At 37.8% G+C, this 60,948-nt stretch overlaps 2 protein-coding genes and 1 non-coding gene across 5 annotated transcripts; 1 reads left to right on the plus strand and 2 right to left on the minus strand.

Annotated features, from left to right (window-relative positions):
- Positions 1-17,382: 17,382 nt before the first annotated feature.
- On the minus strand, positions 17,383-17,455 carry trnav-uac (transfer RNA valine (anticodon UAC)). The gene has a single exon. It is a non-coding gene; the product is annotated as a tRNA-Val (tRNA).
- A 12,064-nt stretch (positions 17,456-29,519) lies between these two features.
- igsf8 (immunoglobulin superfamily, member 8) lies at positions 29,520-43,814 on the plus strand. Of its 3 annotated transcripts, XM_088005732.1 has the most exons (9): positions 29,520-29,804; positions 29,928-30,085; positions 32,801-33,181; positions 35,530-35,991; positions 38,408-38,586; positions 38,764-39,016; positions 40,113-40,559; positions 41,622-41,795; positions 43,222-43,814. In XM_088005732.1, the coding sequence occupies exons 2-8, from the start codon at positions 30,028-30,030 to the stop codon at positions 41,747-41,749; spliced, it is 1,908 nt and encodes a 635-aa protein (XP_087861858.1). In that variant the 5' UTR covers positions 29,520-29,804; positions 29,928-30,027; the 3' UTR covers positions 41,750-41,795; positions 43,222-43,814. The 3 variants fall into 3 exon arrangements, with proteins under 3 accessions (XP_087861858.1, XP_014860223.2, XP_014860216.2); XM_015004737.2 differs by having other exon boundaries at positions 29,520-29,788; positions 41,622-43,814; XM_015004730.2 differs by having other exon boundaries at positions 29,521-29,804; positions 41,622-43,814.
- Positions 43,815-46,219: 2,405 nt separating this feature from the next.
- soat2 (sterol O-acyltransferase 2) lies at positions 46,220-60,671 on the minus strand. Its single transcript, XM_015004719.2, has 16 exons — positions 60,551-60,671; positions 58,940-59,027; positions 58,650-58,693; positions 58,305-58,444; positions 58,135-58,188; positions 57,583-57,690; positions 55,175-55,457; positions 54,942-55,017; positions 53,833-53,917; positions 53,402-53,447; positions 53,030-53,162; positions 52,550-52,647; positions 50,806-50,904; positions 50,523-50,658; positions 48,583-48,728; positions 46,220-46,790 (listed from the first exon to the last, which is right to left on the minus strand). The coding sequence occupies exons 2-16, from the start codon at positions 59,016-59,018 to the stop codon at positions 46,734-46,736; spliced, it is 1,584 nt and encodes a 527-aa protein (XP_014860205.2). The 5' UTR covers positions 59,019-59,027; positions 60,551-60,671; the 3' UTR covers positions 46,220-46,733.
- Positions 60,672-60,948: the final 277 nt, after the last annotated feature.

The following is a 60,948-nucleotide window of genomic DNA, read 5'->3' on the forward strand; positions in this document are numbered from 1 at the left end:
AAATGCTCTAAAAGAAAGTTAGTTCTTTCTTCGTGCATGTGGCTGGATGCTTAATGGAGAATTGATGGTAAATGTGACATCAGCATGTTGAACGTTTTGAAAGTGTTTAATTTGGAGTGGAGGCCACAAAGAAAGAAAAAAAAGCTTTCCAGAATTACAAAAATTTTGACAAAAATGGCATAACTGAATAACAGTAATGCTTGCTACATACACCTCACTAATATAAAAAATCACAGTGCTACAACATACAAGTGCACTTGTTCACACTTATTCCTGTTTGTTCTGGATGAACCATATGCCACAGAGTTCCTCTGGATCATTTGGTCTTTGTCATCATCTCTTTTCTCAAACCAGGAGTGTGTAGAAAGCTAAGTAACAAAAACTGATGGAGAGTTTGGCCACCTTGTGATGACTCAACTCTATGCAATCAACTGTCCACTGTTGCCACATGCTTGCTCAAGATGAGGTCTTGCTAAAAAGTCTGTGACTCAGGGCAATCTGCTAGGGATGCTTGGACAACTTTCCCCAGTTGTCATTGTAAGCTTTATTTAGCTGTATTGTATTGCAACAAGTTTCAAACTGAACTGTATACAGTTGTTTTTATAACTATGCACAATCAAAGGATTCTGCTGGATTTATTTAATTATGTTCTGTATTTCTGGATGTAAATTGGATCTATAAGTGTTCAAGGAAACAGTTACAGATCCACAGTGCTAGTAATAGCTTTTAATGTTTTTTCTCTTACATTTTTGCTAGTACTGCTGACTTCGAAGGCAGGGAAGATAAAGATTTATCAATTAATTGTGGAAAAATACATTTGAGCTGCTACTGGCAGCTGTGTGGCTGAAATCTGTCATGACTTTAAAATTTAGCAGCGTCTTTTAAACATTTATTTCTATGAAAAAAGGCAGCCTAAAATCCACAGCTGCCTTTCAAAGTTCTGGTTCCTATAAATCACTAAGGTTTTTGTCAAGCAAATATTTAACTTCAAATTACATTTTTATTTTATCTTTTAAAGCTTAGGTTTGCAAAATATAAATGTAAGTTCCATCAACCACTTTAAAAGTATTTCCAGTGCAGTAAAGACTAAGTATCAAGGTATACCAAGGGTCTAATTCAGGTCATGCAAAATAACATAAATAGAACAAATCATGCAGCGTGGAGGCTTAGTGGTTAGCACTGTTCCCTCAGAACAAGAAGGTCTTGGCTTCGGATCCTGCCTCAGGACCTTCTGAGTTGAGTTTGCGTGTTCTCCCCATGAATGTGTAGATTTACTCCAGCTCCTCCATCTTCCTCCCACAGCCCATTCTGGTCCTGTCTTTCTGCTGACGTTTGGTGCACTGACGAAGGTGCACTCGGCTTCTTCCCCGTGACTGCCGTGCATGTTGTAAGCACCAGCACCTATCGCTGACGTGTTGTCATGTTAGGCTTCAATTATTCTTTGTGCACACATCAGAAATCTGCTCATTTCCATAGTGGTTCTAATTCAGAAAAGCTGAGCAAACATGTACGACTCAAAGGAAGGAAAATCTTCAAATTTGACACCGCATAAAAAGTTTCTAATGTATTTTTCTTTTCAGGCTGAATAGCCTGCTGTTTTTTACATTTGTGCTAAATTGCTTTCTCGGTAACATTAGGGCATTACAGGGACGATGAAAGTGTGCATAATGGTGGATCAATGGAATATCTTGCCATAATGCATTTCCCTTGACATTCCCCTCCAGGCGGCAGCCCTCAGAAAATTAACATTGTTAATAATACTGCAACAGAGGGGGAAAATTGAAATGATTAGATGTGTTTTACTTTGCTGCTGATGGAAATGTGGTGAGGGGGAATCAGGGTCAGGGATAGACTTGCCGTGCAGCATGACTCCGTGCTATTTTTCCAGGCTGTGTGGTCAAAGATTCAGAGAGCTTGTCAACGGAAAATGGGGAAGCAAGAGAAATGGGGGAGAAACGGAGAGGGCGAGGGGGAGACAAATAGACAGCGAGACTGGGTTTTAGGTTATACAACAGAGCATCAAATTTCATGTTCATTTATGCTGATGATGATGCTGATTTTGGCATCAGATGCTGGTTTTCTGCTCTCTCATAAGGCCATACATGAAAAGGAATGACATGCTTTTAATAATGACCCTCTTTGCTTCACTGCTCTCTCCCTCCATTAAGCCATATTGGTGGTTTCAAAGAATTTCACCACCAGCAGACTGCGTTTCCACCAGTGAATACATGTTTTATGCATCATGATAATTAGCTGAAGCAAGGAGCGTCTACACCAACACCTCAGATATGACCATTCAAACATATTTAACTGCTTTCACTAAGGCTCTTCACACTTTCAGCTTGGGGTATGTCACTTTTTTAAAAATATATGCTTTACATATTTGCTAAAACTGCTTCTGTCATGACAGTAGAGTATGAAACAGATTATCTGTGACAAAATTGATTTTCTCTGCCTTCTCCTAGTTCTCCCACTGCCAACTACAGAAAAACACAGCTCAGTCAAAGACAATCAATCAGAGCCAGGAGGAGGTTTTTAGCGCTATCAGTCATGCTCATGTACACGCTGCGCATGCCCTCCCACATGCTACCTGACAGAAAACAGCGTCACCCCGTCAGCAGGGCTAGTCAGCATGGTCACCAATGATGAAGGATTTCCTGGTACACGAGGATGATTGACAGCACTAACACCTTCATACTGGCTCTGATTGGTTGCTTTTGACTGGGGGCATTTCTTCAGATGGCAATAGTAACTCTGTGAGGAGTGGAAGAGCTTTATCTTTTCCCAGATTATCTCTCATATTATCCTGTCAGGATAGTGACAGTTTTAATAAATATGTAAAAAAAAAAAAACAACTTTATTTTTTTAAATAAAAGCTACATACCCCCAATTTAAGCCATAATAATATCTTATTTTTCAAAATATTTATATTTTTATGACTCTGAAGTTCTTAGGAAAACAGTCTCCTCTGAACATGTAAGTTATATATCTCACATAAATTATTTTATGTTGCTAATTTAAAATTTCTGAAAGCCTTTAGTCTTTTATAAGTTCAATAAAATGATTGCATGTCAGCTGAAAGTGGCCCGCATCTGCCTCCGATGGCTGATCAGGTGTTGCATGTTTCCACCGGCGTCCATCATCTTGCTGCTATGCTCGTCTTCTGTGCTGTGTAAGGCCCCCTGCTGATGATGCATGCTTTGTTCCCAACACAGATGGAAAAGGGCGTTGGCTTTCAGCAAAACACAGATGTTCTGAGGCAAGTGAACACATAACTTGTTCTTATAGTTCTTTCAGTGGAAACAAGCAAACAGTAACTTCTTCCCCAGTAGCTGCTGACAGGCAGCTGTGTTCTGGCACTGACAGAGAGAAACAGGAGCTACAAGAAGTCTTGCCCAGACATGTCAGAACCGAGGACTGACCACTGTCTCAATTGTATGCCTTTTTGTGCGGTTTCTAATACTTGATTACATTAATTCATTCATAGTTACAGTCTTTCTCTAACTCTTGATTTAAGTGTTAATGATAAATAGAATAACCCACATTGTTTGTATCCTCCTTTCAGACAGAATCAAATATTTTATTTATTTAAATCAACAACCCGCATCTTCTCTTGTCAACTGTTATACCTACATAAAAAGAAAATGCAAATTAAAAAAAATAAAATTTAGTTTTCTACATCCTTCTTAATACTTGTGAATTATGAACCGGATGAACAATATCTCTGTTACAAGAAACAACCCTACATCATATTTTGAGGTAGTGTTTTTACTTTTATTTATAACACTCACTGTTTTCAAAATGATAATTAAGCTAGTATGTTACGCAACATAGTGCATGTCCTGTTTGTTATTCACAGTATTACAAGCAAGTATCAGCTCTAGGAATACAAAAGTCCATTTACCCCTAAACAAATCCCAGTGAGCCGCCTTCATGCTGTATACAAGCTGACATCTGGCCTGTAATCTCGCTGTCTGTTGACGAGACCTGTGGCCGTCTAATGACCCAAACAGGCGTCATGCATGCAATTGCTCAGCATGGTGCAATAGTAGCAATGACAGTGTCTTTCAATGTCTCTTTATACATGTTATGCAAAATGAGAGGGACTCCCGAGACACGACTCTGACTGGACTCTGCTGGGTGTCCAGTAAGCAGCATGAAGATAAACAAATCTAGCATTTAACGTAGTTACGATTAAACTTATATTAACTTTTGATGTCAGATTTAAATCCAAAAACAGACCAAAAAAAGTTATTTTCATTTGTATTATATTTTTTTTATAACTGTGAGATCAAAAGATTTACTAGCTTGCATTTAGAATAAACTTTTAACATGCTCTATAAAAAAAAGTATGTGACAGAATATGAAATGTTGTTTTTAAGAATAATTACATAGAGCTTTGAAGTACTGGCAACTTCTGGAAGTCTGGTGGCATGACTTCAACTTGAACCTCAGAAAGTAATTTTATTCCTGCAGTTTATCAAAAATGTTTGCTAGAAAATCATTCAAGTCTTTCTGACACTACTGGTAGTATTATTATGTATGTGTATGTACATATGTATGTATTCTTGTTTTTTTTTTATTTGTTCTAAATAAAACATATTATTTCTTACCCTGAGGGGCCATATGGTTTATTTAGAACATATTTAGAACTATAAGAAAGAATAGATGGATACGGCAAGAAATAGTTTCTTTTTCTCATCAACTCTTTAATTGCCTAGGTGTTTTTTTAGGTTTTTATTTTTATTTTATTTTCCTTCTTTTCTGTGATTTCCTCATTAAGCCTAAATACACCCACAGAGGGACAGTGGTGAGGTGTGTGGTGGAAATGACTGGTGGGTTCAAATTTAGACTGGGATTACATAAACGATTAGCACCAAGTCTACTGTAATTATGTGTTGCTGATTCAGAAACTATGAAATCTGAAATTTCAGATTCAGAAAACATGTTGTAGAGCCAGTCAAACAACCTAAGCACACGATTATCTTACTTGCAAGAGTAAATGCTGTGTATATACTCAAAGGATGCAGATTTGCTGAAAATGTGTTAGATAACTGGCATTTTGGGGCTAAAAGTAAATAGGAACCATAGGAAGACTGACATTGTACATGACCTTGAACACAACACCTACATGGAAGCATCATTCTGGGGGGATATTTTTCTTCAACAGCTACTGAAAAACTGAGAAAATATTCCTTTAGCAAAGTCTTGTGTAGATAAAATTAAATAAAAATAATAATAAACTGTTGTTCTTGTCCATGATTAAAAAATATATGATTACTAAACTTTTTTGCTATTTGGTTCCAAAAGAAGTGAACCAAAATCTCAAAAAGCATACTAATGGAAGTTCATTTCAAAATGCTTTTATAAATTCAGGATTTTCCCCCTTTTGGCCCCAAAACTTTGGCTCATTGAAAGCCAATATTGGTAACTTTGTTCCAATGAACAAAAACTTGCACATTTCTGGCAACTGTTGCTGCAGCTATATCAACTTACCAATTTGGAGCCACCATTGTTGACTTTTACCATACCTATTCTTACCTGTGATGTTCACTGAGCCACTGCTGCTTGGTCCAAAAATACAGGAACTTAAACTTACCGTGATGGGTTATGAGGCTATCACTCACAAAAACTGAGAGTAAGAGAATCTTGTGCTTAGGTTGTTTGACTGGCTCTGCAACATATTTTCTAAATCTGAAATTTCAGATTTCATATTTTCTGAATAAAAACCTAAAAAAAAAGACCAAGGGAATTAAAGAGGTGCTTCAACAATAACACAAAACAAAACCTGTGAGTTCTGAACAAATAATCAGGACCTTTTTTTGTTGTACTTTTTAAATACTTAAACGGGCTATTTGAAAGATTAAGCATTGTTTGTCTTGGTTGTGAAGGAGTTTTTACAAAACAAATGTGTTATTGTCTGCAATGGCATGAGAATGACTATCGGAGTTATATTTCATCTTTTTTCTAGGTCTTTATTTCCCTAAGAAATGACAAAAATTGTGTTCTTACTGTGGCAAATATGAAATGTTTAAGATGTAAGGAGCAAAGATTTTAGAATAAAACAAAAAAAAATTATAATATTTTTAACTGAATAATTTCACTAAATGATTTCTCGGCTCTACCTTGATCTAGCATTTGTATTGCATTAGCATTTGCGTCATTTATCCTGCATAATTTAACCTGTTTCACCTTGACAACAGCCTTAGTTACATCTGCAAAGTAGATATTGTGCTCTTTTAGGATGTGTTGTGTTGGATTTTTGTCAAACATTGCATAATTTTTGGAACAAAATATTCCCATTTGGTTTCAATGAGATCTAACTCAGAAGATTTTTTTCAATTGTTCTTTGTATATTTTTTTTATTTCAACTCCATTGAATTTTCTTCTTAATCAAGAAATGTGAAGAATACTGGGAAATCAATAATGAATACTGAACTAGAAGTAAAAAATAGTTGCGCAATAGCTTAAAAACATCTATGCAACCAGATTAGTGTAGCTTTTTATTCTTCATGTTTTTTTTCCCTCTTACAAATATATTTGTTTTAACTTCAATGTAAAAATGATGTACTTCAACTACACTGCTCAAAAAAATAAAGGGAACACTCAAATAACACATCCTAGATCTGAATGAATGAAATATTCTCATTGAATACTTTGTTCTGTACAAAGTTGAATGTGCTGACAACAAAATCACACAAAAATCATCAATGGAAATCAAATTTATTAACCAATGGAGGCCTGGATTTGGAGCCACACACAAAATTAAAGTGAAATGTTCCCTTTATTTTTTTGAGCAGTATATATATATATATATATATGAAACAAGTTTTTGAGATAGTTTATCAAAATTATTTTTTTGAAATTATAAAACACTGACATTTTAGCTCCTGTGAGTGGAAAGTAAGTGTTGTAGGGATCAAAATAACTTTATAATTTCAGGGGTTTTTTTTTCTTCTATTTTTAGATTTATTGTTTTTATTTATTTTTTATTTTTTTGTGCTTTTTCAGGTGTATTCATTTATTTTTGCATCACAATCTCTGTAGTTATGCTCACTTACTTCCACCAGCTTCGGCAGACCACCCTACCCTCTGCCCCCGCCGATTCAGATTTATTTAGTCAGTGCCCCCAGACCCTGACAGCAGCTGTTGCTGAGGTTTGGGTGGGAGCTCATTACTTCTTGGTGGAGCCTCGCCAGAAAAGAAGGAAGGGTTTTTTTAAAGGGAGTAAATTGAGGTTTTCTCTTTTGGGTTTCTTTATATTGTACGGGCAAATCCAGCTCCATGCATGGTGTGATCTGTTCCATGTGTCGTGTGTGTGCCACCAGCAGTCAGCTCTGGTTCTCTGTCACCCTGGAAATAATTTCCGCTCTCTTCATTTAATGAACTTCCCTCCTTATTGCAATAAATCCAGAATTAGCATCTGTACTTTTTTTTTTAATTCTAATTTCTCAGAATCGAGACATTCGAGGCTTTAAAACAGTTTGACTTTTCCCTCTGTCTTGACCTGTTCTTCACCAACAGGTCAGCTCATACTTATAAATCTACACTTTCATAAGTTTTTCATCTTGCAAAACACGACGTGGTGAATGCCTCTACTAAAACTGGTTTTAGTGAAGGCATTCTTTTTTTTTTCTTCAATTTTTTTCTGTCTGTATTGCATTTCTTTTTTCCCTCAGAGATCCACTCCAGTTTTGTGGTCTGCCACTCACAAGACAAAGCCTCCATCTTTTCCAGCTCCTTTGCAGACGATTGTTCAAAGCTTTACGTTAGATCGTTTCGAGCCATAACGATGTGGTTTGGGGGGTTGGAACAATCGTTTATTTATGACAGACACATTGCACTGCAGGAGGGGGATAAGATCTTCAAGTGGGTCAAAAGAGTACATTTGTCTCTACATTTCAGTCGGGTGACTGAGAGTATCAGATGTTCCAGACGACTGAGAAATTGTGTGGAAAAGCAGTTAAGCATTCTTGATTATTTTGATTTATAGGGCTGTGCTCAACAATAAGACAGTATATGATGAAAATGAGCAAAAACAACACTAAAAGAAAAGGGCTTGATGCTTAAATCAGCATTTTGCGTGATGTAACGCAAAATGTTCACATTTAAATGTGGCGTGAGTTCAAATTGGAAAAGTCTGAAAAGGAGAATCTGCAGAAGGAGTGGAGAAACCATATACAGAAATAGAATTACATTATAGGTAAGTAAAATAAGCAGGTTGTACCTAAAGGGGACTTACTTTCTTATAACCTAAAACCCCTGAAATCAAAACAAAAAGGCCAACCCGCACCATATGTGAGCAAGAGGAAGCTCAAGTCTTCTCCACTTCAGACCACCCAATGCTTCACCCACATACTCTCCTGAAAAACACTGAGACTGTGCAGGACTGTGTAAACCAACCATAACTCGCTTCTCCAAATCTTGGAGTTGAGCTTGATGCTTTCGGCTCATCTATTCTTTTATTACCAAGAGAAAGACCAAACCACACAAGTAAAACAGTCCAATTAAAGGTACTGAGGGCTCGATTTCCACCGGATGCTGCTGGACAAAACTTTGGGTTCTAACTCTGAAAGCCATTGATTGTTCTTTTTTTTTTTTCCAAGTGAAACTGAGATAAACATGTTCCTCTTGACAAACTTTTTCTACTGGAGAGCAATTGTAGAAATTCTCCCAAAGCCCTTGGCGCTTTGACTGAAAATAAAGAAGAAACCTTTCCTTCCCCCCACTTGCCTGAAGCCACAGTATGTGGTCTACTGTGTTGCTGCTCTAAAAATGGCAGGCGGGCGGCCTCGGGAGAAGCCCAGAACAGCCTACACCGTAATGGCCGTGTGGGTGTGGCCCCTCGTAGATGGCTTTTGAGGGGGCCCCTCCCGGACGCCCGCACCCCTTGCCAGCGCCCAAGGGCTCCAGGCTGCCTGACCAAAGACACCGCGATGTGGCCCACGCTGAACCCAGGCCGAGCCGGGCTAGAGTCGGCTGGGCTGGGCCAAGGGAAGGATGCTTCCTTCAGGTCCCTGCACTCCTGCCCTCTACTGGGGTCAGAGAGGAAACAAAGCATCAAAGAAAATCTTCGGACCAAAGCACACGAGTCTAAAAAACTAGAAAAGAGGTGAAACACATGAGCTAATGTTAATTCTAAAAAGCTTTTGTATATTTCTGGTTTTAAGTCACTGATCTCCATGTAGATTGTTCTTTATCACTTGAGTTATTTCATCTGAAGCTGAAATACAGAGCACACATAAATACTCATTCCCCTTAAACCATTTCATATTTTGCCACATTACAATCACTTGATTCGACCAATTTTTTTGTGACAGACCAACCAAAAGTGGTGTTTAATTAAAATTGTGAAAATGTATTTTCATATTTTCAAATGAATTTGCATTGAGTCCCTTTTACTTCTTCAGACTAAATAACATCCATTGCAATCTGTTGCCTTCAAAACTCATTTCATTACAAAACAGAGCTCATTCATGCATAATTTAAAATATGAACTTTTTATAACTTTCGGAACACACAGCAGACAGGTCAGGGTTAAAGCTGTGGATAAGTTAAAAAGTGGGTTAGATTATAAAAAATCCCAAGCTCTAAAGAAATTACATCCTTCTAATTTAACAAACTCAGTAAGGAGACGATGGTAACTCTAGAGGAGCTACGTAGATTAACAGGTCATGTGGGAGAATGTGTTGACATGATAAGTCCTAATTGTGTCCGCTCCCTACTTGTGTAATTGTAAAAAATGTAAAAAAAAAACAAAAAAAAAAAACTCCCAGATGTATTATTTTACTAAAGCTTAGGGGTAATCTTTTGAAGCAATTGTTCTGTGAAAAATTATGGTCAATAGTTCCGCAGAATAATGTCATACCATGTTGAGTTTGTTGGAAATGAAATAAATCTTAGATAAGTTGTGGAAAGTTAACAAGCTTGACAGATGCACACAGATCGCTTTTACAATTTAAACAACTCAAAGTGAAAATGTTCTTACTTTGTCAGATTAACAGTGTTGTTGTACATCATGTCTTTGTTTTTTTATTTCTATGTGGACAATGAGTCTGCTGAATAAGTCAATCAATTTCACAAGATGCCATCAACTTTGGTACTGTTTTTTTGGCTGATCAGCATATGTGGTTTTATGGGAAGTTGTGTTGTTTGCGCCTGCCGGCTGTGCCACTCCACCAATCAGCTGCAACTCACCAGTCCATTCAAGCTCCGCCAAGAATGGGGTAAACTTTTATATGTTGCATTAGTTGTGCAGCTGGTCTGTGCCAAAGCTTTTCACGTCTCATATAGTTTTAAAATGATCACAGCAAACTCACTGATCCGCCATATCAGCCGACGAAGCAAATTGTTACAGTATAGATCTGATTATATGCAACCCCCTAAAGCTCAAGTATGGCATCTTTCTGTAATAGGTAAAAAAGAAAATAAATCCAGAACAACCCTTTGAAATTCAAGAGCCAATTTGTAATGGTTCATAACAATATCCCTATAAATGACATTGTAGTTTGAGATTGCTATTCTACAACAAATAAAAGAATTGTTAAAACATTTCCAAGTCCCTGTCACCAATCTGTGCATCAGTGTATGGATATGTGTTTGATTGTGTGGCTGTGGGTCTAAGTGGGTTGAGTGGTTGACATGAATTAAAAAGGTTTATGGAAATTTAGTACTTTTATCACTTCATAAATTTTCCTCAAAGCTTGTTTTTGTGAACAATGTATCATAACATCGTAAAATCTAAACAATGAAAGCATGCTAAAATGTACTCTTACTTTTTGTAAATTATGCTTTTTCAATCTGAGATGTTCGAAAAATAGTCGTACTTCTGCTTACCATCATTAATGTGTGTGTGTTTAGGAGCAAACTCGAAGAAAGGAATTGCCTGGAGAATGGCCAACTTCTACTACAATGCAACAAGATTTATTCACTCATTTTAAAATACTTCCCCAGTTAGAACTTTGAATTCATAATGCATTCTTACAGCTTCTAACATGTCTGATATCACCACTTCAGATCTAAGGAATGAGTGAGTAACTACAACACAGGTGACAATGTGCATAATGCAGACAGATTATGTAGTAGAAGCTAGGTGCCTGACGCCAAAAAATGAGAGAATGAAAGAAGCCGGTGAGCTTTTTGCTGCCATTTCCACTGTTTTAATGTGGTTAACAAAAGGCTGTAATCCTTAACGCGACCTTTGGCAGGTCAAACAAACAGTACGACTCCATGTACACATCCTGTTAAGCAGCAGTCTGTCATTGTCTGACATCAACAGACGTTGAAGGAACACTGTCCATCTGAACTCTTTTTTTCCTTACTCAAAGCCCTGTGACACAAAAAAAAAGAACTAAAGTGGCATTCAGTCGGTTTCAGTTCACTTCCTGATCAAGCTAAAGTCAAAATCCCTTGCTTGAGTAGTTTATATACATTAAACATGGCTAGCATTGCATTGAACTGAGAGTCTTTCAAATGAAGCGGCATATCTGACGGTAATCCGGCCTGAACAATGATAGTAAGCGACAGGGTGAAGCCAGCCAGCCAGCCAGCCTCTGGTTTGAATCAGGGGAATGGGACTAGCAAGGGGCTTGCTCTCGGTAGGTTGGCTTTTATTGCTTCTCCCCTTTTGGTTTTAAACAGATCTGCCTGTTTGTGGAAGTGTGGCCGGCGGTTGGCTCCTCAGCTGGCAAGGCAGCGGCGTTTAATTGCTCTTTGTTGTGGTGGGTTGTGGGAGGGGGGGGCCTGTGGTTGCTGCTGCACAATGGTGCATTGGCCTGCCAGCACACATACACACATGCACGCATTTAAACACACACCGATGTACATGCACACACACCTACATGTTTTTTCAATCCACAGATGGAAGCCCAGATGTACATTCATTGCCAAATAGGTGCATCACATTTTCTGAGCTTAATATTCTTGCGTGTCCTGGCTTTAGGACTCGGGAATCAGACAGACAACTGCTTAACGGCGTAATGGAGCTGGGTTATAACAGAGTAGCTTAAAGTGTTTGAGGAAATAAAAGAAGAATTACAAGGAGGACGAACAGAAGCAGCACGGTTTGTATATTTGTGCTGCACTGAGAATGGGTAAGCATATAATTATCACATTTAGGGGAACAGCTTCTGAATAATGCGTCGCAGGGAGTAGCGGTTGATCTACGGATCCTCCTTTATTCAGGCCTTCCAGCTGTGTGTAATAGAAGCCCTTCATCAGAAGATCCAAATGTTTTCTAATGCTGCTTTACTTTCCTTGTTATTTCTGATCAGCTCCAAAAGTTACTCCAAACACTGAATTTCTGAGCCCTGTTTACTCTACTTGCAGCCTCTGCACGTGTGTTTATCCAAATCCAAAGTATTCTTTTTTCTTTTTTTTTTTTTTCCGGCTCCCCGTCACGGTGGCTTTCGTGCATGGCTGTGGCGAGTTTTGTGTATTTTTGTGTAATTTACTCCTACAATTGGAGGAATGATGTGTGCTCCTCTTGCTCTGCTCCCCCTCTGCACCACCTCGCCCTCCTCTCCCCTCCCAGCGAAGTTCTTTTCCATTGATGCACTTACTGTAAAGTGTTCCCTTTGCCTCCATCGCTGACCACATCAACTTGGCCAATCACTGATGACTCATTATACACACATAAACAGAACAAAGCACAAACAGTCATCACAGGGTTATAGCAGCACAGCAGAGTGTCTCGCCGCTACCTCTACATCTCGTTTTCCACTTCATTCCCCCTTTTCCTTTATTTCTCTGTCAGTGTGTCTCTGTTACATGTACCCAGAATGCATGCACGCAGAGCAAGCAGGACGCCACTGTAATTTTTGGAAATGAAATGGAAACTGGCACCAATTAGGGGAAACCAATAAAGCAACCTCAGTTCTATACGTCTGCCAAGTGGCAGAGGGGATTCAACTGGAGAATATACAGTTACTTCCATGAAGCCTGTTAGGTTATCATCCTGATTGCATCACCCAGTTTTGCTTTGCTTCTCTCCCCCCTTCACAGAAGCACATCAAATAAAACAAGGTTCATATGCTCCTTCTACAAGACAATCAGATTCCACTGGTTTCACAGTCTTTCATTAGAAAAGCCAACATTTACATTCACTGGCAACACAGCTATCTACAGAGCAGACTGAAGTTGTTTTTATTCCGTTAAATACTCACTAACTGCAGCCCTCATGGCTGCTGTGATTAATTGGTTCCTGCAGAACGCTGCATCGAAGAGGAAAGAAGACAGCAGATGGGGCTGTTAAAGGTTTAATTCCGCCTCTGGCGCAAAGACGCAGTAATGGGGTAATGATGCCGCGGCCCTCTGGCGCTGATGTGGTGTTGAAAGAGAGAAAAAGAGAAAGGAAAGAGAGAAGGAGACCTGAGCTTCGGGTGAACCACTAAATGCTGCCACATTCATCCACTGCAGTGACGCCATGCCACACGCCAGTCACACGATTAGGCACATACAGCATGTGAGCAAACTCTCTCTCTTTTTTAAACTCTTTCTTCCGCAGTTTTACAAGAGGGCACAAAAACACCCACATCGACAGTCGGCCCAGAAGCTTATTGAAGCTTCAAAACAGATCTTTGGTACCTTGAAAGCAAATGAGGCGATGCCATAAAGAAATCAAACTGTTCACATGTACTAAAACATGATATATTGAAATAAGCCAAATACTTAGTTGTCAAGATTTAGAATAATGCGCTCTTTCAAAAATATTGTTCCTTTTTTGAGACCATATTTTCTGCAACAGAAAGAATGACAATGGTGACGTAGTTGCTCACTCTTTTTTCTAAACTTGGCCTTTTATGTATTTTGTTTTAGTTGTAGCACATTGCCATCCACCCATCCACTGCCTATAGCCTCTCAAACCCACTCATCCTTGCAGAGTCACAGGGCTGGTGCTTATGTGTGGGCAGGAGGCGGGGTAAAGCCTCCACATGTCACCAGTCCATCACAGGATGACCCAACTACACACCTGACAAAAAACCAAGTATAAATTCACACCTAAGGACAATTTTAGGGACATGTGTAACCTGTAGCACTACAATGAGATTACAGTTTGTTTCTGAGTTTATATCTACCACCCTGCAGCTTTTAGATGCACTCCTGCTCCAAAACTCCTAAGTCAAAAATCATTCTCTCACCAGCAGCAACTCAGCTCTGCAGAGGCCTTCCTTCGTCTTCTTCTTCTTCCCTTTTTTTTATGGTGGTTGGCAAAAACTTTTAGGTGCATTACCGACACCTTCCAGATTGGCGTATGTATCAGATGCTTTTACTACTACAGTCTCCCCAAAATAGCCGTTCTTCTTAGAAAACTAGAAATACTGCTAAAAACTGCATTCCCAGATGATCTATGTCTAATTTACTTTTATTACTATCTAAATTTCTAATTAACAACTCTCTTTCGTGAACATACTTATTCAATTCTGAAAATATATGTTGTACTGTTTCTAATTTTTCACAATATTTACAATAACCTGTATTATGTTTATTAATTATTTTAAGAGCACTATTTAATCCTGTATCTCCAAATCTTATTCTGGATATAACATCTTCTCTGCAGAGGCCTGCTAACGAGCCACTCATTTTATCCAGGTGTGTTAGATAAAGGACACGTCTAAAAGTTCTCCATGACTGGACTTGGGCACCCCTCACTTAGGTGGTTCTGACAGGAAACAGAGGTCCAAACTAATAGTTGGAAAGAACACCTAAAAAAAAGTGACTGGTGAGTAGTTTATGCATTGTATTTAAAGGTTTTTTTTCCCCCAAACATGATTGTCTTCATAAGACAGTGAGATAAGCTGGTCGGACTGGTTTAAAACTTCTGGAACTGTTTCTTGGCTCCAGCAGCCTTGGTCACTTTGAGAACGTTGAACCTCATCGTCTGATGAGGTTGTTGAATAAAGTTAGTAGTCAGTCTTCTACGCATACAAGTATATATACACAAAACAGAAGAAAAAAAAAATTGCAAACTTTTGCACAATTACGTTTCAGTGTGCTTTGTTTCTGATTCCTCCCGACTTACAATGATTAATTTATCCACTGAAGCATTTTAAACGTTGGGTATTTAAAGAGCATTTAAGGAAAATAGCCTCTCTATTACTTATTCTTTAAGTATACCCCATGTCTTGATCTTCATTTCTCCTCCTTTATTTTATTCTCCCGCCCACCCTTTATTCATCCCCAGGGCTTGATGTCACGCAATGCTTCCTTTATCTTCTCCTTCCTCCTTCCTCTTCCTCACTTCTCCCTGACAGTCTTTACCACCCCCTGCCTCCCTCCAACATTTCTTCTGGCCTCTCTGTCTCCCTCTCCTCACAGTTGGACTCATGTGGGACTGATTGAGCTTAAGGATCCAGCCCTCATCAAAGGAAGAGTGTGGTCGAATGCAAGCAAGCCACTGAGGCTCCAATCTCTCCCTGGTTAATCAGCCTCCTCTCTCCCTCTTTCTTCCTCCTCTTCCTACTCCCCTTCCTCACTCTCCAGCATCCATTCAGCAGCAAGCTCGTACGACAGAAGCCCCCTCCTTCTCCTTCCTTCCTCCAGCTACACACATCCGTAAGGCTTCAATCTTCAGTCTCTTTCTGCTTGTTCAACTCATTCACTGCTAACATTTCTTCTTCACTATCTTCTGCCCACAACTCAGCTATTCAGTCGAAAACGTTTTTTTTTTCCACTTTGCTATCTTCTCCTTCTTTCCCTCGTTCTCCAGTTTCTCCAAGCGCCGTCGTCAGCCGCAGTTCCTCTCCAGGCTCAGATCCAAACCAACCCTGGAGTCTTTCTCAATGTCCAGCCCACTATTCCTCCTTTTATCGCTTCTGCTTTTCCAGCCATCGGTCCCCTCATCAGACTGATGTCTTCTCTTTGTTGCTCTAAATGACAACAACTTACCTTGAGGAATGTTCACCAAACTTGCGAACCTGTGCAGGTGCACTTAGTGTGGGAAAGATTAAAAATTCAAATACTGTCACAGTCAGACATCCATCAACCAAATAGGACTGAATATCACTTAATCATAAGAAGCAGCACAAACTTTGTTTAAATTCATTTTGTCTAAATGTTTGTAATATTTGTATGCATCAATTTGATGGATATAAAAACATGATAAATGTAAAAATTATCAACTAAAATTCCCTTGCCCAAGTGCCAGAATCAACAGAAGAGGAATTTAAAATTTTGCTATTGGCTTTACAAAAAGCTATCAATCATGACAGCTTTTTCTCCCCCTAGAGCAGGGGTGTCAAACTCAATTTCACCGAGGGCCACTTCAGCATATTGGCCGCCCTCAACGGGCCACATTGACGGTTCAAATCAGGAGTGCATCCCTGCTAAAACACCCCAGACAAAAGGTTGACTTCCCTCATTCAGTTCTGTAGAGGCTTATAATGAGTCAATGGTCCAGGTGTGTTAGAGAAGGAATGCATCTAAAGTTGCAGATGGTAGCTCTGGAAAACTAGACTTGGGCACCCCTAGCATAAATGTATAAAAATACAATGTTAAAAATAAATTAAACATCACCTCATATTGTTAAATAACTGATTTTATGTATTGAAGTTTTAAATATTACATTTGAGTTTCCATGGATGTAAAATTACTGCTCAGTTTAAAAATTACAATATTTAAATTAATGTTTAAAGGTAAGCAAACAAATAATAAAAACAAGTCACATGGGCAGACATGATAGACTTTACACAGAGATTTAGTCTCAGAGGCAACTGAAATCACTTAATTAAAAAAATCCTTTCTGAATATGATCTCATGGTCTCTGAACTAAATGCCTCTTTCTGATCGGGAGCTGACAGCGTGTTGAAGAATTATGGACCGGACGCTTTGGAGCGTCTGGTTAGGAAGCGCATTACAAACCTTTGGTTGAAATGTAGTTTGTAGTCAATTCGTGCTCAAAACCTATTTTAAGTCAATCATCGGCCTATAAAATGCTGGGGGGCCACATGTGGCCCGCGGGCCTTGAGTTTGACACATTTGCATTACGCCATTGAACTGCCAATTGGTAATTGAAGTAAAGTAGCTTCGATTTCAAAGATGCCTACATTGAAGTCGATTGGCAAATGAACCATCACAAAAGAGGAAGGCTCTTGTTGTCTCACTGCACCCCAAGAGATGCATAACCTACAAAAACCGTTTCTGTCTGGTTTTGAACCAAAGACCTTTTGCATGTAAAGCAAACATGATAACCACTACACTACAGAAACTGAACTTCTCTGCTTTGTTTCAGTTTGAGGTTCCAAAGTTGATGATGTGAGATGCAACACATGAAAATTTCCACTGAGGTTTGTACTCAGATGCCTGGATTCTGAGTACAGACCATGACACCACAGAGCCCTTGTTGACCTTTAGTAAACACCTGTGATGAATAGAACATGCAAAATCTGTTTCTGTCTGGTTTTGAACCAGAGACCTTTTGCGTGTAAAGCAAACATGATAACCACTACACTACAGAAACTGAACTTCTCTGCTGTGTTTCAGTTTGAGGTTCCAAAGTTGATGATGTGAGATGCAATGCATGAAAATTTTAACTGAGGTTTGCACTCAGATGCCTGGATTCTGAGTACAGACCATGACACCACAGAACCCTTGTTGACCTTTAGTAAACACTTGTGATGAATAGAACATGCAAAATCTATTTCTGTCTGGTTTCGAACCAGAGACCTTTTGCATGTAAAGCCAACATGATAACCATTACACTACAGAAACTCATGCTCTTTGGAGTGTTCCTGGTAGATGATCCACATTTTGTTAGAGACTAATGTCAACGATGGGCATGGAACAAAGTCAAATACTTCTACCACAGATCGTCTCAGAGAGCACAGTAACTTGGTGAACAAACTGTCAGACTTATAATTGTGCCCAATTTCACATTACAGTCCGTAAACTAAGCCTGGGATCAAATAAATGTATTAAAGATGTCATTAGCAGAGACAAATGGTTCTACAGAGAATTGGTTAAATGGCTAAAAAATAAAATCAATACTTGCAAATAAAAAATGGTTCAAAAATAAAATTAAGACATTAAATAAAAAAATATCTGAAATACAATCACTTGAAAATTAAAAATGTTTCAAAAATAATATCAACACTTCAAAATACAAAATCTCTGGAAAATAAAATATTATGTATGTTGTTTTGAAAAACATTGGAATATAAGCACTTTTATCAAATCTCCATTGTGGTAAGATAATGTAAGTTATTCTTAAATCCATGGAAACTCAACAGTTTGTAAGGTAGGTGAGTTAGCTCAGCAGGTTAGAGCACTGTGCTGGTAATGCTGAGGTCATCGGTTCAAACCCCATATGGGGCAATTCATGTGTAAGGTCTTTCGGACAATCAACACTTCAAAATAAATAAAGGTTCAAAAATAACATCAACACTTTACAATTAAAAAAAATGGTTCAAAAATAAAATGGACACTTTAAAATTAAAAAATGGTTCAAAAATAAAATCACCACTTTACAATTAAAAAAAATGGTTCAAAAATAAAATCAACACTTCAAAATACATAAGAGTTCAAAAATAAAATCAACACTTTACAATAAAAAATGGTTCAAAAATAAAATCAACATTTTACAAGTAAAAAAATGGTTCAAAAATAAAATTAACAGTTCAAAATGTATAATGGTAACTGTTTCTGTCTGTTCAGTCCATAAACTAAGCCTAGGATCAAAAAATGTATTGAAGATAAAAGTTAATTAGACTGTAACATGCGCAGTCCGCAGCTCAACCACTGCGGACGTGGCTCCGTCGATGCGAAGACTTAGAAACCGCTGGGAGAAACTCATCCAGGGGATTTAACAAATGGAGCCTTCTTGGTGCACGTTACCCAGGAGAGCGGCGCTCTGGAGGAGCTGCGGACGTAACATCTGTCCGTTTCGGAGATGCGAAACCACGCTAAATAAATAAATAAATAAATAATCCTGGTAAAAGCGCACACCGGATCGCACAGGGTAAAACACTCACAGAGTTCAGTTGATCTGTTTGGATCAGACAGATCCAACTGACTGATGAATTAGTGCAGATTTTCCTGCAGATGGGAACCAGGAGGAAGTGCGTTCAGACCCCAGCGGGTGAAGTGATGCTAATTTAAGTGAAGTCGCTTAATTTAATTTATTAAAAGTTATTGGGGTGGTTTTTGTCACTACGAGAAAAATGTAGATGCATTTATCTGCTTAATTTGTGATGGGATCTGGATTCACGGTGAATATTAACTAAACCGCATAAAATGCGACTAAATAGTCGATGTTAATATGATTGTAATTTCACGGATAAAATAGTACAGGACCGATTTTTTTTTATGTTGTTGGTCAAGATAACGTCTAGCGCGACCTGCCGCCCTGACATCAACTCACACACATCTTCATTCACAGTCTTACTTGTAAATCGATTTTTCTTTTCTTGGACGTTTTGATGTTAGCTTGTCGATGTCTCAGTTTTATTCGCTGGGAAAATCAATAAGCAGCTTGAGGTGACTCTGCTGCTCTCTAGTGGCGAGAAGCCGTAATGTTAGCTGGTAACAATCGGAATGCATTGTGGGAGATGTAGTTTGTAGTCAATTCGTGCTCAAAACCTATTGTAAGTCAATGTCGGCCTATAAAATGCTGCGGGGGCCACATAAAATGACATGGCGGGCCACATGTGGCCCGCGGGCCTTGAGTTTGACACATGTGCCCTAGAGTTTTGTACATCTACAAATAATGATTTTGCATCATAATGTTATGTGATTACATCTATCACTGGCGGCGCAGAATTCACTTGATTTAGGATCTGATGACCAAAAGATTTTCAATAAAATCTTGATATTTAAATCCTTTCAGTTAATACTAGCAACAAGTCCATGACTTATTTTGAAGGGTACATTTTCCTGTGCGACATTTTAAGGGCAAATAGTTGAAATTCTAAATGTACAGCTTCTAATCACTTGTTAATTGGATGTGTGCATTTTTGGATACAAGGTTCCAAAAAAATCCAGCAAAGTGCTTAAAAAACTAAACTTGGCTAATTGTTCTGATATTTTATTATTTCAGAAAGATGATCTAAACCTGGAAACAGTTTGCAAAAAACAGTTTACGAACTGTTCATATTTAACTTTTTCATGGAAGCTACTAATGAATAACAGGTACCAGGGAAAAAAAAAAAAAAAGATAAATCTTGTTTGAAATCTTCAGATATTTTTTAGGACATTGAAATTTTGTAGATATTTCCATGAAACTATGAAACATTAGTAAAGGTGAATAGCGGCACTCAAATACAGTTGGCAAGCAAATGAACATCAAGGGGATCTGAACAAGAGCTGTTTGACTATTTAAAGTAAAATTAGTAAGTTGTATGTCTTAACAATACAATAGTGCAATACAAGCGATGATTGTTTTCATTTAAGATTTGACAAAGCATCTTGACAGAATTGGGTTATAATCTGGAGTTTCTTGCTAACCAGCATGGCTGTCTGCCTGGAATGATGCATCCTGATCAATCCTAACCAGAAACTGTGTCATCTTCTTCATGCCTGGCTGTGGTTAATTAATTGTTTTGGGGGAAAAAAAGCTTTGACTCACACTGCTGCTTGCTGGTTCTGGGTACCAAGTCACACACTGCAGACCAGCTGGAGTTTTTGGGGGCAAATATATTTGGCAGGAAAATTAACTAATTTAATTTGTTTTAAAATAAGAAGAGCATAACATTTAAAAAAAAAAAGTATTTCACAGACTGTTTTACTTAGATGTACGTCTAACTATGCCTTCCTTGTGTAAATGCTAGACTTTATAAGAATAGGTAAACAAGTCTTACCCAGTTTTAATCTTTCCCAGACATACTGTGTGTATACATTCCTAAATTGCAATGTAAAGCCAAAGCATGATGCTAAAAACGCAATTCAGTCATCTGCATGTGTTTACCCTGTGCTGCTTGCCATTTTTCTTACATAAATACTACACGCTAGTCACTGCCCATGTATCATCACCTTCGCACTCCGCCTCACACCATCTCTGGCCCATCTCCAGTCTTTGTTGTGTGTGGTTGTCTGGATGAGGCAGAGGGTGGTGGTGGTGGCGCAGAAGAGGGGGGCGACCGGCACTCAGACCACTGCATATGTTTTCAATTCCCCCTCACAGACCTCGCCTCTCCTCGTTTGGCCTCCTCTTGCCCTCCCATTTATCTTCTCTTCTTCTCTCTCTATCCTTCTTTCTCTTTATGTCCACCAAATTGTCCATTAGACTTTCTGCTTGTCTGACTGCCGGGCTGCCTGTCTGTGGCATGGCAGACAATAAAACTTTCTCAAAGGGAGCCAAACATGCCATGGGGGACCGTCATTAACTTTTCATACTACACATTGGCCAACTAAGTCTAGTTCAGGCAGAATTATGCACAGTTTGTTGACATAATGAAACTACATGAATCTACTGAATGCCTGACTGCATTAATGCACCATCGACTCTATAATGAAAACAACCCACCTGGTAAAAAGATGTCACACTGTGTGCCATATTTAAGAAATACAGCAGTTTATGAGATATGCAATATGGTTTTAGACCAGGTCATTCCACAGAAACGGGAGCGTGCAATTTCTTGGAAACGTTCAATGTGTAAAGGCAGCAATGTTGGGACTGGGTTCACATCACAGAGACAATTTGAGACTTAACCATAGCACTGTTCAAGACAAAATACTTTTATTTTGTTTTCAACAGGGCAAAACTCTTAAAATTGGAAATCCTGTATAGACCAACCGGTGCCCTGGGTTCAGTCCTCTTTGGTATGTAGATCAATAATTTACCTTCCCTGTGTGAACAATTTGATGTTGGTTGTATGTGGACTGTAGTTCTAAAACACAGACAGTTGTAATGCTCCTTTAAAACTACAGACTTGATTCTTGGTCCTTACCTTTAAGCAGAACCCTTCAATGTGACATAATGTTAAAGATTTCTGCAGAAAACAAGGCCTGAAAATTTTTACACAGTGATTTAAAAGATAACATTCATTGAAAATGCTCAATCACAGCAGTTTATTTATTTTTTACATAAAGCAAGGTTGGTTTGGATAGCTTTAATATCCAAACCAACCTTAATAAATGACATCTTAATTCAGAAACTTCGTTTTGTACTTAGTTTGCTTAATTGTTTGAAACATTTAAGTGTGACAAAAAAATAAATAAATAAAAAATCAAAATAAACAATTTTGGCTTTTTAGCACTATAAACATGTGCCAACCATTTTAAATAAATGAGTCTAACATAGTATTTGGTTTTACCCATCAGTAAACCTCATGACTTGCTTTTCAGTGTTTTCTTATTCATATTTTTGAAAGAGCGGTTTGAAAAAAAAAAAAGAATCTCCTGTTTTAAGAAAAATGACAGATCAGCTTCACACATTTCCAGTTCAAAACAGCAACCAAAGCAAAGCTGAGACTATGTGGTCAATTGCCTGGCTAAACATTGCAGTTGCTTTCTGTAATACAGAAAGAAAACCTAGAAAACCAAGTGCTCTCTAAGGGAAGGTCATTAAAATCCCTCCAGCAGTAAATTCACTTTTTAAACAAAAAAAAATAGGCAACGATCCTTCCTTGTGTGAACCAATTTTTCTTTTAAGCAGTGAGCCATGATGGTCATAAAAACGCTGACAGAAATGGCGAAAAAAATGCAGATTATACATAGTACATGTGTTTGACTTATGCTTGATTTAAAATGATTTATCGCTCGTAGGTGGATGTATTTATGTATGCCATGTATCTATAGGTGAAGGAAATAAACCAAGGAAGCACTTGAGTCATGCTCTGAAACTGTGGTCAACATGAGACATGGTGAAATGATGGAAACGTGGGGAAAGAAACAAACATCGGGAGACAGAAACCATGACTCAGTTTGCCAACGAAAATAATCTGAGAGCAGGAGAAACAAAATGAATGAACAAAAGGTGAGAATATATGTATAAAGAATGGGAGCCAGTGCCACACACAGTCACAGGATTCAGTCTACAATCATGATGAGGTCCCTGCGATGACAGGAGAGCACTGACTGTACTACAAAGTAATTAGAGACGGTCTGCACCGAGTCACAGTTTAGTCTGCAGTGGCCTTGAAAGAGACAGAGTGGGAGTGAGGGCAAGAGAGGAAGGTGAGAGGGCAAAAATTATGAAAGAATAGATTCCATCCTGAAAAAAAAATCTGATTGGGTCATGATTTGATATATATATATATATATATATATATATATATATAGCATTAATTACCATTACTGTAAGTATCCCTTAATAAGAACTGAACTAATTTCAGCTACATTTCTAATTTTAATCATATTTAATAAATTGATTTTTCTTAGCTTATATTTTCCCTCTTGAAATTTATTTTTTGTGTCCAAGAAAATTACTTATTTAAACAGCGTCTACTATTTAAAAAAAAAAAAAAATGGACCAATTTCTTTTACATAAATTTTACAATTTTCTTTTGAGGTGGTTTGAAAAGAAATCACCATTTAGCAAAATGTACATAGAAGTCCTAAGTAAATGACTAGAAGTGTTTTTCACATCTAGGTGCATGTGGTTTGTCTTGATAGTGTTTTATAATCTCTGTTTTTGCATAGTTAGGCCAGGGGTCTGAAACATGTGGCTTAAGAGCCAGTACTTTTTTGCCAAGTACTTATTGTGGCAAAAACAGACTTCTTCAATGATAAAAGTAAAGAACTAACAGGAAAATCACAGGAAGTGGATGAAATGGAGACCACAGTCACTGTAACAGAAAGAACCAACAAAGGACAATGGAAACCAGTGACCTTATATACTGAGATGAGAGTGGAAGACATTGAATTCAGGTGAGTTGGTCTGGGCATTAGGAACAACTTGCAAGGAGATCAAACAGCCAGACTGAAGGGGAGATGAATAATTCACTCCAAGGAAGCTTAACTAGACAAAAAGAAACCACAAACCAAGGGGGAAAGACCAACACTCATCTAAGAGAAAGAAACCAAACAGCACAAAGAACAGAACATAAACTAACAAACTAAAAGAATGAACTAACATGACAACATCTTTCAAGCAATAATAAACACACAGAAATTAACTAAATTCAACAAAATCTGCTGAACAATGATAAAGATATATGCATATGACATATGCATTATATGTGAGAAGTTGGTGTCTGGGGAATACTTCTAGCTGTTTTCACATCCTTACTCGTATCAAAAGGAAAAGCAATGGATTGCCTAATATCTGGGATTGTTTTCTTATTTAAAGAATGAAGTGACATACTAAATCTGATGTTAACCTTTTTTTGCGTAATATTGGAAGCAACAAGTGGGGCTCCACTAAATATATAATTTAGTATAACTGGTCTACTTTGGTAAAGATGCTGAGGTTTTAGAAATACAATTGTGAAAAATGAGGACCAACAACAGCCTGTGTGACTTTTAACACTTTTAATATTAACACATTTTGAATTATTACGAATAAACAAAAGAAGCCAAAGAAAAATCAAAGAATTTTTGCAAAGAGTAAGAAAATGTTTTTTTTGTGTGTGTGTGTGAATAATAATTTAGGACACCCCATAAAATTATACATGGGAGTACCACATCAGGTGCATCTGATCATAACATCTTTACTCAAATTTGTTTAATCCTCAAACAATAATTTTGATGAGCTTAGCTACTAAAGAACAGCCCCAGAAGTTGCTAGCCAAGTGAATTCACTCCAATAACCTTCAGATATCTTCACTGGAGCTACAGCATTTTCCTGCTTCTGTTTATGTAAAACTGCATGCCCCAATCAGAAGGAGACTGAACAAGTTTAACTTTTATGGACGATATGCAGGACTAAAATTGGCCAGAGGAAGTTTTGCCAGAGAGAGTGTAGATAAAGACCAGGACTCCTAGAGACCATTTGAATTCTAGAATAAAAGACGAGATGATGTAGACTAAATTCAATAATGTGAGAGCATCAGTTTAAATTGTTTTTTTAATCGAAGCAGAACCTTTCAACATGACAATAAACCTAAATATTATTGTAAATTCATCAAGGCCTGGATGAAAACTGCTCATCCATCCAACTCCTTACAAGGTGACTGGCCTCTCTCTCCAGGGGTCGTTGGTAGAGAGACTGAGTACATCCTGGACAGGTCACCAGTCTTTACAGGGCAACATAGAGAGACACAAGAGAAACAACCATGCACACACAAATTAGAGAGACCAATTAACATAATGGGCATGTTTTTAAACTGCGGCAGCAGGTAACCAGAAAGAACCCACACACAAAGTGACTCCATGTCAGAAAGACCCTGACCATAATTTGAACCCAGCTCCTTGTTGCTATACCAACTTCCACCATGCAGCCCTAAAACCAAGAAATGATCTTGGAATGGCAGAGTCTGAGCCCACACCTTTAAGTTCCTGCAAGGTGACTTGAAGTGGGTTGTAGGAAACCCCTAAAGCATTCCACTGCAGAGAGTGAGGATTGGAACAGACTTTCCTTAAACCAATGTCAGAATGTGATAGAGCACTAAGAGAAACATCTCACTGAATTTCAGCCAAAGGTCATAACACTAGCTGTAAGGGGGTATATACTCTGTCTGAATAGACATTTTGGTTAATATCTCTTGTTTATTGAGAAAAACAAGATTATTTTTCATAGTTTAATTGTATTTGAATTACTTTATTTTCCAGAAATAGCTAACATTTTTGCTAAAAGTGTTTATTTTCCCCATCCATCCATCCATCCATCCATCCATCCATCCATCCATCCATCCATCCATCCATCCATCCATCCATCCATCCATCCATCCATCCATCCATCCATCCATCCATCCATCCATCCATCCATCCATTTTCTTTACATCCTTGTCCCTTAGTGGGGTCGGGAGGGGTGCTGGTGCCTGTCTCCAGCTAACGTTCCGGGCGAGAGGCGGGGTCACCCTGGACAGGTCGCCAGTCTGTCGCAGGGCATGTTTATTTTCCCATTTTGTGCAAAAAGAGCAATGGGGTGTCCTAATTTCTTTATATGTCTATATGTATGTATCAGAAATGATGCATTTGATGAGATGGGGTGAAATAGATTTCATCATATGATCATTCAGTTATTCGCAGATAAAACCCTCCAAGGGTCCATAAAGAGCCCGGTGTCTCAAAGTGCTCTGTTTCTTTTTGCCACACACATCTACTGTTTTCAGCAAAGAAGTCAAATAAAGGTTACAGTGCATTTTACCAACAAATAGCTCGTATGAAAGCACCAACATAAATGGAAATAGGATAATTTCCTGTGGTGTTAATGGAACATCATGAAACACGTCTGTGTTGTTCACAACCTCATGATCTTCAGCAATTAAGCAATAATTTCAGTGGTCGCCTCTTAGTCTGCCAGACACCTCAGGATCACTGAACTCTGCTGCCTCCAAGTGGACAAAAACCTGAGCAAATTAACTCAAATCTATCCAAACATTTTCTTACACACTGTAGCTTATGAGTGGTTTAATTATATTTATGAATTTATTTAATTTTGCTTTGTTTAAGAAAGGTCCAGCATGCCGTGTGAAATTCAGTGAAGTTGGATATGTATCCAAGTACACAGATATCAGAAAAAATAATTTTCATTTAAATTGTCATTAATATCTTTGTGGTCAAATGACTCTCAATTACAAATTGAGTAATGATTTTTTTTAAAAAGGATGTGATTATTGGTTGATTGAAGAATAAAAGTTTCACGAGTAAAAAAAAAAAAAGTTTATTTGCAAAAGTAGAGAACATAACTTCAGAAGACTTTTAGATTTTAGTATATCCTCTTATGAGTCATTCACATAAATATTCTGTAGCTTAGAGTACAGGAAGATTAGCACAGCTTCCTGAGGTTCATTTTACTTCCCTGGAAGCGAAACACACTACATCATGTTCTAGCTGTCCAACTCGGTTAAAATTGTGATATATTAGAAGACCGAGGAAGTTTTCTCTGCATGAGTGCCATCCCTCAGTGTTGGTGTGCGCTCCTGCTGAAGTCTGCATATCCTGCCTGCCGCCTTGTTAACCCAGAATACCCTAATGACTTCCTCTGTAGCTGCCGAGCCACGCTGTGAAGTCGTCCAGGTTTCCATGTAGCTCAAAGTGAGGAGAGGGAGAAATGGGAGGAAAGAAGGACGGTAGACAGGGTGCCCAGATGTCTCCTGAAAGAATGAATCTGAGTGTGATTACTCGCTAATGAATGTCATACAATACAGTGAGAACTTACAGTGAAAGCTGCTTCCGTTAAAGTAAGAAACACATTATCATCATTCTTCATGAGTGTCAAAATGAAGAAAAAGCATGAAACTGCTTTTGCAGAGTGCACATAAATTACTCAGATTAACTTGGGCTTTATTAAAAGTCGGATATTTTAAATGGATTTTAATAAAATCGTGTTAATTTTGAATACTTTAAGAACTTTAAGAACGCACATTTACAATCAATATTGGTAGAAGTAAAAAATGCTTTATTTCACAAACAGACATTACTGCGACTTTGCCTTACATTAAAAAGGGCAAATTGATTTGATGTATGTAAATGAAAAGTTTACTTTGCAACCTGAAACGTAAAGCCTTGCCAGTTTGGCAACTGAATGTCTCCATCTTGTGGTTGATGGAGACATTCAGCTCATGTATTTTATTTTTGTTGGCCTGTGGTGATGTTTTTCCATCAGCCTTATACAATAATGAAAATATTTTAGACAGGATGAATTCAGAGAATCAGAGTTTATCAGGAAATAAAAAAAGGAAGTTTGCTCAAATCTACAGGCAGCAAAGTATAGCTGAGATTTATTACTTTCTCTTCTTAACACAAAAATCAGAAGAATTGTATTAATCAAATTAAACTTTATTACTCTTTTTTGATGCAGCTACTTTAGAAAACACTTAGCATAGCACTTAATATTTTACACAATCATTTAAGGCAAAGACAGCTGCACTTACAAATTGGTTTACATGTTTTCCTTGTATTTTTCTCTTTACATAATAGTTTATTTGCATATTTCTTTCAAATAATTAAAATATTATTACATATTTTAGCATATATTATAAAGATGAACACTCAGGTTTGTTTAAGTTTCAAGCATTCAGCTGGAGTTAAATACTTTATTTTTTGCATTTCAAATAAGTTATAGGGCTTCATTTTACCTGGGAACTTTTTAGTAGTGTGTAGTTTAAATTCTGTTTCATCATCCACCTTGTGATTTAAAATGCTCATTTGTAATTGTTGCTTTTTTAGATCATCTTCTTCAAAGTTGTTATTTTCCGCACATTTACTTTCAGAGATTTACTGACGCAATCCGAAGCAATAAAAGGGTTGTTTATGGACGAGTCCTTTGATTGTTTTATCAGATGCTTCAGTAGTAAAATGAAGTTTAATAAGAAGTCATTCATGTGTTTCATAGGAGTAATACATCAGATATATACGAAATGTCAGAAGCTTCTCATTGAGGTTAGGATCCGAAGAGTTTCCTGGCTACAGACCTAGAATGCTAACGTTGTGGCATGATCCTCCGTTGTGCAGAAAAAAGCATCGTTGGTTGATAGAATACCTCTGGATCATAGGGCAAAGTTGCTCCTTGAGGGTTTTATAATGCATTCTTTATTTGTGACAATATTTTGAGAGAAATTGTAGTCGAAACTCATGAAAGGGCTAATGTTTTTTTTTTCCTGTCAAGACTCCTTTTTCCTGTAACGCAAAGTCTAAAATGGGCCTTGTTTGAGAAAATAGCGTTTCCTCAGTCCTTTGCAGATCTGTTCTGACACTTCCAGCAGTATTTCAGTCTGTCTCTGAAGATTGTTTTGGAGAGACATTGGTTCTTTTCAGTCCTTTTTAACACCAATGACCAGACCAGTACTGACAAATCTCAGTCTCACTTGTTTTCTGCTAGTCCCAAGGCAGTGATTGCCCAGCACAGAGGTACTGGACAACCACAGCCCTAGCCAGAGCCTCTTTGGAGGATGGCTTTGCTTCCTGAAACCTAAAGCTTTCTTCACAGCAGCTGAACTTCTTGATGAAATGGTTGATTTGGGTGCAGCCTTACCAACAGCATCCTAATCATTTTTTTTGTAAAGCCAGATGATGATAATGTGTGTAGTTAGAGGAAGCCTTACTTGACAAAAAGATTTTAAGCAAAATTCCCAATCAAATTTATTATTCTGCAACTCATTGAAAGGATTAAAGAACAGTGCAAAAATATGTTTAGTTATTTAAAGATTTTGTTTACTTTTACATTACGTGCATTTTCATTTTATCACTATTCATGCAACAAATGTAAATTGGAAATCTCCACCAAGACAAAAATGAAGCAGTGACCTTTAAGTTAATTTGTAAAACAACAACAAAAAAGATTTCTGTCAGTTTGAAAACTTTTGGTCTTTAAAACACTCACCACTTATAATGCTGTGATACTTGTTTTTCAAACATAGTTTACAGACATAAATAATAAAGGTGTTTAATAAAGGCTTTCTATAGCCTTTATTAAACGAATACCCGACTTCAAAATCACAGATTTGTTATGCTTTCTTTTGTCACCCTCTAGTGGTTTTTCAACTTCTCTTTGTTGGCTCTTCCCTCACCGCCCCCCTCCATTCTCTAAACTGTGATTGGCTCAACACGCCATCGTCCAACCGTGGTTCATTTTCTAATACATTTAAGCTCCACCTTCTTGTGACCAACCACTCCTTCTCCCCTTCAAACACACACGTCCAAGCTGCAGCCCAGCCCCCTGCCCTGTGGTAAGAATGGACGGCGAGGCGGTATGATCTGAAAACATAATATGGAGTAGTCGACGTATTTGATGGAGGTGTTGCATGGAAAATGGGTGAATAAATTTACAGGTTTGCATGTGTACTCCTGCATTTTCATTCATGCGGCGCCTTCTTCTCCTTCTTATTCCAGTTGGCGCTAATTGTGCAGATTTTTCAGTATTTTATTATTTTTTTTAATGGAACCCACGGCAGGTTTGGTGTGAACTATGATCGGCGGTAAACGGGGAGAGGAACGAGGAGAGAGAGATCTGGATCAACATAATCCATCTGGACTTCAGGAGGGGGGAAGAAGATGAGGACCATGATGGCTCCGAAGATGAAAACAGCATTATTCGTAATTGTGCACTGGGGTGAGTCCATCCGCGTCTGTGTTCTGTCTCCCAACCGCCTCGCCATCTGTCACAGAAGGAGACGGCTTACTAAACAAATCCATTTTATTCTGATGTAATATACAGCAGATTGCGTTATTCTAATGCTCCGGTCTTATACGAATTATCAACTCAGCGGTGAGAATTTGAATCACACCCATTATGCACACAGTGAGGTTTATTACCTGTAAAGCAATCACCTTTCTGACTGTTTGGATACTGCACTTCCCCCACAGGTGTTTCTTTTCTCATCCTCCATTTCATAAAGTCCTGAACGTTGGCATTTTATGCGCAGTGTTTGTTAGATTGATCATATGTTTTATTGGAGAGCTTTTGTTTTGACTTGGTGGTTTAAGCTCTAATTAGTTTGATGTGATTGCATTGTGTGGCTAATGGACCACAATGAAGCAAGACATTTACAGGGATTGATAGTAATGTGAGAAATAATTTAACAGATGCATTTTTCAAAGCTTAAAGCAGATGAAGAATATCAAATAAATTCAATAATGCAGCAGCTTTGACGTTGAAGTGTGGCAGCGGTTTAAAAAGTTGACACTTTAATGATCTTCTCAGCTCCCCTCACTATCTTCTGCAGGGCTACAGCACACTCTGTCTTTTAGAGCTTATTTTATGTCTTAAACATGCAGTATCCTCAATTTGCTCACCAAAAGCTCTGCGGTTCATCTCATATGTTTGGTACAATGTCCAGAGATTGAACATTATAATGTTTACATTAAAGAAAAAAGGACTTGTAAAGCATGCATGGAGAAGTAGATATTTTTGTTTGCTCCGCCCCTGCATCACCACAGCACCCATAGTTACATTTTAACTGTCATGACGATGACACATTCTGTGTCCTCTTGGACCTATTCACTTACATGTAAGCATTTTGAGGGTGACAGTTAAGAGGTTAATACCTGCTTAAAGGTTGTTACTTTCAAAAGGTACTTTTAATCTGACAAATGAGACTCATCACGATATATATTTTTTTAATTTATTGAATATTGGACATGGGTATGTGTAGTATTCCCTCACCTTTTAGCTCCATAATAACAGGACCATCTTCCTATGGAGCTTTTAGATCAATAGGTGCAACAACCATCTCTGTGTTTGTTTTGGTTCAGAAAATGCCCCCCAGGCCCCTGATGCATGGGGTCTGATCCATACAGCATCGAGTATTGTGACGAGCTGTGGTGTCCCCCAGCTCTATCAGGCTGAGTCCAATGTTAATTAGGACTTGATCCGCTTAAGCCTCCCTCTAGTCTCCCATGTCATTATCTGTGTGGGGTTTGTATGTGTGTCTGTCATCAGGCGAGGCCTTGCTTTTGGTAAAAGGTCCAGTTGTTCCAGTACTGTACACACCCCCACACAAACAGTGGACAGAAACAACTGCCTCACCTGGTTTTTCTTGTTGTTACGGTAGTTAAGAGTCTTAAGGAGGGTTAGTCAGAGGTGAGTCGTGGATATATCTGCAGTCTCTTAGGACAGAATCTTGTTTGCAGTTGCTTTGGAAAGACACAGCAGCAGTTCAGCTGCCTTAGCTCTTGCTTTCTGGGCAAATCGATAACTGCACTGACACTAATTTAATAGCATAACCTGTGGGTGTTGTTGGGTATTTTTGCTTTGCAGTAGTTTAGTATTTTTATGCTCCTTTGTTCAAGAGATGTGGCCAAAGGGATTCATATTTTATGAACTTTAAATTTTTGGTGAAATGGTGTCATGTATCAAAGAAGTATTCAATTATTTTTATTTCAAGGACTGATGACATGAACATTTAATCACAAGATGAGCTGTCTGTTTGGCTTGTTTTATTTGACACAAAGCATAAATGATATAAAGATGTCCTCATTGTGAACTTTACCGCTCGTTTCAGACATTACTAAAAATGTCATTCTGCTTTTTCTTTTTGTCTTGGATTATGATACATTTTCAAATAGTTATCTCATGAATTGGTACTGTTAAGTAATTCTTTGGTGACTTTCTGTTTTGTTTTGCTTGTAATGTTCAAATTTCTTTAGCCTTTTGATCCTTTAAAACTTTTCCTTGGATTTTTCTTATATATATATATATATATATATATATATATATATATATATATATATATATATATATATATATATATATATATATATATATATATATATATATATATATATATATATATATATATATAAATTCAATTGTAGCATATGTGAGTTTCAGATGCTGAGAGTTAAAGTGTTTGAAAGGACCAGATTTATCTTTAAATGGAACTATCATAAAAAGGGTATTTTTATTTTTAAAACCAGACAAAGAGGCTCAGTAGAAAACAATGAACCTGGCTGATCTCAGCCCTGAGGAACTCATGCTGAATATTTCTGCTTGGAACCAAAGACATGTTTACTAAACATGCATAATGCTGGTTGATGAATAACTTGTAACATTTCTTAACATTTTGTATCTTCCTGATTTAATTTAGTTCCTCTGTTTACATAAGTATTTACTCAGTTTCTACCAGCTTGAAATTGGGCCCGCTGACTTCCCTTAGTCATATTAACAGGAAACTCACTGAGAGCATTAACCTTCACGGCTCCTATCCACACCATTTTAATTTATTATTTGCATAATCAGTCATCTATTCCAGACGTTATTCATTTGATGCAACTATAACTTAACAAAGTTTACACAAAACTTTCTTTCCTTCTCCGTTTATCACAGTGTTCCAGTATGCTATGTGCCGGGACGTGACTCTTCCCACTGGACCACTTTTCCGTGTTGCCGGATTCCGTCTCTCCCTGCCATGTCAAGTGTCCGGATATGAAGGTTCACGTACCCAAGAATTTGAGTGGTTCCTTTATAGGAATGATGCTGGAGGAAAACAGATAGGAGTGGTGTCCACCAGGGACAAAGGTTTTCCATACGCCCCATTCCAGGCCAGAGTGAGGAATGGGGAGGTGAGGATTGAGAGAGATTCGGGGGATAAGGTCAGACTGGTGATCCAGAGGCTTCGAGCTGAAGATGAGGGGAAATATGAGTGTTATACACCCAGCACGGACAGCACCTACCAGGGAAATTACAGCGCGTTGGTTCCTGTCAAAGGTAAAACAAGCTAATGCAAATTTCTCTGAATGTAGTTGCAAAGTTGGTTGTCTTTTGTAGAGAGTTCTATAAAGTATGTATTTGTGACTCCAACAGAAGATTTTATGTTAAAATGTTGTTACAAATAACAGTTTGATTGGAAATATAAACATTAATTTGTTGAAGTTGCAGAACCAAGATAACCTTGAACACAAGTATTTTCTATGTTACACTTGGAAAATGGAATGTTACTGATTATCTGGAAACAAAATGGCTACGGAGTCACAATCTATAACATTAAAAGCTGAATTACACTAAAATAAAAAGTTAAAAGGTTGTTTCCACTGAATAAATAGTGTTATCCCCATTACCCAGCTAATAAACTCTGTTTTTCACTACTAGAAGACTTCAAGGATTGATGTTCAGAAGATACTTCACACGTCAGCAACAATACACAGACTAACTGACTGACAGCTCATAGGCTAGGAGACCAAAACTATAAACTACAAGAGAAAAAAAAAATTCTCATTCAAAAGAGTTTCATTGTCAAAAATGGTTGGGACAAAAATAAAAAAATCAAGAGTTAATGACAAAGAAGCTTTATGCTTATTGCGATTTTGCATAGAATATTGCTTCGTTTACATATTAAAAACAGTTTGCCTCATTAAAATTACGTCTTTTTTTAACAAAAAAGATGTAGACAGATTACTTCGTCATCATTCATGCAGCATAAAATTTATGGGATAAATCACGTAGAACATACTCAGTAAAAAACACAAAGTTAACCTTTTATAGTAGACTAATTAGCAAAGCTGCTTGTTTGTTTGGCTACAATAATAATAAACCTTTTTGATAAATATTTACACATTAATAAATATTAACACCACCGACTCCTTTCTTACAACTAATACCTGGTGGTTAGAAAACAAATACTTAAATGTTTAACTTAATTAAAAATAGCTAAGTTTTAGTTGGCAAAAAATGCTTTATGGTGGGACCAGTCTGCATATTTTTTTGACTTGCATAATCAGCAGGGCAAATATCTAAAACGGAAGTATATTTTATGAATTAATGTAATTTAAATATAAAGAGATGTGGTAACAAGTCACGTAATACCAAGAGGGGTTAAAAAATATAATCAATGCTAATGTTTATACATGTCTTTCATGTATATTTTGAGGAACGGGATTGTTGACTCACATTCGATTTTCGATTGTCAAGTTTGAAGTAAGGAAAAGTGCACTAGTATTAAACCAATATATTTGGTTGTTTTATAAGAAAATCTAGCAGTGCACTTTTGCATAAGCTATCAAAAGTAGTTAATAATTTTTTTTTTTCTCCAAATAAGACAGGTCTGATTTTGTTGTAACTAGACTAGTTGCATATCAGAGGAAAATAGCCGTCTTCCACGTTGTGGAGATTACAGTGAGTGGATCTTATCTTTACATCAACCAGATGAATGTTTTCTGACTAATGGGAACGAGGGCTGGACTTGGTTCCCAGCAGCATTCCTCATTCCAGCTTATCTTTTCATTTCTCTCAATGAAGCTCCTTGTGGTAAACGTTTTCAGCTGCACGTTGCCATTACCTTTTTCTTAATTCAGAGTGAATACAGCAGTATGTAAAACCATTTGCTCTCTTTCATATGTCTCCTATTTTTGTTTCTGTGTTCATTTTAAATGTTCAAAACAAAAGTGGATGTTGGACCAAGACAACCTGAGTAAATAAATCACTCGTGCACTAAAATACATCTTGGTGATCCCCAAGTCTTTTGAAAAAATACATTATAAAACAAAAGTGAAATGTTTTTGTTAAATTGGGTGTAGAAATACCACATCTTAAAAAAAGAAGCAAAAAACACTAACTTTAATTTTCAATGCTGTGGCATAACCTTCATGCTTCAAAACCCTCTGATGTGGCTGAAGGAAAACATTTCTGAAAAGAAGAATGGGCCAACAATTTCTTCACATTATTGTAAAAAATAAATGATCACATTTGTTGCTGCAAAGGGCGGCAGAGCTGGTTGTTAAATTTAGGGGGCGGTTTCTTTTTGTCATTGTTGCCATGATGTTGATGCCGAAGGCAGCGTCGGAAAGCGCAGGAGCTTCTTAAAAAGACAGAAACAAATCCAAAACGTTAAATTGAATCGTCACATTTCTTTTCAGTCATATTTGATATTTACAGCATGTTTATAACAATTGTGCCACAAAATAGCAGTATATGTCTGGAAAATGCATAATTCTGCCCCTTTAAGTGTGTAAAAGTAAGACAACACAAGAAATCTGTTCGGTGACATATGTTTTCAGCAAACTGTCTTAGCGGAGTCTTTTTAGTCGGTGCTTTTTTCCTTCTGTTTTGTTGCCCCACAGTGATTCCAGACTCACTCCAAATCAGCTACATTCGCTCCCTAACCAGCCAGCCTGTTCCTGAAGGATCTGAATTAACTCTGACGTGCTCATCCAGCATCCAGTCGGAGCAACTCACCCATCTGTCCATCGTGTTCGGGAAGCGGGGTGGCGGCGAGCGCTCAGACAGCGGCGATGGCAGCGAGGTCAGCACAGTTAGAGAGATCATCTCCATCGACAAGCTTCTAGGGGTTGTTCCAGGACGGTTCTACAAGAAACGCTACGATGACGGAGAGATCACGCTGGAGAAGAGGAACGGAGAGGGCGGACAGGGGTTGTACGTGATGAAGATGAAGGCGGTGCAGCCCGATGACGCTGGGTCGTATTTCTGTGAAGCATCACAGTGGATTAGGGACCCTGATCGAATGTGGCAGAGGATTGCTCAAAGGACCCTGGATATTGGCAACTTGACCATTCAGCAACTAGGTAATTAAGGAAGTGAAACAGATTTTGTGTGTAGGCTTCAGGTGCCAAAAAACACAGTCGACACAAAACACAACTGCTGATGTGTTTTACTACTCAAAAACTACCTCAGAGCTCCAGTTGGGAAAATTTAACTTTATGCGGACTCAAACTGCACCTTAGTAATTTTGTTGGCCAAACACTCTTGGATTTGCAGTGAAAAGGAAATAAGAATAAATTAGAATGCTCTGAAAAATGTTCATGAAAAGCAACGTTTTGAAGACAGGAATTAGGAAAACACTTGAAATGCTCAATGAGTAAAGCTTTAACAGGAGCAAGGCCTCGAGTGAAAAACAACATAATTCTCCTTCTTCATAAACAGTCCTAGCAATATTCAGCCAGGCTGTGGAAAAGTTTGTAAATAGCAATAAATTCTAACAGCAAAGCAGGCTTGGTTTATGCTCCGTGTGCCACTGAGAACCCCGGGCTCTTTCCAGAGTTTAGGCGCTCCAAGTTTGTGTTGCAGATGCTTTAACTGAGTGCTTGGCTGGCGAGTTAAATAATAGGATAAACATTTGTGTTCATTTTGCTGCCAGTCTCTTAACAACTTGGATATGGAAAAGGTTGATGGAAGTCATGGGGCAAATTTTTTTCACAAAATCCCAACTTCAGGTGGGAACTGTTTTTATAAAAAAAAAAAAAAAAAAAAAACTTAATACATCGTACATCATTAACTGTGCTAAAAAAAACAAAACAAAAAAAATGTACACAAATTCTTGCCTTAATACTAAAAATGACATTTGGTTAAAGTAGTTATGAATTAATTTCTGGCAGATCTGTTCCTTTGGTGCCTCAGCAGTCAGATTGTCTGACTGACAGTCTAAATACGCTGCCCTCCTTTTGCTTATCCAGCTGGATTTAATAAGTCACTAGCCGGCTGCCTGTATGACTGGATAGATGCCTCTGGCCTTGCAGCAGGTCTGAAGGATTATATAATCTTTTTTTCCCACCTTGGCCTCCTTCAGCCTGCAGAGAGGATAACTTTCTTTCTGTCAGAGCAGCATGTCCATTATTTCTTTTAGATAAGCACCGCTGTGTTGGGCAGTCCCTCTTTAAACATATTTTTCTATCATGCATTAACCTGTTACATATAGTAAAAGGTAAATATCTGCTGTCAGTACAGATTCTCAGTTCAATAATTTAACTTGTTATTGATGCATTTCGTTCCAAATTAATTATTTTAGACTTGATTGTGTTGCAGAAAGAGATAATCAGGGGCTTTGTTGCATCATGCAAAGATTTAGACTCATTTTCTATGATAAGATTGAGGTCAAACTTTAAGCTTATCAGTGCATGCATTGTTTTCCTTTCTAAAGACACTCACTGAGAGGCTTTATGTTATTGTCCATTGTCTCTCTTGTTGTTCAGCTCATACAATGGCCTCTTTTTGCTAACTTAAATGTCATTGTTAAACAAGTCTTGCACACACAGTGGGTTAGCATCAATGTGTTGTTATTACACCAGTTAAGTTTACTGACATGCAAACCAAGGCAGGAAAGACGGAGGATTCCTGAATACAAAGCGACTATCACACAAGTTAAGCTGATTACAATGTTTTCCAAAAGTTATCGTGTAACTTTTTGCATCTCGTCACGTCACAATTGCAAACCTGAATATGTTTTATTGAAAGACCAACACAAAGGAGTAAATACTCGTGAAATGAAAAGACGAAGATGACATGTTTTGACTGAAATTGAGATCTGAGAAGTGTGGTGTGCATCTGCCTTCAGCCCCCTGAATCAATACTACGTAGAAACAGGTTTTGCTGTGTTTGGGCTGCATGTCTACCAGCTTTGGAAACCACTGAAATGAGACCTTTTCTTTTTCTTTTTTTTTTTTTTTTGGCTTTCTTTGATCAGTGTAAAAAAACAAAATGAATAGACAGATTTGCAGATTCTCCCTCCTGAGCTGTACATATCTGCAGCTCCACCAGAGTTGGCTTCCTGGCTGCCTCGCTGGTTCTTTTTGCACAGCCATTTTCAGCTGATGGATTGAACCGTAGCCTTCGAGATGCTGAAAACCCAGGATTTGTGTGTTAATTAGTTCTCTAACAAATCTCCGAGGCCTGCACAGAAAAGCTGAATTTATGCTGAGATTAATTAACACTGTTGGCTTTCTCTATTAATGAGATGGCTCCTGAAGGCATTTAGTTTCACTGGCTTTTTCTTAAGAAGTACTTGAGTAAAGAGGGTTGGATACCAATGCAGGGCACACTGTTGAGCATTTTACAGTCTGCTTAAGCAGCCTGCTTCTAGGAAACTGCTCTCTGCTGTATCTCACTTCCTGTAGAGAGTTATTTAATCACAGTCCAAGTGCCTGTTTGTGCCTTGGCACTCAGAAGAGTTTGGTTTTCATCAAATCCGTGTCTGTTTCTCTCAAGCGGAGTCTCTGGGTGTCACGTCCTCACCCCGGGGGGAGATGACCCTCCAGGTTGGCTCCCCTCTCATCCTGACCTGTGAGGTGTTGGGGTTGGCGTCTGAGGTGAACTCGGGTCTGCTGGTGCAGTGGATGAAGAGAGGATCAGTCAGCAGTGATGCTGTTGGAACCGGAGGAGTGGAGGTACTGCCATTTTCATTTTGCTCACTTATTTACAAATATGGTTTTTAATTGTAGTAGATTGTATTTTCTATTATATTGTAGAACTCAATACTGGAATAAATCATAAAATTCTCATCAATTAGCTCAAATTACATTACATTCCTTACTGACTGGTGGCTTGCTGTGCTTCCTGTTGAGGTTGAAGTGGCTCGGATGAGCCCGGACGGTACCGTAAGCTGGGGAGACGACCTCAGCAGAGCCAGCGGCGGTTCTATGGAGAAAGTGTCCGAGGGGAAGTACTCTTTAAAGCTCTTCTCAGCCCGGCCTGCCGACTCAGGCGTGTATCGCTGTGTGGTGAGTGTGTATGCTGGCAGGAAAAACCCCAGTCCGTCTACTCCTGCAACACTCACCCAGAGGTCAGAGGGCGTCACTGTCAACCTGAAGACTAAAGGTGAGCTTAAGATTTTTTTAAAAAAATGTGTGAAGCTAGAGGGTGATGGAGTAATGATACGTATTGCAAATGACTGTTTGGAGGGCAATAATTGCTAAATGATGTAGTCCAAGTGTTGTAAAATTGCATTTTACATCCTAATGTAGTAATATTTAGTCAGCTGGACTGAATCCAGTGGGAAAAGATGCTCATAATGGACACTAATGACAAATGTTAGTTTTTTTTCACAGATGAGAGAAAAAAAAGTAAAGAAGAAAACAGGCAACTGAAGTAATCATCTCAAAATTAACCAGTATTATCCCCATCACAGGATCATCTGCTATGGAGCAGCCCTAGTTGTGCTTTCAGAAACCCTAACAACATATGTTGATGCTCCAATCGAAAATGTTCATTCTCTGGTCTATAACGATAACTTGTGGATATCGATTTTGTTCATTTAAGGCTTCTGGATTAAACAGATCTATAATATTAAAACATCATCAGTAAAAACCTGTTTCTAGCCTTTCTGCTGACAGCAGTCATTAATTATTTATATTAGAAGCAGAAAAGAGGTCATGTGTGTGGTGACAGAGTAGTCAATATACAAGAGAGTTTTTTTGTTGATTATTGACCCAATTCTTCTAATACTGACATTTTAAACTGTCTTTAGCATCTAAAATTAGCTATTTCAGCCATTTTTACTAAAGCATTAGCCTCTTTGTGCATTTTCCAGATGCAGCATGTCAAAAGACAGAACAAAATCATTTCTCCAAAAGATAAAGCTAAACAAGTTTCCTGTGCTTCATTCAGCCTTCCTGGTATTCACTGAAACTCTAGTGCTCTGTCTGAACAAACTACAGGCTAAATTAAAAACCTTGAACTTAATTGCATTGCTTAATAGCTATTATGGACTTGGAATAAATAAAATACACTGAAATATCTCTTTTGATGTATTACATGGTGGCGCGTTTGATATTGTTGTCATTCTGAAGGAGCTCAAAAAAGCTTAAACAGCCAAATATTAATTCGTTTGGTAGATTTTTGTCTCATTAATTTCATCCATTTTTGTTATTTACCTATTTTTCATCTCTCGATGTTGTCGTTTTTTTTCCCTCAGATGTTTTGGTCTCAGCTGTGGCTCGGCTCCCGCGTGGCCCCCTGCTGAAACGGGGAAGCACCATCACCCTGATCTGCAACGCCACAGTGACAACCACAGGTCCGGTGCAGGTTCAAGTGCAATGGCTGCGGCGGCCGATTCCTGAACCCGTCGTCACAGGGAACTCGGGTGGCGCTCCCTTAGACGCTGAACTTGTAGCACAGCCCAGGCTCATTGCTACTCTGATGTACAATGGTGTATCAAATATCCACGTCAACGACAGCGAGATCAGCATCGACCGGCTTTCTGCCGTCAGCTACAGGCTGAGGATTCACATGGCGACGGTGGAGAACCAGGGCGTGTACGGATGTCGTGCAGAAGTGTGGGGCCAGGATCCGCATGGAGGCTGGTACGACACGGGGGCCAAAGCAGAGTCAAATGAAGTGACTGTTTATCTGTATGCCAGAGGTGAGAGCCTTGTTGTATTAAGGACATTTTCTCAGTTATTTGCTAATATTTGGTCACTGTTTGGTCCAGCCTTGACAAGTGAACTTCTGAGCAGCGGCACAAAGATTCTTGGGGGTTAGCAGATTAATTAGATTTATTTTAAATGTTTAGAGGAATCAACTAGTGATTCTAACTTGAAGCATAGCCAGTCACATTTAATGCAATGACCTGCCACATTAGCTGAACATTCTGCGTCAATTCATTCCATCTTTGTACTTTTCTTCACCTTTCACATCAGGTTGCTGAGTCTTCTGTCTGTGCCTAGGAAAAAATATAGATAAATACTGTTATTTGCTTTGTGCACTAAAGGAGAAATGTCCAGCCACCAGCTTGTGATCTCACTCTCAAACACCCTTCAGGTCAATGATCCAGAGTGCATCAGCATTTCCACCTCTGAGTGGCTTAAAATAGAAAAAATGAAACTTCCTCAGTGCCCTAATCAAGTTGTGGACCTAAATCTGACTCCAATGCTGTGGATTTATCCTAAACGGGCCACTCATGCTTGAAAATCCTGCAGTATGGCCGCATGAAAACAATTCTTCAAAGAAGTGTGGACAAAATTCCTCCATACAGATGTAAAGGACTAGAAGTAATCTTTTTGAAAAATATAATGGCAGTTGTTGCTTTTAAGGAAGGCAAAACCAGGGTTTAGGTTTAGGGGGCATTTTCCTTCTCATGTAGATCCAGTTTGGTTTGGATCATAGCCCTTTAATTATTTTAGTAAATGGAATTATGCTTTGAGAATCACATTTGCACCTGGTTATCTGTGTGTAATACAATAATTAGTTGGGGGATCTTAAATAATTAAGTGGGTTGGAAAAGCAAAAACAGGATATATATGTTTGCACAAAGCTTCAGAAGGAAGTGCCTTAAAGTGCAGGAATAAGCTCTTATTCCTTAAGCCCTGAAACTTTGAGACATTCATGTTACCAAATTATAAATTTATCCAATGAAAAACAGAACTAAAGCAGTTTGATGTCTTACATAGGAGCTTTCTCTCCACTTTTTCCTCTGCTTCTCCAGCTGCTGACCTGCTGCTCATCCCTCTGGTGGTTGGAGTCTCATCGGCCTTGTTTGTTGGCATCTTCATCATCGCAACTGTAACCTGCTGCTTCATGAAGCGGCTAGCAAGACAGAGAGCTCCAAAATAGATGTCCGTGTTGCCGCCAGCTTTGTTGGCTTTTTCTACCTGAAGAGGTACTGCAGAGATTACTGTGGCAGGAAAATGTCACCCCTCTCCAAAATGACCTCAAGACTAACTTAAGGAGTTTGACATATTTTAATATGGATTTTATGTGTTTGAACTTCAGTTTTCACAATTACTGCCAACATGTTTTTGTTGTTTTTTACTCTCTCAATGTCACGTCTTGCACCCATAAGAGGTTTGAACCATTGACTTCTCTGCTTCACTTTTCAAGTGGAGTTGGTAGCTGTTTTCATGTGATGCTAAACCACATTTTTCATCATCTTCTTTAAGTTGTGATCAAACTAAATAAGGTTTTGTAAAGATTATTGAAGAGGTTTGAAGCTGAAATCTGTACAGGTTTCACTGAAGTGAACTTCTCAGTCAAAAATTGTCAAGGGTTACAGAGCAATGCCACTCAACTCATCAGATTATTTTTATACGACGCTGGATATGTAGGTCTTTATATGTTTATTATTGGTGCAGAGTTCATGTGGATAATTATAGTTATTTTTTCCGCTTGCTCCTTGTTTTAAACTGTGTTTTCATTTTGAATGCAAACCTCCCACAATGTGTAAATGTCTGTGCATGGCCTGAGGCCCTCACTGACAGTCACATGAATGCTGAGCCTCCACTTTCTTAAAATGAGCAGGGACAGTCCGCCGTCTAGAGCCCAGAGCAGCTCTGCAAGCAAACAAAGCGTCAGTCTGTCTGTGACTTAACAAGGAGGCATATGGCTGGGAACTTTCTCATGGAAACCAGTCAAGCACCAGTTGATGCTTCATTCTGTTGAGACCTTTCAAAGCAGGTTTATGTTTTATACGTTTGACTAAGATTAAAGGAGGCACCGTCTGCACCGAGTGGAAATCTGTTCAAACTTTGCTGAATCTGCCTGCTAAATGTACTTAATGTATTATGGTGCTGCAGCACCATGTTTCTATGTAAAGTACCTCTGATTAGCATGCTGCCGCAGTCTGCTCCTTTAAAGCACTTGGACAAAAACGAGTCTGGGACCAAAGCCCTTTGGTATCGTTTACGCTGTAATCTTCCAGCCAAAAAGCAAATTCTTTGCTTTTTTTTTCTCGTTGTGGGGTTAATGCTTCTGAGTTGCAGAATAACAATTGTGTTTTGTTCTCTCTCTCTCTCTCTTTTTTTTTAAATCATGTGTTTGTTGTTTAACGGAAGCTGCAGTTTTCCAGCCATATGATCTGATAGTTTGGTTTAAGTATCTCCATCATTCTTGTCCTCATGTGGTCCGGAGCTCTTTAGAAAGCTTTTTATGGCTATGGCTCCCACTGCTAGCCCACAAAAATGTGTTGGACAGATTCAGTGCGTCTGTACACTTAATCTATCCTCCTCTTCCTGTTGAAAGTCACTCCTAAAGAAAGTGTGGTCATGTAAGATTATGTGCATGGACTTTGAGTCTCTTTCTCTCTGCAGGAGACTGTCTGCCTTCCGTTAGTCGTGCTTCCAGAACCCCTGATTATAGATGTTCAAAGACAGTTTGGAGTAACGTCACAGCTATGCTTGCTTCCTGAGCCACTTTGTGCCAGACCCAAAGCTGATCTGTTCCCCAACATGCACGCTCTCGATGCCTTTGCACACCAACGCGGATGCACGCGAACGCAGCAGCGGAGGCAGGACAGGGCTGTCTGGATGTGTTTTCAGATGGCAGCAAGCGAGTATCTGCGTATTCATCTCTAATCCCCGTATATGGCTGCAGCGAATCCCGCCGCCCTTCCCCCACGCTGCGTGTGGCTCGCATTCGATTCGTTTCCAGTCTCTGATCTCTGTGAATGATGCCCCCTCTGTGAAGAGTTTTTGCACAGTGTCAAAAAAATATAAGCAGTGCTGTATAAAATGTGCATTTGTGTAAAATGTTCTCAAATTTCTTTTTTTTTGTTAAGAGTTGTTTACTGACGGCATGCTCCACTATTCCTGAATGCATCGTACTGCCACTCACTTCTGTTTCTTATGGTGCTTTGGCAGACCTGCCAGCCGATTAAACACCAATAAAACAATCTGGATTTTCATCGCGATTTGTCGTTTCAATTTTCTGCCGCTTTGTTTTCAGAAAGCTTGAAAACGTTCGTATGAGATGAAACCGAAGAGATCGTAATAATTTCAGATTTAATTCTGGAGTCAGGACAACAATCCAGTCTGTTGGATGAGGCGCTCTTGGTCTGCTTTGCAACATTTTCCATTGTTAAGTATGTAAAACCAGAACATTTCTTGTGGTTGCTGTAATTTCCGTATTATAAAAACCAAATCAGGCTCAACTCAAGACCCAAGTTTGTAAAGCAACTTTGTCTGAAAGAAAAACAAAACGAAACTGTATGGTCTTCTAATTCTGGATTACTGGATTTTAATAGTGAAGAAAAGCATTCTAATCATTGTTACTACTTGGAAAAATAAGTAACTTAACCCCAATAATGTTAGTATTTTACAGTCTACAAATTTGTACTTTTCCTTCATCCCACTTTTAGCTGTTTTTTTCTTTATATATCGGTGTTCACCAGTAAATTAGGATATAAAAAAAAGTTGATTAGTTTCAGAAATTCAGTTACAGACTGAAACATACATACTGTATTTTATAGTGTCGTTACAGGGTAACACATCTTCATTATATATGTTTATTTTGTTGATTATGTCTTAGAGCTCTTCAGAAGCCAATTCAATTTCTGAGGAAATTTTAATATATATATATATATATATATAAAAAAAAAATTAATACAGAAATGTAATGCTAAATCTTGTGACAGGACAGTTGTCTTGCCAACAGTCACTGTCACCCTCCATTAGGAAGGTAAGCCAAGAAAGAACATTTATGAAGAAGCAAGATTTTTACAGATTGAGATATCCAACACATTGAAAGTTGAGTGGAAGAAAAACATGCTTAACTAAAAGGTCACAAGCAACATAGATAATCACACTTTTTAAAGGATTGCAAGACTGCAATTACATACAATTTTATCCAGGACATGGATTAACAGTGTCACATACTTGGAGTTAAACCACTCCTGATGAAGTTACCATCCCAAAAGGATTATTCGGGGACTCCAAAGTCTTTTTTTAGAGCATTTTATGCTTACTTGAGCTGACAAGCTCTTTGGAAAAGTAATTCTCCATTAGACTGGACACCTGCTCTCACTCCCAAAACACCAACCCCTGGTTTAATGACCAAGCTTTTGCTGTGCTTGATTATCCAGAATCCCATAAAGAACCTATGGAGGTTTGCAGGTAGATGAAACACCAAAGCCAACAATGCAAAGTAACAGATACATTCCCCTTCTAAAGCATCAGGGGCTTCCTGAACACTTTAGCAGAGCTACAGACAGTTAAAACTACTGCTGTGATGAGCGAGTATTCTGTACAGTTCATGGACATACTTTTAAGTACTTTTTAGTATGCTGAACACTTGAAATGTCTCAATCTATGAGTAATATCATTTTTACTTTTGGAATGAATCGGTAAAACTTTTTAAAGATTTTCTAATAATTTTCTGAGACGCACCTGTAGATGAATGTGTTTAATTTAAAGAAAAATACATCAAAATTAGAATACAGGATACAAGTATTGCTGCAAAGCTCAGTTATTTTAGATTTAGTAAATATACATATGATAGAAAGAGAGAGTTAAAGTTTCAAAGATATTTTGTCAATATAAGTGACAAGTGCTGCAAATACTATAGGAAACATGATACAGGCATGGGACTGCAGTTCTGTTTGGTTTGTCTATGTTATTGTGTCTGTCCCTATGAAACAGACTTAATAAATAACTCTGAACATGTTAAGTTCTTTCATACGACTCCTTTGCTCTGCCCCCATGTGGTCAAACGTTCCCAAGAAAATGAACTCAGAACCCGCTGCAGGATTTGTTTAGATTCAGATTTCTTTTCGTGACCTTTCTAGTGCCAGTGATTCATTGTCTGACAAAAGGCATCCATGACAGAAACCAAATGTGCAACAACCTTTTTAGAGAGTCAGATAAAATCTCCTTGGAGATTTAAAGAAATGTCAAACTGCCAGAGTGATCACACACTTTTGTTAATAATTATAAACATGAATCTTCTGAATTACACACTTCCCTAAAAGCTGCCCAGCGTCTACCTCACTGAGCTCTTTTATTGTGCCCCATCAGTTTACAGAGCATTACATCACTAATGCAAACACTGTACCAAAGTTAATCCTCTCCTTCCTGCATGATGCTGCAGGCAGGCAAACAGAGGCTTTGTGGCAAGCTGACAGGACACCGCAGAACGTGGTTGGTTGGCTGGTTTACACAGCCACTCCATCAACCAATCCCTGCCAGGGAAAAGTCAAACATGTCAGAACTAAAGTTGTAATGCGCTCTGCTGGCCAGAGGCGCCATCAGGTTCAAAGCCAGTTTAAAGATGCTTCAAAGCTGAAATGACTTTGTATAGAACCGAAACAGAAAGTCGAGCAAAGAAACAATAATGTTTTTAATATAAAAACAGTAAAAACAATAAGCCATTAAAAGGGAAACTGTCCTACAAGGCTCAAGACATGTAAATTTCAAAAATTAAAGTTTAATGCATACAACATATAACTTAAGACAGCTAGTACTGTCTGAAAATACAGTACTTATACCCTTTTGTAAATTATTGTTTATGTCTCCAGTCTAACATTACATGAAGTAATATAATTACATGGTGCACTTCAGAACAGCAACACATACTTTTAATGATAAGTGGTCACCAGTTTTCTGTGTGTAATGTTGTTCTGTCTCTTTGCGATCAAAGAAAACGGTTCATTGAAAAGAACATCTGAAAATTTCTAAGTAACAAATTGTTTTAAAGGCTGTCTGTGCAAAATTTAAATTGCACATGTTTCAAGTTTTCTTCTTCCTTGCTTGCTTTTCCTTCTTCTCAGTCCATTATAAATGTTTCCAGCTTCATTCATGTTGAATCCAGATTAGGGAGAAATATGGCTTCATGTCTGGTAGCTGCAGGACCAGGATCGAGGCATCAGCAGCTCCCACAAACTATCCTGTTTGTGAAAAATGAAAGAAAATATTTTAAAAAATCACATGTTGTTTGTTTTTTATTTAAATGTTTATGTTAATTATTTGTGTTTATGTAATTAATTTTTAGACAAAGAAATTTGTGGTGAACTTCAGAGTTTTAAGTTCACATTAACACATCTGTCGTGCCAATCCTCCAAGTAATACGTAACACCCGGTATAACGGCTTGGCTTTCTAATGGTTAAATCCTCATGAATTGTTCCCACATCTGCCATTCTTCCATTGATTTGTGTGCACACTGAAAATGTTTTGCTCCAGATGATGTTTAAGGATTCTCTGCACGTCTACACCAACACTATCTTTCTTTTATGTTCTAACAAACAGGGAATAAGAACAAAAGCTGGGATGATGAAATGGTATGCTTCCCTCTGTTTGTCACTCTTATAGTCGGCACAGATGTGTGAATTGTATCCGATTTGAAGTTTGTTGACTGTGAATCTCACTGCTGCTTCCATGCTGTCATGTCGATATTAAAATATATATAAAAAAGGCCTTAAAATAAATTTATGTTATGTTGCAGAAGAGAACTGTCACACAAAAAAATCCTAGAAAAGTAATCAAACATTCAATCTGAGCACATTTATTCAATGGGGGAAAAATACATCATGTTGAACAATAACTCATTGTCAGGTTTTTTTAATTTTTTTTTCATTCTACTTTCATAATTACTGTGTTCTTTAGTTCCTTATTTTGACTTGTTTCAATTTTACTTTTCTTCAGTCCTTTCTCAGTAGTTTATTATACTTATTTATTCCTCGTGTGTGTAGATAGTTTGATACATTTCTACTTTTGAGCTATTGTGAAACAGCCAAAGAGTCGGGTTGGAGATTCTTGGTCTAATATATAAAAAGCTTAATATGTAGAAATGCACTTCATGTCTACTATTAAGTATCATGGTGGATCAGTGATGCTGTGGGCCTTTTTATTTTCCAAAGGCCCTGGGAAACTTGCTAAAGACCATTATCGTTTTGTTTTATAAAAAAACACGAGATTGTAGATAAAAATCCTGTGACCTCCAAGAGAAAATTAAAAACGGGCCATTACTGAAGATATTGAGGTATGACAGAATCAACACAGATGTGGTGAGACGGATACAAAAGCAGGATTATTACTTGATAATTTCAGTCTCTCTCTCTCTCTCTCTCTCTCTCTCTCTCTCTCTCTCTCTCTCTTTCTCTCTCTCTCTATGCAGCAACCTTGTGAAATGAGAACATTAAGTACTATGTTCTTGACAAAATCAGGTCATACAAACTGATTGCTGTAAGACTGCCAATTAAATGATGCAGAAGATTTTTAAAAATATTTCTGAATGCATTTAAATTCTGGATTTTTCTAAATTTGGGGAGATTTTACAACAAAAGCAATGCAGTGGAATATATTGTGTTATTTTATACATCCATAGGACTGTATAATATACTCACGATTTTTTTTTTTTTTACAATCCCTTTGATCCAGCATTAATGCCAGTGAGTTTATTGACCAGCTGGCCTACTTTTTATTTATCTAAAACAGGGGTCAAAGTTTTGTCTAATGATCTCTTTATTGAGGAAACTTCTTCATTAATTTGATGTAAAACGTATAAACTCAAGTCACACGGTAATCCTTTTTTGCATATATCAATATCAAAATGAAAAATGAGAGATTTCTGATGTTACATTAACATACCAAGCGATCTCATATGTAGCAGCTACTCATACTGTAAAGGAGTGTAAAAACATTTCTGGAGCAGTGAAAGCACCTTTAGCTAGAGTACATACCCCTGCTGGTGGGCAATGTATCTGGGCGTACCACTCCTGGCAGTACAGACACACCTGGACACCCTGACCCAGGAAGAGACACGCCCACATGATGACGTTGAACACGGGGCTCTGTCGCTTATCGGTCATGGCAAAGTTGAAAGCCACTAAAAGAAAAGGACGACATAAAGATGGTTATTGATAATAAATGCAGTTAATCAGTAATGCTTTGTTTGAGTTGTGCCTGACAGACAAATAGGTGAAAGGTGAAAAAAGGTGAAGGAGAATTTATGTCAAAAAATTAAAACATGACATATGGGATGAAATTATTACATAAGACCAATAAAAACCACTTTTAATACATAAATGTGATATAATGAAATGCATTTTAATAGTTAATCAAATATTTTCTAAAGGCACTGACTGAAGTGTGTAGCTTATAGTTACTTTATATGATGCTGTTTGTTTTAAAGAATAGTTTGGCTTATTTTATTTTATTTAGTAACATAATTAGTTTATTTATTTATTAACATCATTTTAGATGTTCAATTTCTCAGTACAATATTTCATGAATTATTACAATTTCAGTTTTTGGTTTTTAATAAAGAAATAAATAAAAAAAGAAAAAATAGAAATCTCTCTATTGAAGTGGAAAGAAATATCAACCTGGGAAACTGACTCACTCTGCACTGAAACAGTGTGTAGTGTTACCAAGGCAACCAGCTATTTGATTACGCTGTGATAACAGATGAAACAATATGGAGCTAATCTTTACGTAGCTTATAAACTATTTAAAGCTCACTCTGTAATTTTGCCCTTACACCGAGGGCTTCTTAGAAAAATTGTTAAAGAAACATCTGTTTGCATCTGGCTGCTTAAATATCTAGTGCTTTCTGTTTTTTTGTTTGATTCCTTTCATGATAGTTGCATATAAAAATAGCTTGGCATTTACGTTCATCTGGTCACATGTTGTACATGAGAGCTGGCTGTAGCAGAGTGCAAAAAGAAAGAAATCAGCCTAGCCTGCCACGTCTGTTTTAACCCAGTCACTGGTTAAGCTTTACTTCAGCCTTCTTTGATCGAAAATCCCGTCATCAGATGAGCCACTCAAAGCCTGCCTGATGATTTCTGTTTTAGGAAAACAATTTGTTGCAGGTTTTGTATAACTTGAGTTGCGTAATAGGTTACACATCTTCGAAATAATGCTTGGACATCTATACTGTAGTACTGGGAAAACTCTCATGAGTAAAACAAAAACCGACGGTTTAGAAAAGTGAGACTTTTAGCTGCTTCCATTCATTGCTGCTAAGAAAGAACCACTGCACCGTGGTCTGGTGACACAACTGTTTGTAGAAAAAAGGAGTGCTGATGATTGCCTGAGTGGATCAGAGTAACAAAGCTGGTCAGAACTGGAGCAAAAATATCTAAATGCTGGCAGAACATTTGTGGTTCATATTTGAATTTTTGTGACAAGTATTTTGTTGTTAATCTAAAGAGATTTAAAAGACACAACGTTCTTTTAAATCCCTGGGAAGGGGGATGGGCTGTTAGGTCACCAAGTTCACTTGGCAAACTGGAAATTAAATCTGTGCCTTAGAAACTCACATTTGAGCTGGAGATCTCACTACGGCCTATGTTTTGATGCTCAAAGTCTTTTGTATGTAACACTGTCAGCCCCATGGAAACTTTTGGCTGCCTCTTCGGATTCCATATGGTTCCTTTCTTTCCGGCTTTTGTTTTGCATAATTCCTGTGAGCTACAATACTGAACACTGTTCAAAGGGAGACTTTAAAAACAAAGTGTTTTGAGTAATAAGTGAAGATTATTTATCTGAAGAAAAGGGCCAACTCACATTTGACTTTTTCTCAATGATACTTTGGTCTTAAGATGCATAATGATACTTCTTGTTTCCTAAGCCTAATCTCTGCATGTTATGTGTGTGACTAAGTAAATTTCCTCACCTCCAAAAACTGCAAAGAGACAGAACATGACAGGGTAGAAGAAGCCAAAACCCATGGCCAAAGCATATTCGTGGACAACTGCAGATACGATGAACACGGACAGCATGGCTGCTGCTCTGAATCTCCTGTTGGACAGCTGCAGAGTGCGGGAGAGCGTGTCAGAGAGAGTGTTTGGGTCAGAGGTCAAGCATCAGGCTGGATCAGACACCAAAAAGCTTTTCATCTTAGGGTATGCTACTTTTGGAGCATCAGTTGTAATCCTCAACACTGACAATCTGCTTACCCAGAGGAAGTCTCTGTATCCGTAGTAGTACAGCCAGTCGTGAACCACTACGTTCCAGGTGCGATAATAGTTTGCAAAGGACGTAGAGTTCCACCAGTCCTGGAAAACAGAAACCAATTTTCAGTCACTGGATCAAATTAAAATACTTTTTTGTTTTGCTCTTTTTGAAGTCTGAATAACACCTGAAAGCCCTGCAATTAATCACCAGCAAGAATATAAAGGATTTCAGATTGTTTTCAGGTTTTTCACTCAGAGAGGTGAAACACTTTGATCTTTATGAACGCATAGGAGCATTTCAAATCAATGATGGCTTTACAGCTCCACCGGCTCAATACTTTGAAGGTCATGCTTGGAGCTGAAATATTGTTTTGATTTCTGTGCAATAAACTCAATTGCCAGAGGGAGTGACTTTTAACGGGTTAGGTTGTTTTTTTTTCTTTCCTTTGCATAATTTAATTTCCATTTAAACAAAAGCCAAATGGTTAAGTGAGTGCCTTTTACAGCTCAGCTTGTCTCCAAAGTCATGTTGTCTCAACTAATAAAATAACCTCACATCAGAAACATGTGCAGAATGAAAGTAATTTCTTGTACTAACAAGCAGGTCAAATAAACAAAAAAAGGTAAAGGAAAACTACATAATAGGATCATGTTGATTTGGCTGCTTTAAAAAGGCATTTTTCACCTCAAAAAACAAATAATTCCCTTTTAAGGATAATGTTGGCTCAAGAACTGAAACGTATGTCACTTTTTGTAAAAATTTATGAGAAGAGAAAGGAACTTGGATGAATATTTATGAGGCTGCTGAACTGAAGCTGTAAGGGTTTGAATACTTTTAGAAAACACTGTAACTTGGTTCTAAAATGTCAAATCACAAGAGAAAAGTAGAAGGATGGCACAACCACGGGGAAGCCACCTAACATATAAACACGAGCAACAAGATTAACTACACATAGTGCATAATAGATCAAGGGTGTCAAACTCCAGTCCTTGGGGACCAAGGTCCTGCAACTTGTAGTTGTCCCTTATCCAACATGCCTGAATAAAATGGCTGATTTACTGTCTCACCCTGTTATTAAATGCTGCAGAGCGCCTCCTGCTATTAACCTGTTTCCGGTTAAAGAAGACAAATATGAAAGATTATAGCATACGTTGAACTAGATGTTTAAAAGCAAATTAAATGGATGTAATTTGAGGTTTAATGTGTCAATTATTTATGGAAACTAATTTATATTTTTATTAGTGTCTGGGTGTGAATAAGCACATGTTTGTCTTAAAGGAATTGTTTTCTACTAATTTAATTAGGTAGCAACAATTGCACTGTACTTATTGCACTCACAATAAAGGTCATGTTTTGTTTACTTGCAGTCAGTAGATATGTTTAGCATATTTGTTATCTAAAGCAAAAGTGGGTTTACTCGCAAACTTACTTCTTGGTCTTGCATCAACCTCAAGTACTTCCTCACTCATATTTACCAGTGTTAGAAAAGCTGTTAAAATGTTAAGAAGGACTAATGAGGATAGAGCAAAATTATTGGAGCAGAATGTGCAAAAATCTTACTTTTTCCAGAAAAAGCAACACCTATCAATAAAACAAGTCTGTGAAGTGTTTGGGGGATTTTCCACCCTGCTGCTCCAATTTTATTTGTCATCAATCTGTTTTTCCCCACTTGGAAAAGGAAACAGATTTGCCAATAATGCTTTCCCAGGAGAGAGTTGGTGTGACAGGAAATTAAGTATCACACACCTTGTAGAACATCCTGTCAGCAAAACGCAGCAACTCCCCGAAGAGGTTGAGCCAGCAGTGCAAAAAGGCAAAGAAACACAGCAGGAGGAGCATTATTCCTGAAACACATAGAAGAAAAGGAGATCATGAAATGGGCACTGCTCCCAGGAACCTTTGAGGAATTGAAACTTAACACTTATCTTTTAATATTAGCACTCTAAAAGCTCTTCACTTTATGGGAGTGGTAAACGAGCCAACCTTTAATTACCTGTGTCTGTTTTTATAATAGCATCTTTAATCTTATCACTGAATCAAACACACTAGAGACTGCACTTAATGGGATGTAATATATTTATCAGTGCAAACCCACTGGAGGTAAAAGATGTTAGAAGCAAGAACAGATGTTACAAGAAAATTCAGAGATCAATTGTTTTGCCTGTATGGCAAATCAGCGTAATATTTTCAAATGTGTCTGTGTAGATATTTTACTGTGTAAAATACCTGGTAATATGGAGTGAAATACAGCCAGAACCATTGTTCTTTTGCTAAAAGGCTGATTGGTCTCAGCCGGTCTGAAGACAGGTATACAAAGTCGCACCAGGATGAAATACCCATAAAATAGGCATCCAAAAATCTATGATTAGGAGTTAAAACATGAACACAATGAGACATAAATAATGTGAAAGAGATAGGATAATAAAACCAAGGCTTTGTCAGAATAAGAGGTTACATTTATAAAATGAAAGGATGTAGGTCAGCTATCACAATATACACAAATATGTTTTTCAATATCTTAACCCATCATAAGGCCTTCCTCATAATGTTTTACGTTTTTATCACACACTCATTAAATGTAAAAGCCGGTAATGTTACCTTGCCAAGAGTAACAGCAACATATTTCCAACGTATTTGTCTATTTCTGTGGAAAAAACACAGAATGCAAAAAAAGTCTAATATTGTTCTCTACAATACAACATAGTCAATCTAGTGTTAGCACTGCAGCTCAAATAGATGTTACAGGAAATTAGTGAAATTCTCTGTGAGCCCCTTTCATGCACTGATCAGTCAAAAAACAATGAACATTTCTTTAATATATAGCAGGCCGTGGGGTAGACGAGATCCTTTGTGTTTATGGTTGTGCTAAAGAGTCTCTGGGGTTTAGTTTTGTTTTTCAGAAGGCTTTCAACCTCAAAATACTTCTCATCTTTAGTTTCAGCTTATTTAGTGTGTGTTAAATTAAATGTGCTTTTCAAATGAAACTCGCATCGCTGTTAGTCTAATTCAAACCAGATGAGGTGCCTTACCGAGGATAAAATTCCCTGTAGATGAGTGTTGGACAGAAAAGGAAGTACAAGTAGCTGGAAAATGTTGGAAACCTGGGATTTTCTCCTGGAAGAAAATGACAGTTCAGTTAATATTGCTGTGATGGACAAAATACCCCTTTTATGATGTCAGTTTTTTAAACATTAAGCCATAATACAAAACTGCAGACGCAATGTCTATTATTTATTCTCTGTTATTTCCACTGAAACAAAAAGGATCTGTTGTTTAAAACTATTTTAAAACAGAAGTTGAAAGCTTTTTCGTTCTTTATTTGGGGAAATTGTGAGCTGCCACTTCAATAGGCATTCAGAAAAGCTGTCTTTGTGTGAGGAAGTATTTCAAATTATCCTCTTGAGCAGCATGAAATGTAACTAAATGTTTTCAGTTATTAACAGCAAGCACTGCAAATCAATTGCATTCGCTTCTTCTCACTATTCTTTTAGATTTTTTTTTTAAATTAAAACAAACAAATTGTGTTACTTAATCCCAAATCATGACTCTACTGGGAGGATGTTGAGCTGTATTGTTATCGTTTATGTTTTAATATATAAGCATATTTCCTTACATCAATAAAATGAAATTGTCTTCCTTAACATGAGTAAGTATCACAGTTTAAAACTACTAAATCATATAGGAACTGAATATATGTAGCATAAATAAATTGTGGTCAGCCTTTGTATTAATTTAAAAAGTAGAAGTGACTTTAAATTTATTTTTTACTTCAAAGAAAACATTTAGTTTTTTTTTTTATGGGAGCTTCTTTTATCCACCTTTATTTTTGGGTCATATTTATTTCTAGAGTTTGAAACCTTTTTACAACAGTATTAAATTTATGGACCACAGATGCAATTTTTTTTTTACTTAAATTGATTCTCTTTATGAGCAACTCATGGACCATCATCAGGACCCACATTATTTATATGTGTGCTGCTGTTTTCATTGTAAGGTTCAATGTTGGTGTGAGCTATATTCCCAGTAACCTGCTGCTTAGTTTCAGCCATTTTTCTCCCATGTCTTGGGGTGGCACTGTGAATAATGGAAACGCCTGCGGAGTAAATACAACTGATATCAAAATGAAATGGTACATTACCTTCCTTTGGTGCATTCTTCAGGATAACAAGGGCAGTTTCTCTAATGAACGAGTAGGTCTTCATCAAGAATCGAATCTGAGGAAATTTAATAGCGTCATAATTGAAGTTCCTGCACTGAGTGTTTCAATTTTCTGCAAGACAGCAGCGATAGCTGGGAACATCTGTGTCAGATAAATACACAGCCCTCTCTAGCAATGCATTCTTAGAAACCTTCACACAGCTACACACTTACCTGCTCCAGAATCACAATAAATCGAGATGCTGGAGGCAGCTGGTGATGCACAACCGTGTAGATTGGGAACAGTCCAAGCACGCAGGTCTGTATGGTTGTAAAGATCAACCCTGCACCCAGAGTGAGCCCTAACTTGGAGGGGAATGTGTGGTACAAAGAGCCCCAAAACTCCAGGATGAAGTAAGGAACAAAGAGGGTGTAAACAAACATGGCAAGCCAAGCCCAGGTGACCGTCCCCAGTTTCCCAAAGGCGTAGAACAGCAGGTCAAACTCCAAAACCAACCTGAATGTGGAAAATAAATCAAGTGCAAACATTAGGGGATAACATGCAAGCAAGAAGGCTCCAACTTTTTCTGTGTAAAAACCCAGACTCTATCACGCATAATTGATTTATGATTAAGGTTTTTATAATAAATGACGAGAAGCACTAATGACAGATTCTATTTCTCTCATTTACATAATCATGATAAAAATAAACTACTTAAAATATCCCCTTATTTTACCATCTCAGATGTTTTGTTCAGTTCAGCACAAGAACAATGTAATTATTTTTTCCAATTTGTCTGTTTATCCACATTAAAATCCATGTTAACTGAGGGTAAAATTATCTGATAATTGGGTGAGATCATTTTTAGCTTGTTCTCAGATGAAAAAAAAAGATATAAAACTGCAAACAACAAACAAAATCATTAGTGACTAGCCCAAAGCAACGGGAGGAGAACCCAGAAGGATTGATTATGCTATCTTCCTCTGCCAGACGAGCAGCGAGAGCGGTGAGGGAAGCAGGGAGAGACACAATGAGGGAAAACAGAAGAAAGCGTGGAGAGAGAAGTTTTTAAAAGACTTCAGGGCATAAATGAGTTCCACCAGAATTGTTTCAGGGTTATAGAGTTTGAAACAGGGCCATGACCATAAACATCTCCATCCAGGCAAAAGCACAGACGTGTGACAAATAAAAGAAAAACCTGAATGTTTTCCTCCTGCGGTGAAGAGATGTGGTGGCTCTGTTATGCCAAGGGAGCAATTTTAGTGGTGTAGTTTGGGATCGCTATCCCAAAGAACAGGAATCCATAGAATGAAAGCTGTAAAAACTATTTCAATCTCACCAGGAGTGCACTCACAGATACATGCAGCATCATGTGTGTTTTGTAGCATAATGCAAACCTGTGGTGGTAGGTGTATTTATTCCTGTTAATTTTTTAATAAAAATGGTATGATCTACACATGACCTACGAACACGGCTAACTTGACACCAGTCCACCCTCCATGAGAAGTTATTAGAAAGATATTTTATGGTCCAGAGCGTTTCCACCGCCAGTTGGACACTTCCTCGACTCGCTCAGGTTTCATACTGTGTCTCCTACTTCTTGCAGGCAGTAAGGTTTTATTGCCCCCCAACCAATGGACTGTGTTGTGTCATACCAGTAGCTGCAACCTAATCATACTGTATCATTTTCCTATGGATCTGCAACTGAAAGGGGTCTAGGAATCACATTGAGCCATGGGAAACGAGCCAAAAGTTCAAAGGTGGCCTATCATGCTTCTTTGATCAGGTTTCATTATGTGCTATACAGAATATGTCCATTACATCCTCCTTAAACAATGAGATTTTAGTTTGCCCAGTGCTGTTTGTTTTGAACTCCTTTCAGAATGAGCTGTTTTAGGTCTCCTAGTCACTTTAAATACAAATAAGCTTGTGCTGGCCACAGTGCATTCGCAAGTGAAAATGGCTGCAAACAGATGTGCGATTATACAACCGTACATCTTTGAAAATCAGAAGAAGAGCCTCAGGCACAACCAACAAGGATGCATCAAATGGTTTCTAAATGGTAAGTCAACAACAAAACATCTGTACAGCACATTTATTAGTAAAACCAGCTGCCCAAATGTGCTGGAGCTCAGCTTGGGTTGCTAGGTAACAGGATTGACTTTGCTGGGGTTGCTAAGTTCCTGCTGATTTCAGAGGTTACAAGTTTTTGAATCGGGTCACTTCCAGGCACCAAAAAACATTAAATCATTGCCAGAAAACTGGTTGGATGTTTTTTCAACCACTTGGGATGTTTTTAGAAGCAGTAGAATTCCAAATGGAAGTAAAATCATACAAAATGTGAATTTTGCATAATAAGTCCCTCTTAAAACATTAGGGAAGGATTAAAAGCTTTACACTGTACAACAAATATGGTTCACTAAATGGTTTGGTGGAAATTAAAACAGTATATTAAGTGGTATAGTCTTGAGAACTGGGGTTTTCAACACATTTTCTCTGTTTCTCACTCTAATGTGGGAAGATATAGAAAGATGTTTTATGCTTCAGTTAAAACTCCACAGTCTTGCAGAAGCATAATGGAATAAACTGTGATTTTCTCTATTAACTCATCATTTCCTAGTACATTAATTTTACCACAGACCTGCCCTGGTCAATGTAGTCAACAGCCAACGTGCTCAAACAGAAGATGAGGAGAACAGCAATAAACATGTGGTAGATGGTCCTAATGTGGCTGATTTCAAACAGATCACTGAGGAAAAGAAGAAAACACAGAAAAAAAAACAATAATTAAATCTGACACATCTACACAAATTGTATTAAACTATACAATAACTCAATCACACTTTTTGTCTTGGATTAATTGGAATGTATGTGTGATTGAATTTTACTTTTTTTTTTTTTTTTTTTTTAGAAAAAGTTCCTCAAGATGAAATTTGCTGTGAATTGGCACTACATAAACTGTTTTATTTTTATTAAATAGGGTGTGATCAATCATTTATACACAATTATATACCACCACATGGATTGGTCGGACACTTGGAAATAAGGCAACTTGGGATTAAGCTTCGAATTGCAAGAGTACTACACTGGGTTCTCACTTTTTACAGAGAAAACAATCAACAGGATCATATTTTTAGCCCTAAATGTTAAACTGATTGCGACACAGATCTGTTTTTGTTCTGCTGTTACTCACTCCAACAGAGATGCTCGCTCCAAAAACACTTTGCCATCATCCATCCTTTGAGATCTAAGAAAAACCACACACACGACTTGACCAAGTGCATGTTCCTCCAACTATTTAGTAATCAGAGCATTTGTATTCCAGATCAACATGTACGAGTGCAGCGTGTATATCCGTCTCACCTGGATGACTCTTTCTTTGATGTTTTCCCATTCAGTGCAGATTTAAGGTGGGCAGGAGGCTCGATAGACTCATTCAGAGCTTTGTCAAGAATATCTCTGAGATGACCCTGGACCTGCTCTAAAACTTTCCCTTTTACTTTCTACGTACAGAAAAGAAAGGGCTTTACTTTTTCAAGCTTAAGGACCACAGTTAAACACAATGTCATGAACATGTCTCCCACTCAGATGACTGATGTCACCATTTCCATGACTTCTCCTTTGTAAGCCACCTGAATGAAATCATACTATTGTCTAGAAACACTATTATCTTTGGTTTTAAATGAGCAACATTGGTTATATGGTTACCTTCATGTATTGTTCCCACTCAACCAGGTCTTCCTGACTCTTGGCTGCAAAAAGAGGAATAGATGCTGCTCACATTGTTTACTTTTTCTCTACAATACACAGCACATATTGTTCACAAAACTGGAAGAGAAACTGGTGAAGGTTACATATTGTTCTGCAGCAATTGGAAATTTGGGAAAACATTCACCTGGTAGTGAAAAGCTATTGAAAACAGTATATACAAAACTCATATTTCCTAGTAGAGACTCAAAATATCAAATAACTTCCCATGAGTCAAAGTTTGTGCATACCTTGATCGGACTTGGACTCTTGCTGACGAGCCTTGGTTTTCCGATGCCACATTCCATTGGACGCTTCCGAAGAAGTCATGATTAAAAACTGAAAAGGAAACAATATTATGGCCAGCAAAGAACAAAACTGGTCATAATGAACTGACACTACCTGAATAAGTTGCATAATTTACAGTCCTGTAACATCACTGCAAAGTTGTGCAACATCTGGATATCGTAACCCATTTGGAAACCATGAAAATCTTGCCAAATTCATCATTATATTTTCTATTTTTTCTGGGGCATTTCTCTCAGAGTTAGAACTCTGGGAGTTTTAAACGATAGCTACCTCAGGACCGATTATCTATAGGTCAAGCCAAGAAATGTAAACAAATGATAAAGCTGGCTGTCACCACAGAAGGTTAACATTCTGTACATATGACCCACTGGAGAGAGAGACAGATTTGAGGTAAATGACATTTAGTGACCTCATTTACTAATCCGTGCTGTTTGATCACTCCTCATGAGAAATGCCAATTTAGCAGATAATACTTGCTCAGATTATGCTGCAGATAACGTGGTGGTTGAGCAGAAGTCACAGAGAAAAGCAGTTGCTTTATGTAATGACTGAGTTTAATTTTGGATCATGTGATCTCTTTTTGTGAAGGTTTTCTCAAAACTATTTCCCCTGAATCACTTATCATGAGATGACATAGTTGGCTTAAGCCAATGTATGATAGACATTTGAATCAAATATCATTAACTGATCTTATTGTATGTTTTGAAAAACCTGTGTGCTATTTTTGGGTAGTTTTGATGTTTGCATGTTTGCAGAAAAGCAGAAAAGATGATTTCAGAAATTAAACTGTAACTATTGGCAACACTGTTGGATTGATTCCGCAGTGCTGGAAACAGAGAAACCTTTGAACCCATCAGCTACATTCTGCCATATCTAATTGAGGGTTATATACTGTGTAGCATGTATTTGAGGAAGACTCAGCCTGCGTGGGTGCGTTTTCATTATTTATAATCTCTCCTGTAGAAAATCATGGTTATGCTTCTGTTCTTTGTATCTGTTTCCTATAACAAGTTTCTCCTAATGACAGTTTGCTAAAATTGTTTATTAAATACCAAGGAATAGGTTTGAGGTTAAGGCCATGCAGTATATGTGCAATATTATAAAACATAAATATAGTAGATCATAAACAGGAGGACCAATGACACATGATGTCCTCATATAGCTTGGCTGTAACCTTTAAAATTGTGCATGGACACCTCCGTTTCATTGAATTAAATATTGCTTAATAAACTAAATTGGTGATTATATGAAACAAAAACATCAAATTATCATTTGGCTTTAATAGCTGATGGATCTATAATTTATGAAAATAGATATTTTAAAGCTGTTCTATTTATCCCAGAAGTATAAAAAGCTGTTGTAAATCTAGGCATGACTGTCTTACTTTAAAATTGTGTTTAGTTATACAGCCTACAGTTTGCAGATGTGATGTTGACGTTAAACCGAGTGAGACTTCTTCTACAAATTAGGTTATAACTAATACAGCTCAGCTCCAAAAGTAAATCCTCTGACTGACAGATGTCACACCATGGAGTGTGGAGTTTCTTACTCACCGTTCTCAGCCAGCAGCCACCAAGATGAACGACTCGCCCTGCTCCAAACGATGGTTCTCACTGAGACAAAATTCCTGCCGAATGACTAAATATGTCTCTACCGGCTGTTGTGATTCCTGCTCTATTTACTTTGCTCCTGATTTGATGAACTTTGGCCTTTTGGATCTCAGCCATGCAAAGGCCAGGTCCTCTGCTGCCCAACCTGGCTGCTGCTCCTCTGCTGGATGCTTGGAGTCATGCAGAACATTTAAGTTTATTCTAAGCCATCATGTAAAAATTAAACTGTTATTTTAAAAATAAAATTACTGTATTCAGTGGATAATGATAATTTGATTGTGCAAAGTGGGAAATTAATTTGCAGCCTGTCCTCATATATATATAAAAAGAACATATTACAC

Source organism: Poecilia mexicana, unplaced genomic scaffold (genome assembly GCF_051168715.1).
Source record: "Poecilia mexicana isolate PSO_F unplaced genomic scaffold, ASM5116871v1 scaffold_5, whole genome shotgun sequence".
Lineage (NCBI taxonomy): Eukaryota > Metazoa > Chordata > Actinopteri > Cyprinodontiformes > Poeciliidae > Poecilia > Poecilia mexicana.

Excerpts from the sequence above, each read along its gene's own strand:
- igsf8 (XM_088005732.1), top strand. The coding sequence starts at position 30,028 with ATGAGGACCATGATGGCTCCGAAGATGAAAACAGCATTATTCGTAATT. Across the intron at positions 38,587-38,763 it reads TTGGAACCGGAGGAGTGGAG|GTTGAAGTGGCTCGGATGAG; the intron begins GTACTGCCATTT and ends CTTCCTGTTGAG. Across the intron at positions 39,017-40,112 it reads TGTCAACCTGAAGACTAAAG|ATGTTTTGGTCTCAGCTGTG; the intron begins GTGAGCTTAAGA and ends TTTTTCCCTCAG.
- soat2 (XM_015004719.2), bottom strand. The coding sequence starts at position 59,018 with ATGACTTCTTCGGAAGCGTCCAATGGAATGTGGCATCGGAAAACCAAG. Across the intron at positions 53,163-53,401 it reads TTGCTGTTACTCTTGGCAAG|ATTTTTGGATGCCTATTTTA; the intron begins GTAACATTACCG and ends TCCTAATCATAG. Across the intron at positions 52,648-53,029 it reads ATTTCACTCCATATTACCAG|GAATAATGCTCCTCCTGCTG; the intron begins GTATTTTACACA and ends TATGTGTTTCAG.